Below are 60948 nucleotides of genomic sequence, written 5' to 3'. Positions count from 1 at the left end.
TTTTACTGCCAGTTCTGGTGGCATCCTGCTTTCACACCAGAAGAACATTATGATGAATAGATGAGAACCACATTTCTAAAGGGACCTCAACAAGATAGCACTTTGTGAAAGGGATTTTGTGTATGCATCGACAGCACAATAGCACACTGCAGAGTATATTAATCATGGTAATCAGGTATCTCATTTTAACTCCACAGTTCTGGGAGTACAGTAAACTGTAGGAACCAGGCGCAGAATTTAGACAGCTAACTGGCTGGACAAAGCAATGGACAAGCAATATTTACAAGTCAGAGAATGTAGCCATCTCTGTATTGTCACTTGTGCCTATATCTCACTTGCCCATAAAACTGCAGAGGAATCTATTTAACTTATTTGTCCTCTATTGGCATTGTGTCAGAGCACTTCACAATCATGAATATATTTTGCTTAACACCACCCGTGTGAGGTATGGAAGTGCCATTCCCCCCATTTTACAGATGGGAAACTGAGGCACAGAGAGGCTAGGTGACTTGCTCACGGTCACACTAGGAGTCTGGTAGAGCAGGGAATTGAAGCTGGATCTTCAAGTCCTAGGCTAGTGCCCTAATCACTGGCCCATCCTTCCTCTCTTGGATGGGGCACAGTTGTGCACATACAAAGTTAAGGGTGTCTTGAAAATCTCACTGCATATTTTGTCTTAAAATCCAAAAAACAGTTTCATTTCCATGGATTATTTAAAATAACTGCTTGATTTCATCATAATCAAACACTTTTTATGTTGTCTTCTGGAGTGTGTGGAAAGGGCCTGTTAAGGCAAGATCCTCTATGGCCCTTATGCAGTTGCGCAATAGAGGCGAGTATAAGGAGCCCCCGACATCAAAAAAGACGATAGAAGTGAATGGTGGGAAAAATAAATGAACACACCATATGACTGCAGCTGGGCTTGTCCAAGAGAAGGTCTTTAATTTCACTCGAGGACAGAACTTTCCGGAAACAGCTAACTCTTAACATCAGTAACATCAAGGATTTTCACACACAGTCATAAAATATTTGGAAATGTGCACAGATGGCAGGGCAGATAGTTCTCAGATGGTTTCAAAAGTCATGAGTTTTTTCTAGTACCAATTACATATGTGTCTCAGGGAGGGCTTACCTTGGCTGTACAGAAACAGACAGAGTGTCGGTCTCTCTGCCCAGATTAGAATGCAGACCACACTTAGGCACCTAAAATGTATACAAGGTGGATTTAAAAAAGCACATCTGTTCTCTGTAGCTATGTGGCTCTGACATTAAGACTACGGAGGTGTGGCTCATGTTCCAGATGCACAGACTGCCGTATCTACAACCTGCTAAACTGTAAAACAATCCGGCAAGCTACCGTTCACCTGCAGTAAAAGGGGAGTAGGAGCTGCTAAACTATGTAGGAAAAGGACTAGTCCTCCGTGTGAGGCAAGCCCTGTGTTTGCTTCTTTTTGTTGCCTTAACACTTTTCTTGGCTTACCCGGTAACGTTTAGAGCCTTGCAATCACAGACTGGGCTCTTTGGAGAAAAGTTACTGCCTCATCTTTGCCCCCTGTTTCCACTAGTTACAATAGGTTAATGCCATAAAGCAAGGATCAGATTTCAAATCTCACAACTGCCTCTCCTCTTGTGCTAAGATTCCTCAAACCAGACTGCCTATGGCATAAGGGGGTGGGGTGCTGGAGCCAGCAAGGCTGGGCCCATGGTTGGAGGGATGCTTTATAGCTTCAACAACTGATAGATGGACTTAAAGATTTCAAAGAGCTGACTTAGCAGCTCTTGTAGCTAACCTCACCTAGCTACAAACACACCTGACATCCTGTTCCTGCTACAGAATACTGTGCACTGCACAAACTTCATACTGAACACACAACCACTGCAACACACTGTTAGGTTTGAGAAATTTAATGTCCTCCAGCCCCTTTGAAGTCTAATTGTTTGTCAAAGGGCTCTCCAAAAAGAGGGCAGGAAATTCCCCTTCCATTGTGTCCCAGTTCATACTCTCAGGCCTGTTGCTCGACACCCCCATGGAGGCCATAAATCAATCTCAGATTGCAAATTAAGCATATAGTATATCATTGCTGATGTTAGCGATAATGGCATCACTGAACCCTAACAGCCAACCTCCTGAGCTGAAATCCATGGCAACTCTTAATACAGCCTGTCAGGTTTTCCACGGAGCTGTGTATCCGTGATATATTATCGTCGCAATCTCAGAAAGAATGCATGCTTGCACTCCTTGCTATCTAAGGGGTAATATTTGTCGTAAAAATCCAAAATGTATTCTTCAGTCTTAAATCCAAATTTTTGATACAGCAGCATAGCGGAGTTGCTTGCAGAGACGTGAAGAGTAACATCTTTGCCCATACAGGTCTGCCAAAGAAAAAACACAGCCAGACAATGAGAGCGCCTCCAGGGAAAAGGAGGAGGTGAAGAAACTCAAATTCTAGAATTTAACTACTTAGAGAAATGTGGGGAAAGCAGAGGCCTTGAAACAGAGAAATTACAACACATAGCAACAGCTGAAATCAGATGAACGACTGTTTATCAAAAACCTTTGTGATTGAGTAATCAGCAGTTTGAGGGCAGGAACAGAAACTAGACTTTAATTTGTCAATTTTCCTATCTCCTTCTCAGTGTAATTGTTAATTAAAAATAATCTCAAACACTTACTAACAGTGACCGGAAGAAAAAAACATCCAAAAGAGTAAGCATTCTGCTTCTGGGGCTGGACACATTTCTGTCATCAAATACACCTAGACTTGCTAGAATCACACTGGCACCACTAGGTTACCTCCAGGTGTGTCACACTGGAATTCCAGTAGATGCCAGCCTGATCCACTCCCATCCTTGAGCCCCTGGGCTCACAGCCTGAGAAGCCCAGCTAAATATCTGTGTTCAGATAGTAAGTGGCAATTCTGACATTAACTTGGAGATTCTTTGTTATTTAGCAATCAGATTATTCATAAAAACTCTCCAATATGTTTAATATAATAATTCTTCTGACTTTTAGCACTCCTTTCATGCCATGCTCTGAAAGCATTTTGCATCCATTACATCCAAACGGTAAGTACAAGGAAGGAGTAGGATACAGCCATTAAGGAATTTTAATGACAGAGCATTTGATCTTGGTGTGCAAGAAAAATTAATTCTTGTTTTCAGAGGCTAGTAATAAGACTCCCACCTGTATGAGGCCAGAATAAAGCAATCAAAATTAGGGACATTTTTGAAAAAGAAAAGTTAGAACCAGAACATTAGAAATATTCAGCCTTGACCCCAGTGAAATGTGTAACTTTTGGAATTGCATTCACACAATTCAGTGCGCTGTTTGCATCAGAGGATGGAATCTAGTCTATTTGTAGATTATGCTACTGCCAGCAGTTCATCTCAAACTGAATATAACCTGCCTCCCACCATAGACCCAAATACACAGCAGATCAGTGGTAGTCAAACAGAAGCTTAATGTGAAGTGGCAATCTCTCGTTATCACTGGAGTCGGTTTGTGTGACCCCCACTGTTTGTGGGACACCAGTGCAAATCCTGGTTAGCTCTGTTGAACTTGATGGCATTACTTTGGTTTTATCTCAGTGTAACTGGGAGCAGAATTTGGTCAACTGTTTATTTTAGATCCTGCAAACAGTAGTGGTAATTTTCCACAATGGCCCATCAATGGGCCGAAACTCTGCCACAGAGGAGACCTAATTCAGTTTTCATGCCCCTTTGAATTTTGGCATCTCTTCTAAGGATGTGTCCTCACTAGACTTTTGTACCTTGAGTTCACTGATGCCAGTGAACTCGAGGCAGTTAACACGTTTGTAAAATGTGGGCATTCCTCACGTTTGATCCAAGTGACAAACATTTGTTCTTTACCTAAACCGAGATACATTTGAACAAGCACCCTACATGTCAGAGTCTATGGCATTAACTCTGCTTGTGATCTAGTCATCGGTGGCCAGTGACTGGTGTAGCTGAGTTACAGGTAAGGAAAGCTATACTGGTACTGATTGAGCCTTCCCCTGCTTGAAACTGGGATTAGCTCATCCAGTGCAGATCGCAACTTTTCTTTTCTACGCTTGCGGTTTGCAATGTTGCTGCTGCACAGTTACTGGCTGCTGATGGATGAATCAGAGCCAAACCCAAATACAGACAAGGCCTGTATCACTTGGCTAATCTCCTAGGCCATCCAATCACGCATAGCCTACCCTATTTGAAAATGTCCTTTTAAATCCATAAAAAAATTCTGTTTGAGTATAATGATTTTCACAATAAAAATTCACACATGGTAGCACGTCACCCATGTAAGTACACAAACAAGGTAACAAAGGATGGGAAGGGGAGAGAGAGAGGATAATAACAAGCGGTATTGACTCAGCACTGTTTGCATCCACACATAAAGATGGGGACAATGCTGGCTCCTTATCAAGGAGAAGAATCTTGCAGCTACCTGAATAAGATGGTAGATCATAAAGGTTGCAATCCCTGCTCTTCTCCACTCAGGATGAACAAACAGAAAAGAGATGTAAGCTTCATTGTATTTCACGTCTGGCACCATGAAGCCAAAGGCAATGATGACTTTTTTGTAAAGGACAACAACACTGAAGTCTGGATACTGCAGGCATTCTGACAAATCAATTCCTACAGGGTGTGAGAAGAGCACAGCTATAAAGCACTGCAAACCAAAGGGAAATGTTAATTCAATACAAAACAGTTCATACAATATTATACAGTCAGGGCATGATGGAATTTAAGGGAAATTAACAGCTTAAAGAGTGTTAAAAAGCAGGTTTTTCAGGAGAATCTGCTCAACTACTACTTTTTGTTGTCATTTTCAAACTCTTATGCATAGAAAGATGCTATCAGCCTGTAAGGCCAGAAAAGAAGTCAATTGAAGTCAATTCAACTACTGTTGAAGTCAATGGGAGCAGCATTTAGCCCATGTACAGAAGAAAAAAAATCCTTAAAAATGGACTTTACAGCAGCCGGTGCTAAGAAATTAACAACACTGATTCACACCCAAATGGTATGAAAATAAAGACAAAAAACTAACTTAAAATGTGGTTCTGCTCTAAAAAGTGATGGTAAAAATGGCATCTTGTTACCCAACTGATGATCTTCCTGTGTGTATTCAGAGCCACAGCTACTGAATTCATAAAGGGCCCAATTCCAAACACACACATGAATAAAGTTACATGTGTAAATGATAGCTGGACTGGGTCCTAAACGTGTTTGTACTGCTCTTTACTTCTGATAGTACTTCTGCCCTGCATAGCCAATAAAGCTATGGGACAGTGTAATGGATTCTATTACAGCTTGCTCATCAACAGGAGTGTATTGCTGGCAATATGTGACTCCAAAAGAATTTCAGATCTCAGGTTGAGATTCCAGGGCTGCAGACTGAAAAACTGTATTTGTATTTGTACACTGGTCAGATCCGGTCTAGAGCCAGGGAGGTACAATCAACGTGGAACCCCAAGAAGCCATGTGTAAGAAAGCCACCTCCTCTCTTCTGCAGATGAGACCTCTTTTCATGAAGAAGGAAGATAGAGTAACACTGGACTTTTTACAGATGCAAGAAAGGGTTCATAGATTTTGAAATGAAGCACAGAAATTAAAATGATCCTGCCCAGATTTAAATCTGATTTATGGAGCTTAGATTCACTAGAGATTTTTTGCATCAGTTAAATAGAGGAAGTGAGTATCTTTGGTTATGTCTTCATTGGGGGGAAAAAAAAGTTATGGTTTTATGGCAAGATAACTAACTTAAGTTAGTTTTTTTGATGCACAATCTTAGTGGATACAAGGCATTGTAGTTTTTATCTTAGCATAGCCAGTTAATCAGACCTACAATCCCCACCTGGGGTTTACTTCAGCTAGCTACCTCAAGGGGAAAACTATATTGCCTTATCTCTAGTAGGATTTTATTATCTCGGTGTAAAAAACCCAATCCCCCCCACCCCCCCTTTTTTTTTTTTTTTTGCAGTGAAGACATAGCCTTTGTAAAAGCTAGTTTGGACACTCCTCACATGTTTTTGGTTTACCCTCTGCTGATCCCTCCTAGCCTGTAAACAAAAGATTTTAATTCTCTAAGCCTTTACAAAGGTCTGAACTACCTTTAATTAAGTGGCAATAGACTTATCCTTTAAGTCATTTTTCAGAGTAGAACAGTACACTTGATCGGTGTCTGTACAGTCCTTAGTGCAATGGGGTACTGGGCCACGCCTGGGGCTCCTAAGCACTATGGTAACAGAAATCATTAATAATAAATATAAGGGCCAGATTCTCCATTACACCTGGGCAAAGGTAGTGCCCAGTACATGTAAGCCATTACCATTCTAATTTGGTAATATTTTACACCCATTTTCCACAGATGGAATTGCCTAAGCAAGATGCAAGGCAGGGAAGAATCAGACCCTTCATGTTTCCTCATATGCTCATTAAAACCATCACAAAAATGCCAACAACGGATGTATTTGCAAAGGTGGAGTAACAGCATATTGTTTTTCTGTAACACGAATTATTCTTGAGATTTAAAACTTCATGGAATACTGGGAGCAAACAGTGGAATTAACCAATCTCTTGCCTGAGAAAGAGTTGGGTGGAGAGGAATCAGTGATAAGGAGAAGTGTTAATTATCTCAGGGCTGCAGTCTACTGTGAAATGACTCAGAGCTTGTCTGTACACAAAGTTGTATGGCTTTGACTACTGGTTATAAAGCAGTACAGCCCCAACATGGCGTGTATACTGGCTTTATATAAGTACAGTTTAGGGCTCATCTACATGGGAGGTGTTTCCCTTATGCTAGTATAATTATACCAGTATGGTTAAAGCACTGTACCTTATACTGGTTGGTATAACTCTCCTGTTTAGACACACACATTCCAGAATGAGTAACTTTTTTAGGCTGTTTAAACTGCTTCCAAAGCTACATAAGCTAAACCAGAAAAAAGCCACTCTTATGCCATAACTACAACTCCACACAGAATCATAGAATATCAGGGTTGGAAGGGACCTCAGGAGGGCATCTAGTCCAAGCCCCTGCTCAAAACAGGACCACTCCCCAACTAAATCATCCCAGCCAGGGCTTTGACAAGCCTGACCTTAAAAACATCTAAAGAAGGTGATTCCACCACCTCCCTAGGTAACCCATTCCAGTGCTTCACCACCCTCCTAGTGAAAAAGTTTTTCCTAATATCCAACCTAAATCTCCCCCACTGCAACTTGAGACCATTACTCCTTGTTCTGTCATCCACTACCACTGAGAACAGTTTAGATCCATCCTCTTTGGACCCCCTTTCAGATAGTTGAAAGCAGCTATCAAATCCCTCCTCATTCTTCTCTTCTGCAGACTAAATAATCCCAGTTCCCGCAGCCTCGCCTCATAAATCATGTGCTCCAGCCCCCTAATCATTTTTGTTGCCCTCCGCTGGACTCTTTCCAATTTTTCCACATCCCTCTTGTAGTGCGGGGCCCAAAACTGGACACAGTACTCCAGATGAGGCCTCACCAATGTCGAATAGAGGGGAACGATCACGTCCCTCGATCTACTGGCAATGCCCCTACTTATACATCCCAAAATGCCATTGGCCTTCTTGGCAACAAGGGCACACTGTTGACTCATATCCAGCTTCTCGTCCACTGTAACCCCTAGGTCCTTTTCTGCAGAACTGCTGCCGAGCTATTCAGTCCCTAGTCTGTAGCGGGGCATGGGATTCTTCCTTCCTAAATGCAGGACTCTGTACTTGTCCTTGTTGAACCTCAGATTTCTTTTGGCCCAATCCTCTAATTTGTCTAGGTCCCTCTGTTTCCTATCACTACCCTCCAGCAAACGTATCCCTACCACTCCTCCCAATTTCGTGTCATCTGCAAACTTGCTGAAAGTGCAATCCACGCCATCCTCCAGATCATTAATGAAGATATACAACAAAACTGGCCCCGGGACCGACCCTTGGGGCACTCTGCTTGATGCCGGCTGCCAACTAGACATGGAGCCATTGATCACTACCCATTGAACCTGATGATCTAGCCAGCTTTCTATCCACCTTATAGTCCACATAGGGAGTCACACTGGTATAATTAGAGCACTTTAAATTCACACCCTTCCTTATACCGGTATAATTTCCACATGTAGACAAGACTTATTTGTGGAGGTTCTTGTATCAGTATCAGACACCTTTATACCAGTATAATTGTATTCACACTAAGGGTGGTACTGGTATAACTATTTCAGTAGAAAATCTCACCTTTAACTGACACCCGGTGTGACTGCAGTTTGGCTACACATACCCAAGCTATCTTTAATCTCATTAGCTCAGGTACCAGAGCAGGGAAGCCAGGGCAGCTGACCAAAACCCTGGGTAATTACTCACAGGGCTAGCCCACTCTGTCGCATCTTCAGTGCTCTGATACATGAGCTAGCTAGATTAAAACTAGATAGATGTATTTCCACTAGGAGCCTAAATAACTGTGTATTTGGGCCTTGGTGCTTATCACAAATTCCTGTCTGTGCCATAAGGATAGGCACTGAGTGGATGGGGGACTGAGGGATTTGGAGGGATGTGGGGGAGAGTTGTGATAAAGGTGTTCAGTTTCTGTTAGAACCAGAGGGTGTCTCATGCTTTCCAAAGTTGCTTGTGTAAAGACAGACATGCCAATTTATCGACTACTGATTTAGGGCTTAATGGTGCTATTGCAATACAAATAATATCTAATAATAATAATCGACCAAGTGTAGTGCAAATATTGATTTTAAAATATAGGTGTGGACTGCTTGCTTGTGTGTTATGAAAAACTTAATTTGCAGTGTTAGAGATGCTGAACCACATAGCAGATCATCATTACTAAGTCTCTACTGCCTAGGAACCACACCCAAGATCAGGGCTGCATAGTGACATGCATATAGTAAGAGACAGATCCTGCTCCAAGGAGCTTACAATAAAAAAAAATAAATAAAAAGCAACACAGACAAATAAATACTATAATCCCTATTTTACCAAAGGGAAACTGTGGCCCAGAGAGATTAAGGACCTTGCCCATGGTCACATAGGGAGCATGTGGCAGAGGCAGGAATCCTACCCAGATTGCCTGAGTTCCAGTCCAGTGCGTTGCGGCCTTGTGCTTACTGGGAAGAAACTTTCTTCTCACGCCAGTTAGGAACAGTGTCTGGTAAAACCTCTGTTTACTATGATAAGGCCCTGATTCAGCAAAACACTTAAGCGGGTGCTTAACTTTAGGCATGCAAGTAGTCCTCTTAGCTCACACACTCCAAGCACAGTACATGCTTAAGTGCTTTGCTGACTCAAGGCCCAATTGCCCAGTACGGTTTGATCTCAGAAATGTAGAGGCTGACGTCTTTCCACCACAGACCATCTGACAGAATTCCTCTTAAATAAATATTTCTAGAATAACTGAGGCAAACAAATAACCACTGAGGAAACAGACCTGCTCCAAAAATAATTTTTGAAACAAAACCTTTTCTTTCCTAGAAAACCGTACTGAGGGAATCCTACCAGGCCAGAAGAATTCATGGCACATGGAGTTGATCGTGGGGATGTGGTTCGGGCGAACGTAGCAGTAATCAATGGGTGCTTCAGGCTCAGCCTTCCAGTCAGGATCGTTCTTGTGTGGATGGGCACAGATTTCTGCCAGCAGCTGCAGTTTAGGAGGCTTGGTCTCATGGTCACGCCTGCCAGTACCACAAAAACAATCAACAATGTGAAAGACAAGCTGGTAACAATAACTGCCACTGCTACTAAATGTTTGCTGCACAGGAAATATTCCTCTGATATACTACAAGTGCTACAAGAGGACGTTGTGTTCCATTCATTCCTGTGGAAACTTGTGCCCAACCAGGCAAAAATACAAGCTATTCACCAGAAGCCAGGATGCTTTTGCAATCCTGAGCACCCTGCACCAGTCTGCCCCTAAGAATGGGAGGAGAGAATGACAGAAGTGAGATTCAGACTCTAGGAGTCTGTACCTGATGTAAGGTTTCAGAACGCGAGACGTGTAGGGACTGACGATGCTGTGGTCTGTCACCAAGTCTTCTGAGCCTACCAGTCGGTACAGAAATTTTGTTGTCTGGTGCCTATATCCCTTCATAGCAGGCAGCGTAGTCTACATGGCAGGACAAAAATAAATGGTCATGTCAGGGGAGCTGCCAACAGCCTTATGTTTGGAACCCAAAGCTACAGAGGGGAAAAGACTTCTCTCAGGTGGGGTTTCCACCTGTCCGACCAGGGAGTCTGGCACCTACAGTCCAGTGCTCCTGCCCATAGTGACTCCACAGCTCCCCCAAATTTCAGAGCCTGATCCTGCAAGGTTCTGAGTGCACCCATCACCCACTGTCATCTTGGGAGTGCCCATGGTCCTGGATGGTAAGAAAGTAATGCAATTTGTCAAGGTACTTACACAGGCTCCATCACCAAAGTGTTTGAGTGTAGAAGGAGCATGAGCAACTGGAACTGAGCAACGGTGGCATCTACACGTGTTTGTATTTTATAGAGCAGGGGTGACCAGCCTATGGTTCCGGAGCCCCATGCGGCTCTTCAGACGTTAACATGCGGCTCCTTGTCCAGGCGCCGACTCCGGGGCTGGAGCTACAGGCGCCAACTTTCCAATGTGCCAGGGGGTGCTCACAGCTCAACCCCCGGCTCTGCCACAGGCCCTGCCCCCACTCCACCCCTTCCCCCCCTTCCCTCAGCCTGCCATGCCCTTGCTCCTCTCCCCTCCCCCGCAGAGCCTCCTGCATGCCACAAAATAGCTGACTGGGAGGTGCAGGGAGGGAGGGGGTGGTGCTGATCAGCCGGGCTGCTGGTGGGTGGGAGGCGCTGGGAGCAGGGTGCGGGAGCTGATGGGGGACTGCTGACCTATTACTGTGGCTCTTTGGCAATGCACATTGGTAAATTGTGGCTCCTCCTCAGGCTCAGGTTGGCCACCCCTGGTATAGAGTATTATCCAACTGTAGAATGGAGCTGGGAAGTGCACTGGTGTGGATACAAGTCCTTTAAAAAATGAAGCTCATTCTTGTAATCCTTTTTACTTTGGGAGCCAGATTTCCTCAGTTTGATGTCTACTACATGTAACAGAAACCCGGATACAGCTGGCCCCAGGAACTAACTTGGAATTGAAAGCACTCACCTGGTACCTGTCCAGGATCCTGAAATCCTGGCTAGTCGTTCTGTATGTTGCATGCCCTGCTGGCAGCCTGGAAATGCCTCTTTCTTTGGCTCCATAGATCCCATCAACCAAGAGCAGAGCAGCATTCACAACCTGGTCCAAGTCAAAGAGTGGCAGTCCCCTTTCCCTCTTGGCCTGCCGGACTATCAGCTTGCGCCTCAACCTCCGGGCCTCTGGGGTCATGCTCACAGCATTGGGACAGGCCTCCAGCCTCTTCAGAAGTAGCTTTTCCTCATAGATGCTTACAGATGTGTACTTGGGAGCTTTGGGCTTATTGTCCTTCTCCACCTGTGGCTTCCTCTTGTCTCGCCCCCTGGCCTGTAGGGATGCATTTGAATCTTCAGGGTCTTCGCTGTCAACTTCCATCCTCTCTGCTTTCTCTTCTTCACTCTCCACCTCTTGCTTGATCTGCTCAGGCGTTTTCACTTTCTTTCGGCTCACTATCATAGGCCCAGCACCCATTGGCCCACTAGGAGGGGGAATGTACTCTATTCCTGGATCTATGACTCCATCTCCTTCCATTTCTTCATCATCTGTACAGAAGACCAAAATAACTCAATAGACACACACAAATGCAAACCCAGCATAGCAAGAACATCATCACCCCAGGGGGTTTGTGGCTGTAAGTGTGAAGGAAATATAACGTGGCGTTTACCTGTAATAGCCTGCCTGTCAGACACTCCTGGGCCTACATTTTCAAAAGTAACTAGTGATTTTGGATGCCCAACTTGAGAAATCTTAAAGGAGCCTGATTTCAGGAAGTGCTGAGCACCTGCCATTTAAGGTCTCTTTAAAGTGTCTCACAGTTTGGCCCCTTCAAACAGGGGCAACCGAAACCAATAGTCCCTTCAAAATGTAGACTCATTTTTTTTTTCTATTTTAAAGGAACACTTTTTAAAATTGTTCTTTACTTAATGCCTTCCTTAAAAATTCCTTAAGAGCATGAAAACTGATGCAATAAAATGGCAGAGCTGAGCTGAAGCCTTACAGATTACTGGCCAGATGTTCAGCTGGTGTAAGCTGGACAAGTTCCACTTAAGTTAATGGAGCAAAGCTGAAGTGATATCCTTACTTACAGTGAGTAGTGCTTATTCCATGTGTTCCCCCTATTCATTTCAATGAACTACTCATGGTATAAAGTACTATTCAGCTTCAGTAAGCATCTCACAATCTGACCCAGAATTCATCTCTTTGATTAGGGAATGTTACATGTCTGTACTCAGACAAATGAAAGCACTAGAAAACAAACAAACAAAAACCTCAATACTTTACTGATGTGAAAGACTCTTTCCTTTAAGAGAGCTCTCTAATTTTGCCTTGACCTGACATTGCAACACTATTACCTGTCATATTGTTTTATGCAGGAATTACTGGGTGAAATTGTCTGCCCTGTGTTATAAAAGATGTCACACTAGATGACCAAGTGGTCCCTTCCTGCCTTAGAATCTCTGACTACATCTGTCTGTGAAAATCTAATTTAGATTGTCATGTAATTAGGAAGAAAACTGCACTTTGCCAGTTATTTTCCATCATGCCTTGAAGTAAAGCAAACAGGGTATTCTTTTGTCAAGGTAACTATGTCAACACTATTGTTAGAAACTGCTTGTCACTTCCTATTAAACACAACACATGGCATCTCTTACCATGAAACAAGGCCTGTGGCGGCATTACATCCGGGATGAGATCTGCTTCTGAGAGCAGGCTGGGAGTAGCTGAATGGGAAGCTGGCGTCCCAGGAGCAGAGAAGTCCAGAGATGGGGAAGGAGACGGGCTTGTCAGAGGAGTTCGATCTGAGGAGCTCAAAGATGAGAAGTCAATCACCTCTCCCTTCTCAAGGACCATGTCAGGGCGACGGCCTCGGCTGGTGAATTTGACGGGAGTGGAGGAGGTGCTTCGGTCCAGGAAGCCGGCTGCCTCCTTCTGGGCTCTCCTAATGTCCTTGGCTTCTTGAGTGCGAGACCTCTTCTCCTTCAGCTCCATGGCTGACTCTACAGGATTGCGGCTCACCCGCTTCCTCAGCCCCTCCACTGTAATGATGGGATCCAGAGGTGGTTTTGAAGCTGCTAGAGAATAAATAGTTTATTTATTCTAAAAGGCACTGAGCTTTTGATGCCCCTTTACTCATCATTTGTATCCACATGAGCAAGTTTTGATGGTAGTCTTTTAAGAAGGGCCTTCAAGCCATGGTTGAAATTCTCCCCTGTGTAGAGCATCGAGCATAAAGGTTAGGCACCACTGAAGTCCGATATTGGCCCTTTGCACAGGAGTGAATTTCACTCCTTGTGACTAAACTGACAAAAGATGCTTTAAAAAGAGAAGAACATCAAGGTAACAGGGAGTAGAGAAATTGTGGTAATTACAGAGACAGGAAAGCAATACAAAATACAAAAGCACTTGGATCATTTAAATGACAATACGTGTATGTACGCTACAAAGAGGGTGTAAAAAACTATGGGTCTCTTCTCACACTGGTATAAATCTGGAGAAACTCCTCTGAAGTCAGTGGATTTACACCAGTGTAAAACTAGTGCAAATGAGAGCAGAATCAGGCCCTGTAACCCCACCCACCCCATCCACAGCTGTGCCATTCCATTCTGTGTGTTGTCATCATGACAGTTACCTTTTGCTTTCAGTGCAGATGCAGAGAGCTTCTCTGCTTCGGGTTTCATCGTAGGAGGCTTATTGTGAACAAGTTTCCACCATCCTGGTTCTCCAAATTCCTGTGCCCCTGAGCGGAAAAACAAGGGGCTCCCTACAGAAAGACAACCAGCAACAGTGCTCCACCAAGTTGAAGTCTTCTTCCTAAATCAAGAGAGGGAAAAATGAGAGACACCAAGAACATTTTAATTAGACTTTATTCTCCTTTGCCAAAAAGACTAGGGTGAATGCTTGTGCCATTTACTCTGATGTAGTAGTTCACTTGGCCTCCAGACTTGAAGCATTTCAGCAGTGCCACTCTTTCTGATTTCCACTGGGTGATTTCCAGCTGGAATCTGGGACACCAAGTTCCAAGACCCAGCTATGACTTATCAACTAGACTCTGCTCTGAAAAGCGATTCCATTTTGATGCTCTCTCAGGGACTCGCAATATCAAATATGCGGAGTTTACAAGTAAAGAGATGGTTTTCCTAACTGCTGGTGCTTTGTTTATTCCGGCTTTCACATCACCAACCATAAAGATTCTGTAGTTGGGTCTTAATCAACAGTTCTATTGACAATAAAAGAGCCAGAACAGAATCCAGCTTACTCTCCAGTAGCTGTGCTAACTTAACAGTGCTAAGAAGAATAAAAACTTACTCTGTTGTTAAAGTCAGTAGATAGGACTCAAGACACATAAGGGAGAGGGGTATTGGAAGGGGGAGAGAGAGAGAAGGGAAAGATCTGAGTAAGAAGGTGTCATTTTACATGAGGGGTCGGCAACCTTTTAGAAGCGGTGTGCCAAGTCTTCATTGATTCACTTTAATTTAAGGTTTCGTGTGCCAATATTACATTTTAACGTTTTTTAGAAGGTCTCTCTCTATAAGTCTGTATATTATATAACTAAATTATTGTTGTATGTAAAAAGGTTTTCAAAATGTTGAAGAAGCTTCATTTAAAATTAAATTAAAATGCTGATCTTACACCGCCGGCCCGCTCAGCCCACTGCCCATCTGGGGTTCCGTTCACCTAGGCCGGCAGCGGGCTGAGCAGGGCCTGCGGCCGGGACCCAGGCTGGCAAGGGGCCGGCAGCCACAACCCCAGACCGGCAGCGGGCTGATCGGGACCAGCGGCTGGGACCCCAGATCAGCAGTGGGCTGAGCGGCTCAGCCCGCTGCTGGTCTGGGGTTCTGTCCGCCGGCTCCTGCCAGCCAGGGTCCCAGCTGCCGGCCCCGCTCAGCCCGCTGCCGGTCTTGGGTCCCAGTCCTGTTCACATAGAGTAGGTACCTACCTTCTCCCTGGTTCTGGCCCATTCTCTTCCTCTCTCTGCACTGAGATGAGGGTGGGAGTGCACTGAGAACAGAGCTGGGGGTGAAGAAGCAGGCTAGGGGTTGGGGTGCAGGGTCTGGCCAGGAGCTAGAATGAGGGAGGAGGCTCAGGGTTGGGGCAGGAGGTTTGGGTGTGGAGCACTTACCTGGGCAGCTCCCATTTGGTGCGAGGGGTGCAGGTGGGAACGTGGGGGTATGTGTGCAGGAGCTCCCGTTTGGTGCTGAGGGTGGGGGTGGGGATGTGGATGTGGGGGGTGCAAGAGTCAGGGCATGGGGTGGGGGGGGGCTGGGTATGTGTGGGGGGTGCAAGAGTCTGGGCAGGGAGTGTGTGAGGAGGGTGCAGAAGTCAGGGCAGGGGGCTGGGTATGTGTAGGGGTGCCGGAGTCAGGGCAGGGGGCTGAGTGTGTGTGAGGAGGATTCAGGGTCAGGGCAGAGGGCTGGGGGTGTGTGAAGGAGGTGCAGGGGTCAGGGCAGAGGACTGGGGGGTGTGGGGGGTTCAGAGTCAGGGCAGAGGGCTGGGGGTGTGTGAGGGGGCTGCACAATGGTGCTGTTTGAGGAAAGGTAGTGGGGATGCTCTCTCCCGAACCTGCCCTCGCCCCCCTCTGCTCTTGGGGAACAGCAGCCACCTCTGTAGTATTTTGAAACAGGAGTCAGGCAAGGGGGAAGCAATGAGACATGGTGGGGACAAAGAACAAGGAGGAGGAAAGGAGCAGAACTTCTCCTTCCTTTGCTTTGCTTCCACTGGGTATTACCGCTGGTGGGATTTTTTTTAAACTGCCTTTTTGCTTTTGTTTCTGCACTTGTGAAGAGTATGTACTCTTTGCCTGTGTAGCAGGCCTTACCCATTCGGGCTTGAGGCACTGTCACTTCCTCGGTTTCCCCTTCTTCCCCAGTTAATCCAACTTCACCCTGTGGGCATTTTCTCACTAACTCCCCTTTTTGGGGGAACTGGCATGATGAACACAAAGTTCACAACAACACAAATCTTCCATCCAGCCCTTCCTAGCTGGCTCCCATCTTTCATACGTGGTACTTAGTCCTGAACATGCTACAGCTCTTCTCCTCAGGCTCACAATCCTTTCCAGCCCTCCAAGCTGTGGCTTCTCTCCCAGCAGCAACCCGCTCCTGCAAGTCCCTCAGCTAAGACTTGTTCCTCAATAGGCTCTTGCTCCCTGCAGGTCTCTCTCTCTCAGGCCTTCTGCCTGGGAGCACTGGAGAGTTGTTACCAACCTGCCCTCTTCCAGCAGACTCCCTGAACTCTCTCTGAGTGCTCTCTCAGGCTGCCTTTGCATTTCCCAGCAGGCCTGGTTTTGAGTCACATGCTCTCATCACATGATCTAGTGGACTGAGAAGTAACCTAGTCACATGTGAGACTGAACCCAGGACTCCCTTTAAATGGCCACCTCAACCTGTGACAGCAGGTCAGACGGTGTTGAGTTTTTTTGTAGGCTGCCACAAGGCAAGCCAGCCATTTAACAGAGTTCTGGGTTCAGCCTCACCTGTGATTAGATTCAAATGAAGCAGCTGCACCACCAAGTTCTGGGACAACATGCAGGGCAGAAGTCATTTTGCAGGAGGCTGTTCTGGTTTCTCTCCTCCAAGCAAGTGGAACCATCCTCCATTCTCCCACAGGGGTGCATGCATGGAGGACAGGAAGCATTCCTGCTGGAGGCTAGGTGTAACAAGGAAAGGAGAAGAGTGCATGCAACCTGTCTCAGAATCGAGTAGCACACACAGGAAGTGATGGATCTCACAGAGAGGGAGAATGAGCCATCAGCTGTCTCCCTATCATGATGCTGCTGCCTGCAAAGAAGTCAGTCCTAAAACCTCTAGAAGCAGAGCCTGGTGGGACAGCTGCCTCATTTGAATCCTGTTTTATTGGTACCTTCAATGGTGGTGGTCAGGGTAACACAGAAATCAGGTACCTGTGTTTTAAACAGAAACAATAACGCAAAGAAATACCTTCCAATTAGACTGAAAGGCCAGATACTTATGTCCATTCTGTCAATCCAAACTATAACTCCAGAGGCTTGTTTTGTCTCCCTTGTGTCCCCACTGGCATATGCGTGTCTCTTTTCATCAGAATCAGAACAGATTCAGTGAGTTGCAGGGCATACTTAGAAAAACACATTCCATGCTCTGCGTGCCTAACAATGTCAAACTACTGTGCTGAGAGAGAAAAGGGTTATCAGCTTTGAACAGGACCTTTTATTCTGTTAGCTACTTTCCTGACACCATTAAATCAATTAGAAAATAGAATGATCCCTGCTGCTGAAGGAAAATCTTATATTGACTCTCTCCTTATCACACGCATCCAAAGGTCACACATGGTATAAGCAAACTTTGGTGTACATCCCTGAAATTTTTAGGCTATCCCAGAATGGTTAAAAATGTAAAGTAAGCCACTTTTTTTAACCCCCCGAATTTATAGCTAAAACATATACTTAGGGCCCTACCAAATTCATAGTCCATTTTGGTCAATTTCACAGTCAAAAGATTTTAAAAATCATAAATTTCATGATTTCAGCAATTTAAATATGAAATTTCACGGTGTTGTAATTGTAGGGGTCCTAATCCAAAAACTGAGTTGGGGGAAGGGGGTTGCAAGGTTATTTGGCGGGGGGGGCGGAGAGGATCGCAGTACTGCTACCCTTACGTCTGCGCTGCTGCTGGCGACACTGCCTTCAGAGCTGGGCAGCTGGAGAGAGGAAGCTGCTGACCAGGAATTTGGTAGGGCCTTACATATACTGTGAAAAACACCACAGTGTCACAATATTTTGTAGTGACTAGCAAACAAGAGATTTCATTAAGAAAAGATCCAAAATAAGATGAAATAGGAAAAATTAGTTTCTTTCTCTGTGGGTTCTGATCCCACATCTATTTTATGTCAGTGTCATTCTATTCATTTTGATGGCATCCTCCCTTATTTACACCTGCGTAAATGAAATTAGAATCAGGCCCTATGTGTTCAGCAATTAAGTGAGATTTTAGGGTTATGATTTTGGAGGGTTACGCTGAACGGAAGCTGGGAAATTCCCACAAAAGTACAAAGCTCTGTGTCCAGTTCTGTACAACACTAACTCTCTTTCACTATGTAACAGGTTTATTCCTGAGAAATCGCTTTGTACCCCTGTTTGAGCTCTGCAGATCAAACCCTCCACTTTCTTCCTTCTTGTCCGCCCTGAATTGAATAGAGAGAGAAATCTCTGAATAGTCTGGAATTCCTGTTTCCTGAGTAACACAATTTCTTCCCTCTGTGATCTCCATTCCAAGTTTCAGGGAAATATTGGCTTTACCTGTTCCCTAATAGGAAAGTCCAGTGTTTCTCAATAAAAGCACAAATATCTTCTTTCCATCTGAAGTATCCTTGACGGCCAGTTCCTTCCAGAGACAGGTTGTACATCGCCAGCATGACAACCTGGAACACAAAAGGGAATGGATTCAAATAGTCCATTAACATTTTGTCTGGCGGGGAAACACCCCCTCCACTCTTTGCTGATTTGACCTATTTATGTAAAGCTTCCAATTGATTCACAACCACACAGCCAATCTATGTAATCCATGATCTTGTTAATTGTACTTATCCTTTCTTCCTTCCTATTGTTTGTCACACTCACCTGCTTTATTCACCCAGGGACTCTCTCATGCCAGGGGAATCCTCAGCTATCTGGTGATGCTGCTTTATAGCCCCTTTGCACAGCTTGAGTGGCATAAAAGAGCTATATCAGGGGGTGAGGATCCAGACTGGGGACAAGACGTCTTTTCTCTCCAGAAAGGATGGGTACCAAATGCCCCAGTTTGCTAATCTTATAGAAATGTGTGCACAAGGACAGACTCTTCAGGTGTTTTTATTTGCTTAATGTCTTCTTTCCACTTAGAATCCAGTAAAAGCAGAGCAATCTATAAAAATACATTGCATCCCATGGATCACTCTGCTTTTGCTTTGTCTTTATTGAACACAGTCCTTTTAGAGCACATTTACATACATCACAAACAAACACAATTGACTCACTAAGAGCCTAAATTAAAGCACAGTTTTGGAAATCTGTCTGTTTGTGAATAAATCTAAGAGGACAAACTATCAATTACACTGAACCACTTCAGCCTGGAATACAAATATTAATGGTGCAGATGAGTTTGGAGCTCCTGCTGTCAACCACTCAACTCCCGTGGAGGCTGTCTCCTATAGAGACTTATTCTCTTCTTTCTTAGGGCTCTGGAACCTACTTTGGCAGGAGATGGTCTCCTAACCAAGTACTACTAATGCTAACGGGAGAATACATACAGTCTTTAGGTTTTTTCCCAAAATCCTTTCCATGTTTGTTAACTGCTGCTCTAGAACTTTACACACTGAACCAGGGTCACTGCAGAAACAGCTAGGTGGGAGTGTGTCCCACCAATGACAAAACACAGGTCAGAATTTTAAAAACGCTGCTCCTTTCAACAGGTGAAATTAGATGGTCACAATAGTCCCTTCTCACCTTAAGCTCAAGGAATCCAAGGAATCTCACCTTAAGATCAAGGAATCTGGGTTTTTTCATATGCGAGCTAAGGTGATTCTGCCACTTCCCAATACCAGACTTGGCTATCCTGGAGGCATTGCTTCTTGTCTAAACTGCCTCTGAGAAGGTGCATTTTCTTTGTTTTCTCTTGTCTTTCTTCCTTGTTACCTCTGACTTTTTCTCTCTCCCCTTTGTCACTCTCCTTCTGCTATTCTAGAAACCGATGTAGTCTAATGCTAGTAGCATTTATTGGACCAGAATCTCCAGACTGGCCAAGCTGAGCTCAGTGCACGATTAGAGCAGGAGAGGTGAGGGGGGGCACCTGTGCATCCCAAGATCCTATGATTTCCTGGCACCAGCCCAAATCCCTGACATAAATTCAGCTGTCAGGCTGGTCTATCTTCCACCTGCTGCCAATGATCCCTAGAGGCTTTTCTGGATCCAGGGATTGCTGATGATCACGGGGGTCTCAAGATGCCCTGACTGTAGCCCCTTTCACCAGGCCATACACCCATGCTGGTTGCTAGAAGAGGGTGACATAGAAGTTACTACAGAAGCTCTAAGCCACCCGAAGGAGGACAAATCTTCAAGTGGCTGGATCTGCCAGCTATGAGTCTGCTTAGTGCCAGCTGGAGTAGCACAAAGCAGCTCTCGTACTCTGGGGCATCGAGTATTATTCCTAACTTCATTTAGAAGATGTGCACACACAAAACGCTGGGCCCATGAGCAGCAGCAACGGACAGTGAAGTGGACATTTCTAATGATCCATGCTGAGACAAAGCATCGCTACTGCTCAGAGGGCACAAACATATGCCTCAGCACCACAGCACTGTACATATTGGCTGGGATCCTGTATCTGAAATAAAGAACGCTGAACTGCAGCAGTCGCCACGGCTGGATCAGATTCACCATTCTGTGATGCAAACATGGATTTGGGCCAGCATGTCTAAGTTGGCTAAATCCTTCTCTTCCGTTTCCCTAATGGAAAGGTAAGACAAACATTCTAACTGTTATACTCAGATGATGTACCTCAGTCAGACTCAGTCCTATTCCAGCTGAGTGTTTTGCTGTATTACTTTTCCAACAATGCCCATATGCCAAAAAATTGTTAAATGCACAGCAGCTAAATCACATTCTCTTTTCTTTTCTAAAATTGTGTTCAGTTGTATTGAGCAATGCACAATATTGATGAAAAATGGGGAACTTGGCTTTTTTACAACACATTAAGACAATCTTTTCAATTTACTCACAGAAGTCCCACTTTCTGATAAGCAGGTACATAGCAATCCACAAAAAACTCACAGGTAAATTTCTTCACCACCTGTGACTAACTCCGAACTTCTAGGTGTTATGCACATTGTACACACAGCAACTTTTGAAGGTCTTGTTGGTTTTATGCCTGAGTGAATGCTTTTACTTACTTGCTGCCAGGTTAGTCTCAGCCGTTCAAACATCTCCTTTCCATCTTCTGAGCAATCAGAGCAAGTAAACCTGAAAAAGTTATCTCCCTTGAGGTAGCTGAGTTGTTCTCTCAGCTGACCTAAAACAAACAAGCAAAAGGGATATGCCTCAGTCCTTTTATAGGAAAAATGGAGCAAAGTAAATTTGGATTCAGAACAGTGTTTATCCGCTGAGCAAGAGATCAGCAACCCTGATAATTCCATAACAGAAGTATAGAAACTCAGTGTGATGCTTAATTTACAGATACAGAAGTCAACAAGGGATCAACAGCAAAAAAACCACACATTAAAGAGGGGCTTTCCTACCTAATACTTGAATACACGTAAAAAGGCAAAGATTTTAATACATGCAATGTTATTGGAGACGAGTCAGTCCCAGGATATTAGAGACACAAAGTGTGGGAGATATTATCTTTTATTGGACCAACTTCTGTTGATGAGAAAGACAAGCTTTTGAGCCACACAGAGCTCTTCTCAGGTCTGGGAAAGGTACTGACACACTCAGTACCTTTCTCCGACTGTAATTGAAACACTAACTGAAAGAGATTAGAAAAAATATATTTCCATTTTTTTCAGCTTGTTTACATTGCGCATTTGACAGCACTTTGTGTCTAGTCACTTTCACTAATCATTCTAGTGATCAATTTCCCTTGTTTGGGTCTTTCAAACAGCAACAGAAGACAGAAAAAAAAAGTATACATAAAAAACTGATTGTCAAACCACAATAACTGGCAAAAGGACGCAGGATCAGATGTAGTACCTAAACAGACTAGATTTCACGTTGACTGTGTCCCTTTAACTTCTTCCTACTGAACACCTTTCAGAGTAACAGCCGTGTTAGTCTGTATTCGCAAAAAGAAAATGAGTACTTGTGGCACCTTAGAGACTAACCAATTTATTTGAGCATAAGCTTTCGTAGATCTTCTACACTTTCCACAGTATGCATCCGATGAAGTGAGCTGTAGCTCACGAAAGCTTATGCTCAAATAAATTGGTTAGTCTGTAAGGTGCCACAAGTACTCCTTTTCTTTCTACTGAACACCAAATGTGAAATTCTGGCTCTAGTAAAGTCAATGGCAAAATTCCCAATGACTTCACTGGAGAAAGGATTTCACGCTACAGCTTTTGGCAAACTGGGCAGTTGAACTAACTGACAGGTGTGCAGCAAGCCAGAAGAATTCAGTACTTCCTGCCACAAAATGAACAGTGTTCAGGTAGATCTTGATTTTGGAAAGGAAAAACTGCTGTACTAGAATATGAAGAAAGCTAAAAGAGTTTATATAATGTTAAATGGAGATATTGGAAAGATCATTTTAGCTATTTAGCACAAAATACCTTCTTCCCAGGACTGCTGCTACTGGTTTTATATTGTTCTGTGAATACTAATTTAAGTTCAGGAGACCACGGAACCATTCCTATATACAGAAGGCTGAAATTTATTCATACATCCCGCTGAAATGACAAACCAATCAGGAAAATAATAGTTACCTCTTATGTAGCACTTTTCATTGGTAGACCTTTACAAAGGAATTGTCAATATCCCTGTTTTACAGATGGGGAAACTGAGGCACAGAGAGGGGAACTGACTTGCCCAAGGTCACACAGTAGGCCAGTGGCAGAGCTGGAAATATAACCCAGATCTCCTGAGCCACAGACCAGTTCTCTATCCACTAGGCATCCCTGCCTCCCATACATTCAGGAAAAGAACATGCATTATTTTCTGGGAGGAAAAGAACCAGTAAACCCAGAAAAGGAAAGTGACAAAGATAACAGAGGAAAATCTTGACCCTTACTTGCTGGTATCCACTTCTGACACTTCTCACAGTAATAGGACATCTCCTCCATCCAGGATGCATCCCCCTCATCACTGTTCAAGGAGTCTCCACTCTGATCATGGGATAAATCCACTGAAGCCTGATCCTCAGATTCAACAATCAGGAGAGTCTCCCCTTCCACCTCACCCTCCTCCAGCCCTTCTGAAGTTGATGTCCTTGTAGCTTCGTCATCATGACGACTCATCAGCCCACTCATGTGAACGTTATTATCCATCCCTTCCTGGCAAGTAGAGGAAGATTTTTTTTACATTACATGGGGCTCTCCCTCCCAGCATTTAAAATACTATCCATATAAGGTGAGCCAGCCAGGTATGAAGCCTCCTACACAATAGTTCTGCACAAGTGAAAATACAGAAGCTAGAGAAAAAACTTTGTGTTTGCACTTCTTAATGTATATAATTTCCTGGACTTGATTAAAATGTATCTAAAAGAGATGGACTTTCAGAAATGACTTCTGTTTACTCAAACACCTGGGAATAGTCAAATACAAATCCTTGCTGTGTTCCTCAGTCCAAACTCTAATACTTCAGTTCTAGGTCTAGGATTGTGGGGACCCCTTTTCCATTAATATCTTGTCTCTTTCTGCTTCAAGTTGCTTGGTCAGAGTAATCTGTTCTTGTAAAAGACGAATGTTTTCCAGTTTACGGCTTTGTCTCTCAAGGTCTCTGATTACTCCTTCGTGCAGCCTCTGAAAATACAAGAGACGGTTCATTATAGTGTGTCCTGGGTTGCATAGGACTAATGCCCATTTGCATTCCAACCTCTGTCACCCTCTGCCAAGCGTATAACTGTTACAAACCTTTAATTCTCTGTTAGCAACCTGAGCTACTTTTGGAGTCTACAATTACAAGAGCTGAGATCTGATGTGTGGATGTTGATAAACTACTGGTTGTATGCCAGGAATACTGTATTTGTTGGCTTAGCTGTATGATCTTAATATAATGATAAAGCGTTGGACAACTGTAAATATTGTATATTGATAAGCTCCACAAAATTATGGAGAGACAGCAATCTCTCCATAGAAGATTGACTTCTCCCCCATCCTTACCAGAACTCAACTAATCTGCCCCAAATTTCTCAACCTGTGTTCCTCTGCTTGAGAAGAATTTCTAAGGTGACCTGAAAAGAATGTTAAGAAGAACTTTTCTGCTTCTTTATTATGTATAAAAGCTGGCTGAAAAAGTTTATTTCAGCTTGTTTTTTTTTAACTTAAAAATATCTGGTATGTAAAGTCTTCCCTGGTTTTGCTGGAGATCCACTGGAGGTCCCACAGCACGTTTATTGTGGGCTCTTGAAAAGGTAGGACGTATTTGAAGAATCACATATTTTCTTCAAAATGTTCATTAAAGTTAAATAGACATTGGTATACACAACATGGAGGCTACATTTTTTTTAATGAAAATTTAATAGGATTACTATAACTGAAAGAAAAACAGTTTTTCCACTTTTTTATTTTGTGCACTTGACAGCATTTTGGTCCTAATCCCAGGGACAGACCTCTGCACCCATGCAGAGCCTGCAAATTTCAGTGGGGATTCCAATGCACACATAGGGGTCCACCCACACAGAGCTCACAGTATTTTGTATATAGTTAATTTAACTGTTTCCCCTGTATAGTAAGTCAGACCTTGATCCTGAAACTGGATCTCTGCAAGTGGATCCAACTGCTGAATCTGGGCCTTTGCCAATTTCCTTTTTTGTTTATGTGGGTATTTTGCGTAACAATAGGGGAAAGAAAGGCATACTGAAAACAAGAAAATACATCTGCAAAATCATAAAAGTTGGCAAAGGAACTATGTGGCAGGAGTAGTACCTGAAACTGTTTATAACTCCTAGTAGATTTCAAGCTGATGGTGGCACATTTAACAGAAGATATTAAAATATGATATTTGATTAGGAAAACACATGAAATGGTTGCATTGAAGCCAATACTGTAACAAACACAGGGTTCTGACCACATGGATCCAACTTCAGGATCAGGGCCATATTTTTTTACTACCTATGTATGATCTTGATCCTTGAAAGGCTTATATGCCCACCTAATTTACTAATTGATATATGTAAAGTTAAGCTTTGCATCATGGATGAGGGTTTTTTTTAACAATGAACAAAATCATCCAAAGCACAGGACTTAGTAGTGATGGGGGACTTCAACTACTCAGACATCTGTTGGGAAAATAACACAGCAGGGCACAGATTATCCAACAGGTTCTTAGAATGTTTTGGAGACAATTTTTTATTTAAAAAGGTGGAGAAAGCTACAAGAGGAGAAGCTGTTCTAGATTTGATTTTGACAAATAGGGAAGAACTGGTTGAGAATTTGAAAGTGGAAGGCAACTTGGGTGAAAGTGATCATGAAATGATAGAGTTCATGACTCTAAGGAATGGTAGGAGGAAGAACAGCACAATAAAGACAATGGATTTCAAGAAGGCAGACTTTAGTAAACTCAGGGAATTGGTAGGTAAAATCCTATGGGATGCAAGTCTAAGGGGAAAAACAATTGAAGACAGTTGGCAGTTTTTCAAAGAGACATTATTAAGGGTACAGGAGCAAATGATCCCACTGTACAGGAAAGATAGGAAGTATGGCAAGAGACCACCCTAGCTTAACCAGGAGATCTTCAATGATCTAAAAGTCAAAAAAGAGTCCTATAAAAAGTGGAAACTCGGTCAAACTACAAAGGATGAATATAAACAAATAACACAAGTATGTAGGGACGAAATTAGAAAAGCCAAGGCACAAACTGAGATCAAATTAGCTAGGGACATAAAAACAAGAAAACATTCTACAAATACATTAGAAGCAAGAGGAAGACCAAGGACAGAGTAGGCCTCTTACTCAATGAAGGGGGAAAGACAATAACAGAAAATGGCAGAACGTGCTTAATGACTTCTTTGTTTCGGTTTTCGCCAAGAAGGTTGGTGGAGATGGGACGTCTAAAATAGTGAATGCCAGTGAAAATGAGGTAGGGTCAGAGTCTAAAATAGGTAAAGAACAAGTCAAAAATTACTTAGGCAAGTTAGATGTCTTCAAATCACCAGGGTCTGATGAAATGCATCCTAGAATACTCAAAGAGCTGACTGAAGAGATATCTGAGCCATTAGTGATTATCTTTGAGAAGTCATGGAAGACTGGAGAGATTCCATAAGATTGGAAAAGAGCTAATAGAGTGCCCATCTATAAAAAGGGAAATAAGGTCAACCCAGGGAATTATAGACCAGTCATCTTAACTTCTGTACCCAGAAAGATAATGGAGCAAATAATTAAGCAATCAATTTGCAAACACCTAGAAGATAATAAGGTGATAAATAACAATCAGCATGGATTTGTCAAGAACAAATCATGTCAAACCAACCTGATAGCTTTCTTTGACAGGGTAACAAGCCTTGTGGATGGGAGGAAGCAGTAGAAACAGTACATCTTTAATAATGCTTTTGATACCAACTCGCATGACCTTCTCATAAACAAACTAGGCAAATACAACCTAGATGGAGCTACTATAAGGTGGGTACATAACTGGTTGGAAAAACGTTCCCAGAGAGTAGTTATCAGTGGTTCACAGTCATGCTGGAAGGGCATAAGGAGTGGGGTCCCGCAGGGATCAGTTCTGGGTCTGGTTGTGTTCAATATCTTCATCAATTATTTAGATAATGGCAAAGAGAGTACATTTATAAAGTTTGCGGACGATACGAAGCTGGGAGGGGTTGTAAGTGCTTTGGAAGATAGGATTAAAATTCAAAATGATCTGGACCAACTGGAGAAATGGTCTGAAGTAAATAGGATGAAATTCAATAAGGACAAATGCAAAGTACTCCATTTAGGAAGGAACAATCAGTTGCACACATACAAAATGGGAAATGGCTACCTAGGAAGGAGTACTGCGGAAAGGGATCTGGGGGTCATAGTGGATCACAAGCTAAATATGAATCAACAGTGTAACACTGTTGCAAAAAAAGCAAACATCATTCTGGGATGTATGAGCAGGAGTATTGTAAGCAAGACACAAGAAATAATTATTCTGCTCTACTCCATGCTGATTAGGCCTCAACTGGAGTATTGTGTCCAGTTCTGGATGCCACATTTCAGGAAAGATGTGGACAAACTGGAGAAAGTCCAGAGAAGAGCAACAAAAATGACTGAAGGTCTAGAAAACATCACCTATGAGGAAAGATTGAAAAAACTGGGTTTGTTTAGTCTGGAGAAGAGAAGACTGAAGGGACATAACAGTTTTCAAGTACATAAAAGGTTGTTACAAGGAGGAGGAAGAAAAATTGTTTTTCTTAACCTCTGAGGATAGGACAAGAAGCAATGGGCTTAAATTGCAGCAAGGGCGGTGTATGTTGGATATTAGGAAAATCTTCCTGTCAGAGTGGTTAAGCACTGGAATAAATTGCCTAGGGAGGTGGTGGAATCTCCATCATTTGTGATTTTTAAGAGCAGGTTGCACAAACACCTGTCAGGGATGGTCTAGATCATATTTAGTCCTGCCTTGAGTGCAGGGGACTGGACTAGATGACCTCTCGAGGTCCCTTCCAGTGCTATGATTCTATGATCATCAGGACACAAATGTATTCACAGGCACCACAGCTGACTGGCTGAATGCTGCAAAAATAATTTATGAATAAATTAATAGCCAAATGACAAAAAAGATGAATACTTTATTTGATTAATATCGTCTGATACGAGGTTGGGCTGGCTGAATAGAGCTAAAAATGCATTGGCAAATCATTTATTTGAAAAAATTGACCCAAAAATGATCAAATAAACTACCTGTGAATATTGTGACCAATTCTAACAGAAAGAGGCTTTATTTCTCACTCAGAATCCAAGTACACATTTCAAGGGAAATAATTTGTTCCATCAAAATCATCAAGAAAAAATATTTTGTGCAAGAAATATTTTAATCTTATTTTCAAAAATATGGAGTCAAAGACAAAAAGTATTTCACCCAAAAATATCAATCTCTCTGGAAATGAATTTGATGGCAGAGGTTCTTTCCCATCAGTTTCAGTCAATTTAATTCAGGTTATAAAATTACTACTATCCTGACAGACTAGTTAGGTAGTATTAGTTAATGAAAATACAGAAAAGAGGTAGAGATTTTGATCAATGCAGGCATCAAGCATGTCTCTTTATCCAATAAAATACAGCAATCTTGTAACCTACCAGGATGTGTTTTCATTCACTTTAGTGCTACACAGCTACAGGTATATACAGGTTTTGCAAAAAACCTTTATATTTTGTCCCAAATGACAGAGAGCTACCATCCATCAGTAGCACAATCAGAATACATACAAACTGACTTGGGTCTGGTCTATACACAGAAGTTGCACCAGTTTATTTTTTACATCAATTTAGTTAAACCTGTGCAAGTTTAAATTCAGTTGGCTTATCTCGAATTAGTTCATTAAGGCCAAAAATTTCTTAAATTAAATCAACATAAAGCAGACAGGAACTGATTTAAGTGTCCACATTCGGGGGTCTGCCTTGGGTTTAACTAAATTAATTTTTAAAACAATTTAGATAAACTGGTGCACTTTTGAGCATAAACAAAGCATTAGTAAATGCTGATTATCAGGCCCTGGATTAGACAGGCCATTTTTGCTTATACAGGGCAGGAGAGCCGGGGGAAGAGTACACAGATGTACAAGGTTTCAGCCATGTCTACACTATGGACACTACAACAGCACAGTTACAGTGTTGTAACAGTGCTGCTGTAGCATCATAGCGTAGATGCTTTCTACAGCGACAGGAGGTGTTTTTCCATTGCTGCAGGACACCACCTCCCCAAACAACAGGAGCTAGGTCGACGGAAGCATTCTTCAGACCATGGAGTACCAGAGCTATGCTGATCTAACTTTTAAGTACAGACCAGGCCTTAGTTATAGCTAAGAAACTAGGGAATCTGTTTCAGAGTAACAGCCGTGTTAGTCTGTATTCGCAAAAAGAAAAGGAGTACTTGTGGCACCTTAGAGACTAACCAATTTATTAGAGCATAAGCTTTCGTGAGCTACAGCTCGCATCTGAGGAAGTGAGCTGTAGCTCACGAAAGCTTATGCTCTAATAAATTGGTTAGTCTCTAAGGTGCCACAAGTACTCCTTTTCTTTTTAGGGAATCTGTGTGAACCTTTGAAGGCTGTATCCATCCACACCTCCATCCCACTCCACACCATCTTTTTCATTTCATGTCTCTGCTTTCCCCCATAGCCCTAACCAGGGACTCTGCTCTCCTTGTAATCTTTAGGTCCCCATAAAGCCTGTGGTCATCAGTCCCTGCATCTGGGGTAACTAGAAATGTAATGGAGAATCTCACCTTTCATTTAAGAATGATAAGTTTTTGGCCCTACTGCTTGTCAACAGAGCCTTGAAAATGTGAACCAATTTAAGTTGATCACTAGGGTTGAAAGGATCAAGCAGCTGGAACCCACTTCTGCATCAGGGCTCTGGGGAATGCTAAATATTGCCCAGTGCACACAATCATTTCATGTAAAATTCAGTTAAGTTTGGGGTATATCCCAAAGAATCATCTCACTAACCCTCCCTAAAATTTCTAGGCCAGCTGTGTGTGCCTAAAGTAGTGTGATCATGATGGAGGAGGAACAGATTACAATTTGGGTGGAAAGGGATGGGGACATAACATTGTTTCACAGGCCACCCAACAAAATGCTAATGCTGACTGTGCCCCACGAGACAGATTTTCCCAGCTAACCAACAAGCTCCTCTGTACCCTCCACCTTTAGAGGGTTTCACTCAGTCCATCGGATCTGGCAATACAGTACATCTGCTAGGCAGCTGGACAACTGTTTCAATTATTCATCCTCTGGGATTTCCAGTCAGAAGTACAGTGGCAATCTTGAACGTGCCTGACCAAAGACACTCAATACTATTCTGTGAATGGAGCCGAAGTTGAAGGTAGTAGCAGAAACACTTCTGAACCTACAGGAATCTTCATAGTTCTAAGGGATGGGACTAGGGAGAGAAGCCTTATGGTCAACAGAGAAAGTCTAAAGGAGGAATTGTGGCCTGGGGCTATGGAAACTATAGAAAGGGAGGGGGCATTGGAAATGATACAGAGAAAGATGGGGACAGGACTGTTTGGAGTCAGGCTAAGTCCCCATACTTTTTGTAATCTTAAAAAATATATGAGCCATCTTGAGGGACTGACCACATGAATTTATCCACTACACAGTTCCCCTTTTACATACACATACATGTGCAAATTACATTAGAAGAACACTAAGTTTGCATAGTTAAGCACTCAAGAGAGAGGAAATGCCAGATGTACCACCTTAATTCAGCCCCTTGCGTGGATGCAATATGATACAGCCTTTAATTACATGATCACATGCTATTTTTCCTCACAGCATCCCTGTGCACAGAATGGATAGTGCTGACTTAATGAACACCTTTTCTCCCCATGTGTGACTCCTGTCCCAGTCCTGTCTCCCCCATCCAGTCCCAGTCTAATGCCCTACCCAGTCCATCTTCCCTTCTGGGTTTCCCATTCAAGTCCTAGTTTCATCCCAATCCCAGTTTCTTTGCACAGCCACCAGGTTCCTTGTCTCAATCCAATTCCCTCAACAACCCCATTCCTGGTCAGGCTCTTGTACCTTCTGCATACAAGTCAGGCAACTTCCTCCTCCACACTGTTTGGTGATGAAGCAGTGTGAGGAATGAGAGCACAAGACAGTCGCCCTGTTCTCAGTTCTGGTGCCCGACCCCACCCCAGCACAAAGCAGTAGGGAGCAGCAATTGCAGCGAAAGTTCTGCTCAGCTTCTAATCTACAGCCCCAGGATGGAGCATACTCAACGCAGACTGAATCTTCAATTAAATTAGCTACTAAACGCCACCAACTCTCTACTGAGCATGTGCGAAATGAAATATTTCAAAGGCTTATAATTTGGCCAGTTTTTCACAGAACAGAAGAAAGGCACATCCATGATACAAAGGCCAAAGGCCAACTCTTTGCTCCAAAGCAAGGAGGTGCTTGTACTTCTCAACAAACTGTTTGAAAGAATTATTTTAACATGGACAAAACAGTGCATTTTCCCAATTGTTGTCCTTGAAAATGGCTGAATGATTTTAGCTCAAAAAAAAACCAAAAACCAAAACAAAACAAAAACCACCAGACCAAGACATACAACCAGCACTGAAAATTTCAGTCTGAACAATTACAGTTTGGCAAAGTGATAAGGAACTGAAAACGGGATCCTATAATGGGAACTGTTGGACAACCCTAACTATAGGTGGTGCTCCCAGTCCCACCTACAAGAAAGTATTTAATTCAGAATTAGAACACTTTTAGTCAGGTTCTTCCATACAAGGACTCGGCATCTTCTCAAGTGACATTTCATAGCTTGTAGGAAACTACCTTCAGGGTTGGGGTTCACCAGCAGCTTTCAGATATGCATGTACAAGGCAAAAATCTTCTCAAGTTTAAAGCCCATGCAAAATCTTTGTCAGCTATGAGATTGGATTGCTAGACTGCATATCCATCAGTGCAAACCGTGAAATGCAAAGGAACAAGCAGTTAAGGCAGTCAATGCCCCATCAACTCCTTTCCTCAACCACCTCCCATAACTTCACCCAGATCAGCAACCAACGTGCACCCTTAAACAAGACAGAAGTCTACCCCCATATCGATTTAATACCCAAGTGCCTATCTACAGCCCTTCTAGGAGATGAGATTGAGAATGTGATAGGTGCTTGGAAAATTTACTGGACATATACTAACCAAACAGTCAAACTTACTAGCCTAATTTTGATATGAACTAAAAGAGGAGGGCCATGACAGAAGAAGGGCTGGGCACAGAAGGGGGTGGATGCAGTTAAGGGGAAGCCACAGGAATGGGCAGGACTCCAGAAGGGAAGAGGCAGGGGGAACAGGCAAGACTGGGAGAAAGGGTATTATTTGGATATGTGACAGATAGGTCTAGGCCTGCCCAAAACCAAAGGCCCTCACGGCGAGGAACTGCTAAGCCCAGGCCACAAGTGAGTAAATAGGGCAACAAATGAAAAAACAGGAACGGAAGTGAGGTCAAAGTTTGAAACTCAAGAAACCAGAATGGGACCCCAAGCAGAGAACCCTGGACAGCACCCATTGCATTTCAAAGGCATCTAAGGACTCAGTGGACACTGCCCAGAAGAACTCTGCAAATGGACGTGATCAAACAAGGGAACAGAAATAGGTCCCTCAAAAACAGAGCACCCCACTTTTCAGCTTCCAATGGCCATCTTGGCCCTTCCAGGAGGAGGCGGACGAGGAGGTCCCACATACAGACTCTCTCAGCATAGCTCAGAGGAGGGGAAATGCGTGAGTCACGAGTGGGTTCAGACGCTCTCGGCACAGCTGGGAGGAAGGAGATGCCATGGAACACGAGCGCGTACAGACGCTCTTCTCAGCACGCCTCGAAGGAAGGGGATGGCGTGGAGCATGATCAGGTACAGACACTCTCGGCGCGCCGTGGAGGGAGGGGATGCCACAGAGCATGAGCGCACTAGCGAGGAGAGTCGGAGACCGCTACCCGGGGCCCCGCGAGAGTCGAACTTGTGAGCCCAGCATTCTGGGCACCCTATGGAAACAGCCCAGCTGGACACGTGCGGGGGGGGGGGGGAGAGGCTTGCGGGGCAGGCACTCAATGACACCTTTGGAGGGCACTGGGCAGAAGAGCGGCGCGCTGGGTGGAGCTTGGACTATGAGGGGGCAGGACTCAGTGATGGACGGGACAGGAGGGGGGTCACTCTACTGGAGGCTCAGGGCCAGAACCTTGCGTGGGCGGGGCCAAATGTAAGGGGCGTGGCTATGAGCGAGGCGCAGTGCTCTGAGTGATGGGGCAGGACAGGAGGAGGGGGGAGTCGCTCTCACTGAGGGGCGTGGCCAGAACCTCGTGGGGGGTGGGGCTGAGTGAGGGCGGGCCGCGCGGGCGGGGCGGGGCCGGACGCGAAGGGGCGGGGCTCTGAGTGAGGGACGGGGTCGAAGGCCGGGGGCGGGGCTGCGGAGGAGCAGGTGACGGGCGGCCGCTAGCGCCTACATAGGGCGGGGCGGCCCCTCTCCCCCCAGTCCCCGGCCCCTCAGCCAGGGCGGCGGCAGGTGACGCTCACTCACCTCCTTGACGCGCCTCTGCTGGATGTGCACGGCGGCCACCGTCCCGGCCGAGAGCAGCACGGAGATGCCCAGCGCCACCTTGGAGGCCGTCGACATCCCCTCCCCCTCCGCGGCCGTTGCGGAGCGCGAGCCGCACAGCTCGAGCGGCCGGGGCATGCGCGTGCGGGCCAGCCCGCGGCTGCCGGGGGGCGGGACTCTCTGCGCGGGCCGCGCGCGCGCTCGCTCGCGCAATAAATAGAACGCGGAGAGCAGCGATCGCTCCGCTCCACCCAGCCCCAGCCCGAAATAATCGAAACCCGAGATAGGGATTGGGGCAGGGCTGGAGCTCAGCAGGGGAGGGAGTCTTGCTGTTTGCCCTGGGCAGGGGCTGCAGTGTCTCGCTGCGCAGGGGATGCTGGAGGGGGCTGAACTCCCGGTGCTGGGCCATTGCCCTGGTACGAGGGGAGGGGGCTGTCGCTGTGCTGGGGATGCTGGGCCGTTGCCCCTATGCATGGAGGGGGAGGGGGCTGCAGGGCGGGTGCAAGGCCATTGCACTGGTACATTCAGAGGAGCTGTCAGCCCTCACCCCCACCCCATAGCTGTCCTCCCCAGCACTCCTCAGCTCTGCTGTTGGCCTCTTCCCCTCTGTGAGCCTCAGCCCCCCCGAACCCGGGGATGAGGGGAGAGTGATCCCCACCTTCCGCCAGTGATGTTACAGCCCCGTGATATGGAATGGGCCTGCTGTGGTGCAGAGACACCCCACAGCTCGCTCCAGCTCCTTTGCCTTGGGCAGAGTGCCTGCTGCTACCTTCTCCCCACCTTAGGCCTTCCTGTCATCCCCCGGCTGCCTGTCTACACGTGGCACTGGCCACCTCTTCTGCTCCCACACCAGCTCCCTAGCTTGTGGGAGCTCAGTGCTTGGACCACCATGGGCCTCTTCAGGGAGTGCTGCATCTATCTGTAGGAAGGGGACTTGTGGGGGAGGGTTCTTAAGTCCTCAGGCTGCCACCAACATCACCTCAAAGCCAAGTGCATCTCATCAACACCTTCCTGTGCTCCGATGTGCATTGTCTCAAGGGGGTACCATGCTTGGCCACCTACCCCTGTAGTAGCTTCACTTACAAAGGAGGAACAGTACCAGATAAGTGCAGTTTGTTATTTGTGCTGATATTCATGCAAAACACACAAACCACATCTGAAGAGTCAACTCTGCTACTCCTTGTTTTAATTTCCCCTCCACTCCCTGTGCCTTCTGCTTCCATCTAAGCCCCCCTTGTTACACCCCTCCTCTGCTCCCTTCATAAGTGATTGGGCCTTTTCTCATATTGCCCCCCTGACTGGAATCTCCTCCCTGATCCCATGAATTGCATAACTTCACTCTCCTCCTTCCAATCCTTCCTTTTGGAGTCTGTTCTTTTAAGCCCTGTCTGCACTGGAGACATTTGCACGGCTGGACCTACAACACTCTAAACCTAGCACAAAGATGTGCTGCACTGGTTCAAAACAGGGCTTGCACGGGTATAACTTAGCCCTGCATGATCCCCATTTGCATCTTCGTGAGGAGGTTGCACTGCTTCAATTGCTCCCTCAGCATGAGACTACATGGAAGCCTGGGTCGTGGCTGCTGTAATGGGCAGGTGACTCCAGGTGCCTGAGCTTGCCACAAGCTGGCATCACTAAGGGGTACACCTGCCTGCATGCCGGTAGTTAAACAGGCAGGTAACATCTGATCAAGATGCAGCAGTGTTAGTGGTGGGGGAGAACCAATCCCTGTGGCCCCCCTTCCCTGAAGGGCTCTCTTGCAGCAGGGCAATAACTGCAATCCTTGGTATGGAATCTCAGGTTTCCCCAGAGACCAAGCATCCCTCTGGGCAGGTGTGCAGTGCAAGGTGAGAAGTAAAGGAGGTGCAAGGATCGGGGTTTTTCCAGCAGCACCAACAACCCCAGCAAAGCATCTCTCCATGCAAGGCACATAGGAACAGCAACAAATTCCTCCCCGCAGGGCGATGGAGCAGCCTGCTGTTGATGTTAAATTGGGAGGGAGCCAGGCTCCAGGGTGGCGGTGGTGGTCTCTGGGGGCAGTGCAGGTCCTTGCCAGGTGGGACTGGTGTCATCATGGCCGCAGTGGGGCCAAGCAGATGGGGCTGGGCATGCGGCAGGGGAGACTTGCTAAGGAGCTGGTGTGGACAGCGCTATGTCAGCCGACCCAGCTACCACCAGTCGTTGGGGGTGGTTTAATTATGCCAACTGAGAGCTCTCTCCTGTCAGCATAGAACGGCTACACGGAAGACCTTATTGTGGTACAGCTGTGCTGCTGTAAGGTCTGTAGTGTTGACATAGCCTAAGAAGTTAAGCTATGAGGCTGAGGGACCTGAAAAAATCCACAGCCTTGAATGATGTAGTTAAGCTTACTTAACCATCTCTCTCCCCCTGCTGTAGACAGCCTTAAGTTGATGGAAGAATTCTACTGCCTTTCAGAGACGTGGGTGAACTACACTGATTGGAGAATCCCTCTCGTCAACAAAGGTAGAGTCTTCACTGAAGCACTACAGCAGGGGTAGGCAACCTGTGGCATATGTGCCAAAGGCGGCAGGCGAGCTGATTTTCAGTGGCACTCACACTGCCCGGGTCCTGGCCACCGGTCCGGGGGGCTCTGCGTTTTAATTTAATTTTAAATGAAGCTTCTTCAACATTTTAAAAACTGTATTTACTTTATATACAACAATAGTTTAGTTATATATTTTAGACTTATAGAAAGAGACTTTCTAAAAAAGTTAAAATTTATTACTGGCCCACGAAACCTTAAGTTAGAGTGAATAAATGAAGACTCGGCACACCACTTTCTGAAGGGTTGCCGACCCCTGCACTACAGTGATGCAACTGTAGCGTTTCAAGTGTAGATAAGCCCTCAGGATGGGGAAGCCACAAGACTACTGTAGATCCCTTTGAAACTGACTAGATTGCCAGAGGGCATCCCTTTAAAAATGCTAAGAAATACCTCAAGTTGGGTATTTTAAGTGGATAATTCCCCCCCAAAAAAATCATATTAATGGCCGAACTGTTTCCCTCTGGTGTTCTGCAGATTGTATCAGAGCAGAAACTCAGACACAATTTGTTGAGTAAAGCTCCATTTGCCACTTTTAAAATCACCAACAAAAGAAGTTTGATTTACTTGTTGCCCGTAGTTCAAGGAAGGAAGGTCAGTAGAAGCTGGCCAACAACTCCAGTGCTGTGTGGTTAGGACACTTTTCAAGATCTATGGGTCTTGCACATGCCTATCACAACATGTGGTGTACCTCATCCAGTGCACTAAATGCCCCAACAACTATATGGGAGAAATGCAGACAATCACTCTCAAATGAACTCACACAGAGAAATTATAAAAGATAAAACACCATATCACTTGTGAACAAGCACTTTTTACAAAGCGATCACTCCAAGGCTGATCTCTCAGTCCTCATCCTGAAAGGAACCCTGCACAACACATTCAAAAGACAAGCCTGGGTGCTAAAATTCATAACTTTACTAGATACTAAGAATCATGGACTGAATAGAGACACTGGATTTATGGCTTATTATACTAGTGGTTCTCAACCAGGAGTACACGCATCCCTGGGGATACTCAAAGGTCTTCCAGGGGATACATCATCTAGATATTTGCATAGTTTTACAACAGGCTACATAAAAAATACTAGTGAAGTCAGTACAAACTAAAATTTCATACAATGACTTGTTTATACTACTCTATATACTATACACTGAAATGTAAGTACAATATTAAATATTCCAGTTGATCTATTTTATAATTATATGGTAAAAATGAGAAAGTCAGCAATTTTTCAGTAATAGTAGGTGTGACACCTTTGTATTTTTATTTCTGATTTTGTAAGCAAGAAGTTTTTAAGTGAGGTGAAACATGGGGGTATGCAAGAGAAATCAGACTCCTGAAAGGTTGGAGCCACTGTATTACAGCAATCTGTAACCCACTAACAACCCTCCCACACACACTTCCCTTCTTCCCCTGTGATTGGAGGAGTGTTAACAGTCCACTTCACTTTGAATGGTCCCTTGAAATGTGTTAACTACTTATGCTAAATAATCTGTTATACCTGGTATTTAGTTGTGACAAAGTTGGTCCAATAAAAGATATTACCTCACCCACCTTGTCAAAACAAACAAAAAAAGACCTTCCTGAATTCAAGGCAGACTGCTTCATTATGGGAAAACTCCCAGGTCTGTATTTGTATTCTTGCCTAGAACAACCAGAGTCCACACCGTGCAAACTGCTGGAGAATGCAGGGGAGCTAGATTGGCTAAGCTGCCAAGTCCTTGCAAGTTTTGGGGGTGTTATTTTGTACTCCATCAGCAATGTGGCATCCTCCTATGTGGCAGCACATCAGGTGGTAACCATTAATGGTTCAATCTTGTGAAACCTACTTCTGCATGCAGCACTTACTGTGGTAGATCAAGCCATAAACCAGAACAGCTCCTCCCCACACCCACTATTGCATACACAAGCAGGGGCAGATCCTCAGCTGTAGTCAGTTATATAGACCCTTTCACTTCCATAGTGCTATGCCCTTTGCCACAGCTGAGGGCCTGCCCCACTGAGTACATAAGAACGGCCATATTGGGTCAGACCAAAGGTCTATCTAATCCAGTGTCCTGTCTTCTGACCAAAAAGCAAAGGAGTACTTGTGGCACCTTAGAGACTATCCTATTTATTTGAGCATGAGCTTTCGTGAGCTACAGCTCCGATGAAGTTAGCTGTAGCTCACGAAAGCTCATGCTCAAATAAATTGGTTAGTCTCTAAGGTGCCACAAGTACTCATTTTCTTTTTGTGAAGACAGACTACCACGGCTGTTACTCTGAAACCTCTCTTCTGACTGTGGCCAATACCAGGTGCCCCAGAGGGAATGAACAGAACAGGTAATCATCCCCTGTCACCTATTCCCAGCTTCTGGTAAACAGGCTAGGGGCTCCATCCCTGTCCATCCTGGCTAATAGCCATTGATGGACTTTACATCATAAAGTGCTTTGGGATCCTTCATAATGAAAAGCACTAATCAGGCTGTAGAGGAAATAACTTTTGCACAGAGAGCATTAAATGCAGCTCTCAAAAGATAACCACACCCTAGTAGGGCAAAAGAGTACATTTTAGTCTCTCCCTTTACTCCAACCTTTCTGCTGCTCCTTAGCAATAAAATACAGTGAAGAAAACAATTGCTGGAGAGAAAGAATAGAAGGGAGAGAAGAAAAGAAAGTGGGAGAGGTGGAGGAGGGGAAGAGAAAAACAGAAAAAAAGGGAAAAGGGAAAAAAAAAAAAAACCTATGAGCCATTCCCATGGAAGGTTATGAAGTTGTATTTCCCTCTGATTTCTTCCTGTTCACTCTAGCTCGTGTTTTAGGTGGGACACAAGACTCTGGTGTAAAATGATAGATCGGGGAGGCAAGGCCACATGGGCTAGTTAGTAGACAGGAGACCTGCACTCTGCCTGTGGTGTGATGTGACCTTGGGCAAGTCACTTCCCCATCTGCCTTGTCCATTAGCTCTTGAAAGCAGGGACTGTCACAGCACCACGACTAAGGAAGTTCTGATCTCCATGGGGGGGTCTCCAGGTGCTACTGCACTACAAATAATACATTACACACACAGCTGCATTGTTCAGGTTGAGAAGTCTGGCATTTAAAAAATATAGGAAACTCACTGACATCTTTATCTCTGGGGTGTCCTGACTTTTGAGTGCTGGGCTTGGCAAGCTTCCTGTTCTTTTAATGCATTTTTGTGTATGTGCATGCAATTTCCTAGGATTTTGGGGTTTTTTTTAAAACAAACTGAAAAATCAGACATTCCATCATGCGGCAATACATAGACTCCCACAAGAGTCAGCAGCAGGTTTGAAACCTTGAGATCCACCGCACAGATCTCTGCCTCTTGGACTAATGGAGTAACCGATAACAGTAGTAGGTTGTCATCCTCTGTGTGGACCAGTGCTGCAGGGGGAAGACACTTTCATAGATATTTGCTGACAGCAGAGAAATCTTCAGCCACAGGAACCTTGGGTTCCATTCTAGGCTCTAGAGACGAGTGTTGCCTCGTGGGCAGACTCTTCTGCCCATTTCCTAAAAGCCTGACCCCTTCTGTCCCAACCCCAGCCTGTCCTGGTTTCCCCCTGTCCAATTTCCCAGTCCACTTGCCCAGCCACTCCTAGTTCCCCCACTTCCCAGCTTCTTGTTCAACCTGTCTGTCTGCCCCCCAGCATCCAGTCTACCTTCCACCAAAGTTCTCCATCCTTACTGGCTCCCAGGGTCCTTGTCCAATCTTAGGATAGGTGTACACCTAAAACACTACAGCAGCACAGCTCAAGCATTGATACTCACTACAGTGACAGGAAGGGTTCTCCTGTTGCTGTAGGCAATCCACCTCCCTGGAAGGCGGTAGCTAGATCAACAGACAAGTTCTTCCATGGACCTAACAGCATCTGTACTGAAGGTTAGGTCAGCTTAACTACACATCTCAGAGCATGAATTTTTCACCCCCCTGAAAGAGGTAGCTATGCCGATATCGCTTTTTGGTGTAGACCAGCCCTTAGCATCCATAGTACCCCCTAGCTCCTGGGCTCAGGGCTGCTCCACACTGGGAAATCAGATTGGTATAACTATGTTGCTTAGTGGTGTGCAAAGTCCACATCCCTGTGGTGCAGTTAAACTGACCTAACCCCGAGTGAAGACCATGCTAGGGACAATTCTCCTGTTGAAGTAGCTACCTCCTCTTGGGGAGGTGGAGTACCTACAAGCCCTCCCAGTCCTTCTGTACCTACCCAGTCCATCTCTTCTTTCCTCTGCATTCAGGTCAGTCAGCTTCCTCCTTACTGCCTGGGCATCAGCAGGGGAGGCACTGAGTGCTAAGAAAAGAGACTTCCTGTTCTCCGTACCAGCTCCTGGCCCGCACCAACCCAGAGTGGCAATTGCAGGGAACATCCTGCTCCTGGATGGAGTTATAGGGGATGTAGCTGCAAAACTCTATCCAGACTGAGCATGTGTGGACTGCAGTTTTTCAAGAGCTTATGATTCAGCCAGAGTTTCACAGGGACAGCAAAAGGTGCATACCTGACTATCATGGGATCATGACTGCCCAATAGCACCTCCTGCTGGCCAATTGTGGCACTCTGTCTCAGTTTCATTTCCCCCTACCCCCAGGATAGGTCTCAGCTTTCCACCCACCAGTCTCTACTAGAGCCATGGCCAGCCCAGTAAACAAATGTAATCCCATCCAGGCTACCAAAAGTCCAGCTAAGAAATTCCAGTGGAAAAAAGAGCTCTTCTGGCTGTCAAGGGCTTCATTTTAGCCCCCACTCCCTTCACAACTCCTTTGTAGGCTATCTTTGAGAGTCCCTCTTGGCTCTGGAGTTCAGCACTCAGACCCCAGGCTGGTTCATCTGGAGCACCATTCTCAGCCCCTCCTGGACTCTGTCCCTTACACCCTCCCTTGCCCCAGTACAGAGCACTGGGCTCCTAGACTGTTTGCCCTGAAGTACACAGCACTCTGCCTATCCTAGCCCAGAGTTATCCACAACAGCATACCTACTCCCCATAGCTTCACACCTCACAGACTGATCTCTTTCTTGCCCTCACAAGCCCTTTTTGTAATGCCCAGGCATCCCTTAAGCTATCACCTGACTCCCTTAGCTCCACCTCCTCTGGCTGGGAAGCAGCTAATTAATTATGGCACAAGTGTGAGTGAGCTCATCTCCCCTTAAAAGGGCCAGTCACCCTTTGAAACTGACACAAAGGTCACTCTTCTGCCAAATTTCCAGTCCCTGCTCCAAAGAAAACACTGAGGTGCTGTGGATTCTCAAAGAAAAGATCACCGGCATTTAACATGGGCAAAACAACTTTTTTCCCCTGGGCCTTGTTTTTGGAAACAACTGAACCATTTTGGCTGAAATTTTCCAAAAACAATCAGCCTGAAGCAGACACCTAACACAGAAAAAATCAGCCCAAATTATTAAAGTTTGGGAAAGTTATAAGCAACAGAAAACAGGGTCTTACAGTGGGAAGGGTTAGGCAACCTTAATTGGTGGCACTACTGGCCCTGCCTATAATATAATCAATTTTGTACCAATATTCTGAAGGAGGAATGGGCATCTTACTTTTTAATGTATCTTTGTTGCTTTATGTCGCTTTCTTTCCTGTAAAACAAAGTGGTGTTGGCATAAACAAAATACTGTATGATTTTATTTACATCTCTTTGGATTGAATGGTGTAGTTGATCCCAAACACAAGCTAGGAAACTATCAGTTCAAAAGGAGATTTTTTTAAAAAGATTATGTTTTGGAAGTTGTGAGCCTGTGAAAGAGGAGGGTTATACTGCAAACAGTTTTGCAGTTTCAGCTGTACTGTTTTGCCACCAATTGAATGCTGCAGTGTGTCTGAAACCCAGCCATGATCTGAATGGGAAACCAAACATCATGAAATGTATAAAGCCAATCATTGTTCTCAGTTATAATCTTCTCATATCTGTATATTGAGCAAACATGATTAAACCAGAGTGCAAAATTGGCTTGGCCGATAACATCTGAATTTGGCATAACTGTTTTGTCCACTTTGGTATGTTTACTAATTTATAGAAGTATTAATAATCATCTGTCTGGTAGCAGGAAATGATATTACATGGGAGGGAGCCAGGCCAGATCCTCAGCTGGTGTCAATCAGCATTGCTCCATTGACATCTGGGGAGCTCCATTGGTTTACACCAGCGGAGGCTCTAATATTAGCAGTGCAAAGGGCTAAAATCCAAATCAGGATGGTTTAGTGAGCATGCAGAAACATATGAGCAAATAGGTCTTGCAGGGTATTGCACAGCCAACATGGATCTTATTGGTCCAGGACTGCCTCAAAGGTGTTGCACGGGATCTAAGTTCTGCAGTGAAGAAAATCAGACATCCAAGTGGTAGGATGAAGGCTGTCTACTTCAGGAGATCACAGTACATTAGTGGGGCCCAGTCTACATTGAAAATTAGATTGACCTAGCTATATTGCTCAGGGCTGTCAAAAATTTCACATTGTGTAAAATGTAGTTAGATTGACCTCACCCCCAATGTAGACAGAGCTAGGTCCTAGCTACCACCTCTCGGAGAAGTGAATTAACTACTCTGATGGAAACCCCCCTTCTGTTGATGTAGGAAGCAGCTACACTATGGCCCTACAGCTTCACAGCTGCAGTGGCTGTAGTGTAGACAGCCCAGGTCTCTCTTATAACAGAGTGGGGTACGGGAGAAAGGACGGCGTTGTTAAGGCAGTGGATTGTGAGTGATTCAGGAGAAATGGGTTTAATTCTCTCCTCTGCTACAGAATCCCCCTGTGACCTTTGCCATGTCACTTAGTGTTTATGTGCCTCAATTCCCCCTGTGTACAAAAGGGATAATAGCACTACCCTACCTCACAGAGGTGTTGGGAGGTGCTTATTGACATGGGATAGGACAGCAGACCCTTTTCCCCCAGTGCAGACAGGCCTGACCCATGTACAGTTGCCCTCTGTAGCATGTCTGAGGTCAGATGCTGAATGGACAGCTTTTTTTTAACCAGGTCTTCAGAGAAAAGGGTCTTTGGCCAAATGAAAAAAAAAAAATCATTAGGATGCTTAGTCAAGCACTTCTTACGGGATTTTCAAAGGTTCTTGCTGAGGTCAGAGAGCCCCAGAACAACATGAGCCCTTGATCTTACCTGATGTTTGTGCCATGTGCAGGCTGATAATGAATTGCTAACTCTATTTGCTTGTTTGGAGGTGCATATATACATATATTAAGTATTGTGCAATTCACTGAAGGTGGGTCTACTAGAAGAGGCCTTCAAAACCAAAGGCCTGTCTGCAATGTGTGGCTACAGAGCCAATGAGGGCACTTCTTCTAGGAGTGGGAATTTGCCCTGGAGTCCTTAGCCAACATTTTCCCTCCCCAAACTCTTGTGCTGTACGCTATGGGCTGGCGTCTGCCACTCTTCATTCCACCCGGCCGTGTTCCAGCAGTGCACTGTGTTCAATCTGTGAGGTGCTTTGGAATGCAATGCCTTACATAAAGCTTTATTATTCTTTATTTTTATAATTACAGACAGAGTAACTGATGCTTCAACTTGCATTTTCTCCCCCAGATGTCTTTTATGAATCTTAAAAACTGAGGTCATATCTTTTTTCTTTTTCCTGGAAGACACTGTGCACACCTGGAGAACAGATTATGACAGCAGAGACATCATACAAGTAAAACATGATTAACTGGAGCAGGGGCAGGTTTATTCAGACTTTAATTGTTTGTGTTTGTTTTGGGTTATTTTTGTTAGCACCTTGTTAACCAAAGAAACACTTTAAGAGAAGATTCTTTACTACTGATTCATTACTCACTCTTTCACTTAAGAGCTCCAGGCTGCACTCTGCTATCCCTGTGCCTCCCAATGAGTTCTCCAGCAAAGCTAGGGAAAAGCAAACTTGACATTTCTGATATTTCTAAGGCTAAAACAAAGCAGAGAAATACACTTTTCTGACAGAAGCTAATAATCATAGTACCTGGCTGTTATACAGCACTTTTCATCAGTAGATCACAAGACATTTTGCAAAGGCGGTCAGTATCATTATTCCCATTTTACACATGGGGAAACTGAGGCCTACACAGGCAAAATGACTCACCCAAGGTCATCCAGCAGGCCGGTAGCGGGGCTGAGAACAGAACCCAGGTTTTTCGGTTGAGAGCACAATGCCACACTTTTATTTTCTATTTTATTCACCTTGTAAAAAAGTTACTTTTAATTTGCCTTTGCCCTTCCTGGTTCAGGCCAGAAGCAGGAAACACTAGAAAGCCAGCAAGGAACTCTGTTCTTGTAAAGTTTCCCAACCCCGTTTTGAAGAGACAAGGGGTTCATATACATGATGGACAGAAATCTACATTTTGGGGCAGTTTGCTGACTTGAACCAAACCTCTGACCCCTGTGAGGATCACCCAACACATTTCCAAAGCCTCTGCGGCTATAATGAATTCTAGGAGGTTATAACTCAGTTAGGGGCCAAAGTCTTGTAGTCCAATAGGAGGAGGTGGGTATACAGACAGAGAGCTTTATAATTACTGTACATAGACGTTTTATTTCCCACAACCTTTTCCATAGGTAGAAAGAGAGAGGCAAATACAGCAGCTGTAATGCTGGGAATTTAGTCTGGGCAATACATTTAGAGGCGTGTTGTATCTGCAAACATTGTAAAACACAACGGTGATAAAGGCCCCTGTGCCAAAATTGTAGTGAAGTAATCCAGAAAGAACTAGGCAGCAGCTTGCATGACAAAGGGAATTCTCTGTGTGGTTTGCATGCTGAGCTGAGAGTTCCCCAGGATGGAATTCTGGGCACCAACTTATGGCCCCTCAGTGTAGGTGCACTGGGAGGGCAGGGGGGAGAGCAGTGAAATCCCCTCCCACAAAATGCCAGGCAAGGACGGAGGGATACTAGTGCTGCTGGCAGCAGAGGGAACATATCAGGGAGGATGATTAGAGCCATGGCCTCACTCTTCTGGGCAGTAGCAGAAGGGCTGTGCGGGAAGCAGTACAGGTGAGGGGCTGCTGGTGAATGCACTCCCCTCAGGGCAGATCCTCAGAAGCATTTAGGCACCAAACTCCTAGTGATTTCTTTGGGACTTAGGCACCTAACTACCTTGGAGGGTCTGGGCTGTTATGCTTGGCTCTCTGTTATGCAAGCTGTGTACCCCTAGGTACCACTTGCTCTTGCAGGGCACTGCTGCCCCACCCGACTCAGTTCCACATCTTGGAGCCTTAATACAATCCTTAATATATAGGGGACATTGGTGCATATATGACCCTTAATATACAGGGGACATTTCTCCCCAACACCATCTGCACTAAGCAATATGGGCACAGAAGGGAAACCGATCATATCAGGGGAGAGTATTCACCTGGCTGAAAACAGGAGCTGGACCAGCACAAAGAAGCCAATAAGAACAACGAGGAGACCAGTGGCACCTTAAAGACTAACAGATTTATTTGGGCATAAGCTTTCGTGGGTAAAAAACTCATGGACTGCATCTGAAGAAGTGGGTTTTTTACCCACGAAAGCTTATGCCCAAATAAATCTGTTGGTGCCACCGGACTTCTCGTTGTTTTTGTGGATACAGACTACCTGTATGTTAGCTAGAATAGGGCATGTCTAATGACCGGCACCAATGGTCCAGCTGGCAAAGCCACTGCTGTGCTAAGAGATCTGAGTTCAATTCCTGGGTCTGCCCCTGAGCAGCTGTGTGATTGTTTCCCCTCTCCTCCCTTGTAAGCTGTTGGGTGCAGGGCGTGTCTGATGTGGGAGTACAACTCCTAGTGCCACAAAATCCAGATCTCAGTTCAGGCCTCCAATCACTATTGAAACGATTTAATAGTATCAGTGTACAAGTGGCACTCAGCATATCACCCCCAGGCTGAGAGAGACTTTCCCAGAATTACTGAATGCAAGGGCGGTAGGATGTTAGATGACAAGCATGCTTTCTCTAATACAAACTATGTGCTTTCTTGTTCCACCTGTTTTTTGTGGTAAAATAAATTTGTCCAATCAATGCAAACAAAATCCAGGTTCCATTTCTGTTTCATTTCTCCTATTTTCCTGTTATATTCCCCTTGGGGCAGGGCTGCACATACCAGATACAGGTGATGATAGACCGTTGTGGTATAAGGACCTAGATTAGGCTGAAATCTGATAGCTTTACTCATGTCCAGTAGTACCTTACTTGGCAAGTAGTCTCATTAAAATCAATAGAGCATGGGGCTTACCAACATGCATAATCTAGCCCACGATAAAATCCTAGTCTAAAGCCATGGCCTGCGAAAGATCCGTGGTTGTTCAGTTCTGTTCTGCTGCTGGATCAAGTCTGATGCCTTTACTCTGGACTGTTCACAACATTACAAAGTTTAAAAGTTTATAGCCCTGTTCCAATTATGCTCTGCTCTAATATCAATTAATAGCTATGGCGAATTAATGCCCAAATACTCGCCTCCCTGCTAACAGAAGCAGTTAAAACACTTAATATGCTTTACCCTCTCTGGGAATTCCTGATGTATTATGTTGTGCCAGGGCTCAAAGACCACAGGACTGGTTGGGCATGGAGGCATTGTACTAGGCACAGTGGTACAAACCCATAGGGCCAGAGCCTCCGCTTGTCTATGCCAGCATTGCTCCATCCATTGACTTTAAGGGAGTGATGTCAATTCACATCACCTGTGGATCTGGCCCTATACACTTGCCCCTTGCATAGCTGTTTATCCCTGTGCAGACTGAATGCAAAGTGTAAAATGCTCTCATTCTGATTTAGCAGCATTTTACAAGGCACTCACTTTACATGGGAATAAATGACAGGCAAGGAGCAAGACAGAAAAGAATCAGGCCCACTGGAAGGAATGGGCAATTAGCAAATAAAAGCCTTATGCTTCACAGATGCTTCTGCCAAAGAGCTTCAAATAGAGGTCCCAAGTACCGCACTTGACACTTGCATTGCTTTAGGCATTTGCATAGCAGACCTATACCCAGGTCTTTTCCAAATAGTGAGCAAACCAAGGATCACGATCTGTCACAGGGCGGGTGAATCATCAGTCAGAGCCATTTCCAAGCAGCCTGGGGCATCCACCTTAGCTTTCCCCCCTAATGTTTCCCCTTGCTGCTACCACCACCAGTGCAGGTCCACCAATGGGAGTGCTGGCGTAAACCAGGTGCCAGGGTTGTAGCCACTTTGTCATCTAATGCTCAGGGCAGATCTGGGAGACAGGGGGCTTAAAACACCAGAAGCTGCCAGCACGGTCCTGTCTACACTAACACCCTACCACTGGTACCGCCTGGGGAAACGGGCCAGTGACAGCAATGACGGGAAACTTCAGGACACAAAGTCCAGTGTAGACCATGCCCATGAGCCTCTCAATACGAATGCTATTGGAGAAAATGACCAGCAGGTCCTGGGTGGGGACTATACACCAAGCACAACCTGGCAGACAGTCCGATGTAAAGAGAACAATGTTCATTTTAAACTACAAGGAGATTCAATGTTCGTGTTTGCGTACAACTGATTTTATTACAACTGATTGTATGACATGTATGAGGAAGTCCCAGCACAGTGTAATAGTTGCCATTTGTACTCCTAGTACAGGAAGTTTCTATAACTCAAGGTTTATGCTTAAAGGGGATTGCTAACACAGATATATTGTTCGCAGGGGAGCTGAAAATGCAGCTATCCTAAAATACAGCCCTCCCTCCCCTTTGTACAGCTTAATAGAGATGTTTGAACTGTAGAAAGTGTTTTAATTATTTTTAGGAACGGCTACACTGGATCAGATCTGCAGAAAGGGATGTAAAAGGCAGTTATGGAGTAATCTGCCACTAAGGAAAATTTCCTCCTGACCCTTATTAGTTAAAGGCTGAATTATGCCTTGAAGCATGCGTATTTATATCCCCGCCATGTTCTTGCTGTGTTTTTTAAAATGCTTCCTGTTATAACGCTGGATGTTCTCATTGTCCATATAAACATCTGCTCTCATTCTGAATCCCGCTAAGTTATTGGTTTCAATCATCTATTGCAGCCGTGGGTTCCACAGGCTGTGTGCCTTGTGAAAATGCCTTTTCTTTTGTCCATTGTAAACTGGTGGCCTTTAAATTGCATCGAATGTCCCACGGTAACAGGCATCGCTAGGAGACCAAAATGCAAACAGTACAGAAATACTTGGTGTGTGGGGTTAAAAGTAAAGGGTTATAATCCGCTTTAAGGAAGACGTGTCCATGCAGAGTAAAGTCAGCCAGGGCACTGGGTTTATGTTGCTATGATGCAGACAAGTGTGTTGCATACTCATCCCTTCAAAGAGTGTCCGGTATCTCTGTTGATACGCTGCCTTTTGTGAGCAATTTGTCCAATGCGATTATGGCCAGGAGCAGCCATATTGATAATGGGTGGACTGGCAGGTCCCGCCCCCTTGGGCTCATCAGAGGGGTCTGTCTGGGCACTTGGCCTCCCTCCAGCAGCCCCTGTGGCTCCATGAAACATGGAAGGAAGGATTCCATCAACGGCCTCCTTGAGGAGCAACCAAAACCCCCAGGAGGCAGCAAGTCTTCCCTGTGCAGTGCTGGGAGCAGTGGGAGGGAGCACAGCAAGCAGGGACCCCTCCCCAACCCACACCCCAGTTCTCAGCAGGGAGGGACCCTGGTGCCATGAGGGCCCCAGCACCCACCACTCTGGACCAGATGGAGCCCTAGCCACCATCTCCCAGGGTTGGAGCCAGAACTTCAGAACGGGGCAGTGGTGTGTGTGTGTTTGTGTGTGAGAGAGCACTTGATTATGTGAGTCTGCGTGCATGACTGTGAGCACATGGGTGTGAGTGAGTCTGGGGGTGGGTAAGAGTGAGCAGAGATGTGTGTGAGAGAGTGGGCATGAATGAGTGTGAACACGTGTATGAGACAGTCTGGGCGTGAGTGAGTGTGAACACACATGTATGGGTGAGTCTGGGGGTGAGTTCCAAGCTCAGAATTTCCTGTATTTATTCATGCAATCCCTACATTTTGGGGGTTGCGGGGGAGGGGGATTAAGGCACCCCAAGAGAGAGAGAGAGAGAAGGTGACCATACACCCCCTTTTTAAGCCATGTCCTGGCTGTCCCAACTTTTTTCGCAAAAGTGGGTATTTGTCCCATTTGCTCTGGCCAACTTGATCGGTTGGCCAGAGCAAACGAGACAAATGCCCACCTTTGTTGAAAACGTGGGGTGCAGGGAATGTGCAGGGGGGCAAGCAGCAATGCCAGCCTTGCGCGGGGGGGGGGGGTGGCAGGGCTCCGGCGAGCAGCGGTGCCAGTCCCAGCCTCTCACGGGGGAAGGGGGGACGGGCAGGGCTCGGGTGACCCCGTGCAGGCAGGGGGCTTAGGCGAGCGGCTCGGGCCAGCCCCACACAGGGGTGGGGAGGTGCTCAGGCTAGCTCTACGTAGTGTCCCATTTTCCCTTTGGGAAATATGGTCACCCTAGAGAGAGAGAATCTATCCCCTCCTAATACTGGAGTAAACTTAGCCAATACGAATCATGGCTCTCCTTGTCTACATTTGGCATTTGCCCTGGTGCAGCTACACTGGTTACTGGCCACTGATGGCTAAATCGCAGCTAATCTCAAAGAAAAGGCCAAACTTTTCATTGGTTGGTGCAAACAACCTTCCCCCCGCCCCGTCCCCCCTCTTTCCCTGCTGCTAAATAAAAAGAGAAAGGATCCAGTAATGTATTCCAATAGCCTGGGGAGCTGAATTGTGGAAGAACAATGTGCAATTGTAATCTCTGCTGGAATACACAATAATTCATCAGGCGGAGAAAGCTATCCAAATGTGATAATATACAGCAAGGCAAACTTGCTTCACACCCACTCAACGGGAGCAATTTCACACTGTTTGACAAGCTAAACTGCAATTGAGAGCTTTGATGCCGCATTTAAAATGAAACAGACACAAAAAGAACAGGTGCAGCATGATTTCTTTTCTTTTCACTTGGCTGGTTTGTTCCGTTAATACTGGATGGCTCATGTGAAAATGTAACTTAAACTACAGTGATAAAAAGGCGAAGTTAGGCTCCTTTTAAAAATGGAGTGAATAGAACCTGGATTTTCAAAGCGGCCTAAGAGACAGAATACAACACACAACAGGGTCTTCAACAGCAGGAGGGTCTTTGCAGCCTGAAGGTTTCCAATGATCATCTTTCTACTCTGTGCTGATGAATTAACCAGAACAGGCCAGTTTTTATGCCCTGTCGTCATTTTATTTTTAGGTGCCCAACTCCCATGGGCTCCGGCCTTGTCGTTTATGCAAGGTCTAACCAACATAGCCGTTCACTCCCTGTACCTGATCTTTGGCCTAGACATTAAAATAGAGGACATCGCAACCCAGCCACTTTCTTGGACAGGCCATCACATCCTTAGAGCAGTGGTCAGAGACCTTCTGTTATCCAGGCACCAAGAAAGACCAATGATCCTTCTTCAGCCATGAAGATTCATGGACTCCAACCAATTCCATCGCCTGCTAAATCACAGCAGTATCCCACCCTTAGGACAAGGAGTTGAGGACCTGGTGAATCATTACTATTTACACTGGCCTCAACCCTTGATACGCTTGCTCCCAAACAGCTCCGTCCTCCCCATCTCCCATGGAGGTCTTCTTAGTTTTCTGCCATCCTGTGCTAAATGACAAGAGAGGGGCAGAAACTTTTCGATGATGAAAAACAAAGGCTGATTCAGACAGGATGAAATTTAATTAATGCCTCAACGCCTATGCTGAGGCTGTATTACAGGACAAGAGAACCTTCCTCTCAGCTTGCTTTGAGACTGCTACATCCCACCACAAGTTGCGATACACGGTGGTAAACTGCTTCTTCAATCCCGAATGCCTAGAACCTGCATCAAAGCCAAGCATGAAGTGCTGCGAAGAACTATCACTCTACTTTGCTGAAAAGATCACATGGATTTGGGAAGCCTTCTCAAAGAGCCTGGATCTGCTTCACCCAACCCTCAATCTGCACCCAACCCTCAATACCCCACCTGCATTCCCAGAGTTCAGTACATCCACTCCTCAAGAAGTTCTGGACACCCTAAAGGAGTCTTGACCCAAGACTTGTGAATCCATCTCATGCCCTTCCTGGCTTGTGAAAGAGAGCCATGAACAACCCATGCCAACATAGCCAAGACCTCATTCAGAGAGCAAATCTTCCCTTCATCCTTCAAACACGCAATAGTGCGGCCAACTCAAAGAAACCCACCCTGGACACTTCAGTCCTAGCCAACTACTGCCCAGTGTCAAACCTCCCATTCCTGAGCAAGGTCATAGAGAAGCTAGCCAGAGGCCAACCAGAAGCTCAGCTAACTGAAGCCAACATGCTAGGCCCAGCACAGTCTGGATTCAGGCCAGGCCCAGGACGCAGAATAGAAACCACTTTGGGGGACTGATGGACGATATCTTCCTGTCAATGATTAAAGATAAACCTCATTCTCATTCTGCTGGACCTCTCTGCAGCATTTGACACTGTTGACTATGAGATTCTTCTGTCTCACCTGAGAGAGGTGGCAGGGGTCAAGGGCAATGCGCTAAAACGGTTTGAGTCCTTCCTGGAAGGACACGCTCAACAAGTAGTGATGGGAAATAGCACCTCTACCACTAGAGCCCCCACTTGTGGAATTCCACAATGTTCAATTCTCTGGTCCTTCTCAGCATCTACTTGCTCACTCACCATGAGGTGAGCTGGTCAGACGCCATGGATTCAAGGGCCAGCAATGTGCAGAAAATACACAGTTTTACCCAGGATGGCCCAGCGCTGACATGAGATCAGCTTATGGATGAACCCAATGAAGACAGAGGTGATGCTGGTGGACAAAGGGAAGGATTTTGAAGAGGTTAAACCAAGGAGAGGTCTCCGTTGGTTGAAGACGCACACCCACAACTGGTCAATTCAGTCTATAGTCTATGAGTACTCTTGGGTTCCTCACTGATGTTGAGATAATACATAGCAGCATCTGTGAGTAGCGCTTTCTGCCATCTCTGCTTGGCTAGGAGACTCCATCCCATCCTCGTGGACAAAGACCAGTCCTCTATTATTCATGGCTCCGTCACCTCTTGGCTAGACTACAGCAATGTAGTATATCTGGGCTTGAAGCCTTCAGTGTGCTTAAATTCCAGCTCGTACAGAACTCTGCAGTGCATCTCCTCACCAGCACAGGCTACCAGGAATATATCAGACTTGCCTTCCACTCTGCACACTGGCTTCCCACAGACTATCGAATCACGGTCAAGGCCTCAGTACTTATCTTCAAAGGGCTGCACAACCTGAGCACAGGGCCAGTAAAAGATTGTCTAAACTTCCGGGATGAAGACCTTGATCAATAATTCTGTTCTTCTGGGACCATGGAATTCCCAACAAGAAGAGTGGCACTCGTCTGTATGGGAGACAGAACTTTTTCTGGGGACGGGGGTCTGACACTGGGGAAGAACTCTCCCAGGAACTTAAGGACTATCACAAACTTCACCACCTTCTGCTTCAAGCACAAGGTGCATTTCTTTGATCAGACCTTCTCTAACACAAACACTGAGCAACGGGAATATTAAAAAGAGAGACACACACTACCAAAACAAGACATTCTGCTGCACAGGCTTCCCCCTCAGGGAAGAGGATGAGAGAACAAACAACACATGACAGATGTGTAGTCATGTGGCTTAATGCACTACTGGAAGGTGCACAGATACTATGGTGATGCGTGTGGTTTAAAAACCTATGTAGAACAAACTAGAATAGAAGGTGTCCCGACTGGAGACAGATGTTTTTATTTCGCCACAGAAGAAGCACAGCAATAGCAGAACCCTCCCTGCCAACATTTTTCAAACCTGGCGTAAGGGGATCAGTCACTTTCCTTGCTGATTCTGTGCCTGCCCTTTCTTCTGAGCCAACCAAGGAAGATGTCAGTTGCAACATGGAATCATAGGACTGGAAGAACATAAGAATATTAGAATGGCCCTACTGGGTCAGACCAAAGGTCCATCCAGCCCAGTATCCTGTCTTCCGACAGTGGCCAATGCCAGGTGCCCCAGAGGGAATGAGCAGAACAGGTAACCATCAAGTGATCCATCCCCTGTCGCCCATTCCCAGCTTCTGACAAACAGAAGCTAGGGACATCATTCCTGCCCATCCTGGCTAATAGCCATTGATGGACTGATCTTCCATGAATTTATCTAGTTCTTCTTTGAACCCTGTTATGGTCTTGGCCTTCACAACATCCTCCGGCAAGGAGTTCCATAGGTTGACTGGGTGTTGTGTGAAGAAATACTTCCTTTTGTTTGTTTTAAACCTGCTGCCTTTTAAAGGGACCTTGAGAGGTTGTCTAGTCCAGTCCCCCGCGCTCAGAGCAGGACATAGGCGTTTATATAACGCCAACAAGCAACTCCCCTCATACAGACCACCCCAACGTCATTTTTATACTAACTTCAGCCACAGACAGATTTGAACCGGTGGCTTGGAACAGATCTACCCCCTTGAGCAATCTAGGTCCCCTAACAAAGTCTATGAAGCAGCCAGTACTTTGTACAGACAATCTGCTACTGACTGTACAGTGTCCGAGTGAGGAGTCGGGAAACTTTGGGATATTTCTCAGTTTTTTTAGCCTTCCAGGTTCTTCAGAAGCACCGCCCATACGAAACTGCAGGGGCCACAAGCTAGCAACATCATTCGTGTTCACTGACAACTTGTCTGCCCCTTTTCTTGACTTGATAGTCTGCGCAAGGTTCGTACGCTGCGTATTTTCTGTCTGTCTCCGAGGGTGCATGGGAGGACTTTGCTATCAGTGGAGTGCAGGGGCTGGTAATTTGGGGGAGGGGTCTGAAAACCAGGGAGTTTGGGATGTGGGGCCACAAGAAGGCCATGGTGGGACACAACCAGACTGTCCATTAGAAACCCAGGGGTTTTGGTGAAAGCGGGTGGGTGGTTTGGCAGAAATTGAAGGAGGAGAATGGGAAGGTGCATTGATCAGGAGGCTGTTCTATGTGTGATGGGGTGCGGGGAAGGGTTGAGAAACAAGGCACAAAGTCTGGAGCAGCCACGTGTAGGAGACAAAGGGAACGGTGACGTTAGAGGCTTGGATGAATGCAGGGTGATGGAGGAGGCAATGCAAGCAGAAATACTGTACTTCAGGGTTCTGGGGTGCCTTGGAAGTGCAAAAGGAGACGTGCTTAGTTTAGTGTTTCTACCATAATCACGGGCGCCATTTCCCGGTATATGGAGCTGTTTTTATCTCCCATCCAATGGTATTGGAACAATTTTCATAGTGCGGGTGCTAAAGGCGGATACCATGTATTTGGGTTGTTATTACAACTTCAAGCCAAGGGATGCAACAGCTCCCCCGGCATCCCTAGTTCCAGCACCTGTGTTCCCATCTTGTTCCACATACAAAGAAAGCAGATCACTGGGTCCTGTGGATCCGAGATTCTGATCTCAGTTACAGTGGTAAAAATCGAAAGTCACTCCATTGGCTTCCCTGAGGTTACTTCAGATTTCTCCCAGGCGAATGAGATCAGAATCTGGCCTAAGGTCTGTATTTTCCATTGCATGGGGCTCATGCACGTTATACTCTCATGTGTTATGAGTCTGATCCAAAGCCCATTAATGTCAGTGGAAAGACACCCACGGACTTTAGTGGGTTTTGGATCAGACCCTCACTGCATTTCAGGCTCGTACGAACATTGTCAGGTCTTTAAAGTATCATTATACTGGAGAATATCAGCTTTCCCCTTTCCTCTACTTCGAATCTCACCCCAGGAAAGAGAGACAGCCAAACAGAGAGCTAAATGTGATAATCATGGAACGTTCTTTCAAACAACTTGCCCAGTAAAAGAGTATCCCTGGAGCTAGGTGGCTGGGCATATGGCACAAATTCAGGCTAGGTTCAGAATTGCATTATAGCTCTCCCTAAAGAAGGCTGCAATATAGCTGTGTCCATTGGGCATACACCAAATATAGACACTGCTGGGAATCCTCTAACTTTGCAGGTACGTGATGGAGGGTGAGGGGGAGTTAAAATCTAAACAGTAAGGGTGCAAAGGGAAAGAACCACTCCAAATGCATATTGCATTCCAGTGGGCAAATGATGTGGATACAAAGCTTGGGGCATGGATCAAATAAGACTGCTCCCAGGAATGCACGGTAGGTGGCATGTTGGTTTGGGCAGCGTGGGTAGGTACAGATGAGCTACCTTCCACACACAGCACCATGCATAGAACGGTATTTCCTGAAGCCTCAGTCACCCAGGTCTGTTTTTCCACATTTCCTTCACCAGCGTTAAGGGACTGGTCCAGGTCCTGCCCTCACTTCTCGCTGCTTTGCACTGCTCTGGCAAACCAGGCTTCAGCAGCCAGCTGGGGATGGTGTAGAAGAATGTGCATGGTGTGTTTCAGATGCATCCACAGGTTCAGAGCTGGGTTGCTCCGGTTTGGCTACACGTTGGTGTTCTCAGACGTGCCCCCCACTGGGCTTCCCCCAAGCGCCACCCACTTGTGGTGCCAAAGTGAGACATCACTCATGGCAGATGGTGCATAACACAATCACTCCTCTCCCTTCCGAAGGGCTGTGGTTGACATTTCAACGAGGGGTTAGCTCAGATGCGTGATGTCCTAGGTCTTGAACGCAGGCCTGGGCTTTGCCAGACAGCTGCTGCATCCTGGCCTCCACCCATTGTCTGCTGAAGGCTGGTAGGCTGAAGTGATGGTCCAGGAGCCAGTAGGACTACAGCCTCAGCCAAAGCACCACCCACAGGAGCCCTGATTGGAGGATTGCCTGGCTCCACCCACTGGTCCAACCACTCTATTTAAGCCAAAAGGAGGCACTGGAAGTTTGTCAGAGCAACAAGGTGCTTTCCTGTTTGCCTGCCTGTTCCTGTTTCCTGCTGTGCCCTGGCTCCTGCCTCACCCCTCCCTTCGCTATTGTTTCCACCATGCTCCTTCTCCAGGCTTGAAGCTTGATCTTTGCCTCCCTGCCAGTTCCTGCCCTTACACCTCACCTCCAATCAGCAGTTACCAGTCCTGGCTCTGACCCTGGCCTCCAACTTCTGACCCTGACTTGACCCATGGCTCTGGCATTTGGTATCTGACCTCGGCTCTGACCCTCAGCCTCAATTCCTGGTTCTGACTCTGGCTTGACCCCTAGCTTTGGTAACTGGCAGTTGACTCTGGTGCTGACCCTTGGCTTCATTTCCCATCTGGGTGCCTGCTCTGCCCACTAGACATGACACCTGCTCTGACTACTAGGCCAGGCCACCCACATCCCAGTCCATAACAAGATGCTGGTATTGGAGTCAACTCTTCACTTAGATGATATGGGGTAGCTCAAACCCCTCAGATTTGTGGTTTCAGGCTCTTTGCAGACTCAGGCAGACACCTCTATTACTCTTGGTTTGCATTCTGAAGGTTTTCTTCACAACCAGAAGATGTGCATTTTAAAAAATGAAATCTTAGATTCTGCACCACAGGTGGGTGCATGCCCTAATTTGCACAACTCCTCCCAATTCAAATACAGCTGGCAATGTAAGGTATGCTCAACTGTTACTCAGTTCCCTGCACCATCCAGTCCCTGCCTATTGTCTATTTCAGTTCGTCTAAACTCAACCTGACTATAAGAGCTGGAGAATCAAGGACTGATTGAATGGAATTTGCAAAAGCCACAAAATAATTGCTGGGGGCATGCTGACATTTTGCTGCAGAGAATCCATCCCTGGTATTGCATGGTTACTCATATTCCTGTGGATTGTCATATCATTGCAAAGCAATGTCAGCAAGTTGTAGTGTGATGTGTCTTTCTCCCCTCAGCACTAGATCCAGTCTCTCTCTCTCTCTCTCTCTCTCTCTCTCTCTCCTACACTGCCTGAACATAATGAAATACATTATAGTAGTAAAGTACTTATGGGTGTGTCCCATTGTGCTCAGATACTGGAGGGCATATGGTACATTTATTTGACTTGTTACACCCAGAACATTACTTTAACACAGTGGATACTTTACCCCACCCAGCTAAGGCTGAAATTCAAAATAGATCCTATAAAAAGCTTTGCATGCTATTATCCCAATAGCATTGTTAATTATTAAGTCTTTACGGGTCTAACAGTGTGTATACCCCATGAACCACTTACATTCAACAGATGGGTCGAAAAAGATACTGTCAACTTGCTTTTTTTAAAAAAATTGACTCTTTTTAAATAATCCACTTTGCCAGAGGCCTCAAAAGACTTTTTGTGTGTGTGGTAAGGAGTACATTTTTTTCTCCTTACCTGGTGACATTCATTAGGGTGCTTTCAGCAAGGGAGAACCCAGGTAACGACTGGTCTGCCTTCAGAAAATTTGCAGAGGTGATGACTACCACATCAAGTTGCATTGTCATCAGCTCCACTTTGCAACAGCATAGCATGTTTAAAATTTTTATTAAAGCTAATGTTAAAAAATATATATAGTACACAGGTTAAGAAAAGAGTGTCTGTACATCTGAGCATCGTGCTTAATTATCCACAAACACAAAGTTTGTTTTAAAAATCATAAGATACGTATAGTACATTATCATCATTATTAATAACCCGAATATAGGTGAATACATTTAACAATAGAGTTTAGATATTAGCATCCAAATATTTGGCTACATCACTCATGAAAGGTTATACAGAGAGTTGGTTGTGGAAAGCTCATATATCAATGAGTGCAGATTGTCCCTCAGTCATTGAGAATTTTAGGTAGGTTGTCCGTTCAATACAATCCATCAAGGAAGTATTTCAGTTACGTTCCCAACTGTGCTTCTCATTGATCTACATTAGGGTTTTCTCCCAGTGTAATCATATCTATGCATTTACACCCATACACTTGTCTTTACTGGGTTTACTCTTGCATCACGTTAAGCACGGGCCCACGGGCTGGGTCTTCACTCTGGGTGTATCTACATTGCAATCGGGACAGCACATGGAGGCATACCTGACCTAGCGTCCAAGGCAGAATTGTATTTTGGCACTAGTCCAGGAGTGGGGAAACTTTTTGGCCCAAGGGCCAAATCTGGGTATGGAAATTGTATGGCGGGCCATGAATGCCCACAAAATTGGGGGTTGAGGTGCAGAAGGGGATGAAGGCTCCGGCTGGGGGTGCTGGCTCTGGTGGGGCTGGGGAGGAGGAGTTGGGAGTGCAGGAGGGTGCTCTAGGCTGGGACTGAGGGGTTTGGAGGGCGGGAGAGGGATCAGAGCTGGGGCAGGGGGTCAGGGATGCAGGCTCCGGGCAGCACTTACCTCAAGCAGCTCCCAGAAGCAGCGGCATGTCCCTCCTCTAGCACCTATGCGGAGGTATGGCCAGGCGGCTCTGCGTGCTCCCCTGTCCACAGGTGCTGCCCCGCAGCTCCCATTGGCCACAGTTCTTGGCCAATGGGAGCTATGGGGGCAGCGCTTGGGGCAGTGTGCAGAACCCCCTGGCTGCACCTATGCATAGGAGCCAGAGGGGGGACATGTCACTGCTTCCAAAAGCCGTGCAGAGTAGGCCAAGCCCCTGACCCCACTCCCCAGCTGGAGCACCACACTGGGGCAAGCGCTGGACCCTGCTCCCCACTGGTAGCTCAAGGGCCATATTAAAATGTCTGGAGGGCCGGATGCGGCCCCCGGGCAGTAGTTTACCCACCCCTGCACTAGCCCATGCCTCTGTCTGTGCTGCCATGGCTACGCTGCTATTTTTAGTGAGCTAGCTGGATCACAGCTCGTTCAGGTATGTCTACACTACACATGCTGCCTTTGTGCCTCTTCACTGTTGTGTAGACATACCCTATGAAAAAAGATGTGATCTTTACTCAAGGTAAAATCCTAGGGCAGACAATACTCCCTACTCCCAGCATAGTCTTTCATTCAACCAGCTAACTTGTGTGAAAACAATAAAACTGCCTTGTCTTCACTAGGATTGTACCCCATGTCAGCTAGCTCATGTTAAGAACACGTTTTTCCTAGTGAAGATAAGATAGTGTTTGCAGGATCAACGCCTTACAGCAGGGGTGGGCAAAATAAGGCCAGATCCAACCTGTGGGCCGAACGTTTCTCTCTGTCCTGCCATGACTACCATTTCTGTCCAGCCTCCTCTGCCCCCTTGTGATCTCCGAGTCCGGGCCACTAAAAGTCCTGCGGCGCAGCAGGGCTCTCAGGCAGGCTGCCTGCCTGCCGTGGACCCATGCTGCTCCTGGAAGCGGCCAGCTGCTGCTGGCATGTCTCTGTGTGCCCCTGGTGGGGGGAGAGGGGAGGAGGCTCCGCGTGCTGCCCATGCCCTCAGCACTGTCCTCACAGCTCCCATTGGCCAAAAAATGGCCAATGGGAGCTGCAGGGGTGGTGCTTGCAGGCGTGGGCAGGGCACGAAGACCCGCTGCCCCCCTCGCCCCAAGGAGCATACAGAGACATGCCAGCAGCAGCCAGCTGCAGCCACTTCCAGGAGCGGTGTGGGGCCACAGCATGTAGGCAGCCTGCCTGAGCCCTGCTGCACTGCCAGCCGGGAGCGGCCCGTGGTAAGCGCCTCCTGGCCAGAGCCTGCACCTTGCATCCTGTCCTGCAGCTGAACCCCTGCGCCAGGTCAGAACCCCCTCCTGCACCCAAACTCCCTCACAGACCCTGCCCCTCCTGCACTCCAACCCCTTGCACCAGTCTCGAGCCCCCTCCTGCACCAAAGTCCCTCCCAGAACCCACACCCCTTCCATTAATATAGTAGAGATGTGCGACCCGTGACGACTTACCAACATTCGTGGAGGGGCCCCCAGCGAAAATTATTGCCCACCCCTGCCTTACAGTATGAGGAAGTGACATTACCAAACACCTTTTGCAGAATGTACAAACACATAGAAGAAGAGAAGGTTTTAGATCATATAGTCCCTGATTTAGGTAAGTATTTAAGCACGTCTAATTTTTAAAGTTAAGCTTTAAAGGGCTTAAGTACGCTGCTAAATGGGAGCCTCCAATCAGACATTTTAAAAAAACAAGAACATCTAAAAGACCCATGTGTGATAATCAGTAGTACGTTATTGGTTCGTGAGGCTTATGATTAACGTAATTTGCTAACCCTTTGGGCTTAAACGACAAGGAGTGGTTAAAAGAAAAGAAACCTCGACTTGAAAGCATTGCAAAAATCAGTTAAATGCCTCTCGACCTGAAGCGAAATCTCAGCCATAACAGAGAAATTACAGCTCATTTTTTTAAAGTTATGAGTTTATTATTGTTAAGAATCCCTGAAGGCAATCTGTGGTCTCCTCTCCCCCAGTGCAGGCACATACCGTAATCCCCAGCGCTGTTAGTGGGAGCTAAGCGCTAAGGGTAAAATGGACTTCTATATGATTCACCGTCACTCACAAGAAGCTTGTACAATACAAGAAAGAGCCTTTTATGTTTTGATTCTATTTGGGTGGGATTTTCAAAAGAGCTCAGCATCAGCTTAATTCTATTGCCACTGAAGTCAATTTACCCTCGATATCAATGGCAGCGGAGTTGGGCCCATGCTGGAAAGCCCAGCCTTTGGATTCTGGAATCATTGCAAGTTAAATATCTTCAGTGACTATTGCTGGGTCATGTGTTGTGTGCTGATAAACAGCTGATGTGGTTCACCTCAGAGAAGGCTGCATCTCCAGGTGGACAAAGCGGTTCTTGTATCCTGTCGTTTGTATTTCAGTTTGTTAAGGGCCAGACTGTGAGATCCTTATTCACCCTGGTGAGCAAGTTACTCCCCGTGATGGGATTGCTTGTGGGAGTCAGGTTATGGCAAAGACACAGCTATGGCTCAGTAGTGCCGTAGCGTAGATGCTTTCTGCGTACCTGGAAGGGAGTTTCCCGTCGCTGTTATTCATTCACTTTTCCAAGAAGTATTAGCTAGTTCAATGGAAGAAGTCTTCTGTTGACCTAGATTGGTCCACACAGGAGGTTAGGTTGACCCTAACTACGTCACACAGGGCACAAAATTTTTCAGACCCTGAGCGACATAGCCAGGTCAATCTAATATTTACGTGTAGACCAGGCTTCATTGTTCACCAACGAAAGGGCGTTACAATCTGTCTCCAAAGGCCCCAGTCATGAAGAACAGTTGTGTGTAATTTTACTCATTGGAGGAATCTCTAGGATTACTCATATAAGTAACAATACGCACATAGAATCATAGATTTGTAGGGCTTGAGGCTTCTGAGAGCAAATGTGTTTTAACAAGCATCTGGCTGAATGTTTTCTTGTATCACAACAATCATGTCTAATTACCTGTATCTGAATTCTCACATCCCTGCTGCTGCAATCAACAGAGGCCCCTCTGTTTGATTCCTCCTTGGTGTAAAAGGGAGAAGGGATGCTAGAGGAGAGAGTCTCACCCTACCCCGAAACAAA

General features: G+C 45.7%; 2 protein-coding genes across 3 annotated transcripts; both read right to left on the bottom strand.

Annotated features, from left to right (window-relative positions):
* Positions 1-917: 917 nt before the first annotated feature.
* On the bottom strand, positions 918-23495 carry KAT14 (lysine acetyltransferase 14). 2 transcript variants are annotated; one of them, XM_073339733.1, is made up of 11 exons: positions 23408-23495; positions 22896-23157; positions 21064-21182; positions 18437-18558; positions 13796-13977; positions 12819-13238; positions 11137-11708; positions 9977-10113; positions 9507-9682; positions 4445-4635; positions 918-2373 (listed from the first exon to the last, which is right to left on the bottom strand). In XM_073339733.1, the coding sequence occupies exons 2-11, from the start codon at positions 23149-23151 to the stop codon at positions 2200-2202; spliced, it is 2349 nt and encodes a 782-aa protein (XP_073195834.1). In that variant the 5' UTR covers positions 23152-23157; positions 23408-23495; the 3' UTR covers positions 918-2199. The 2 variants fall into 2 exon arrangements, with proteins under 2 accessions (XP_073195834.1, XP_073195835.1); XM_073339734.2 differs by lacking the exon at positions 23408-23495 and having other exon boundaries at positions 12819-13235; positions 22896-23153.
* Positions 23476-33268, bottom strand: PET117 (PET117 cytochrome c oxidase chaperone). Its single transcript, XM_073339735.2, has 2 exons — positions 33045-33268; positions 23476-23625 (listed from the first exon to the last, which is right to left on the bottom strand). The coding sequence occupies exons 1-2, from the start codon at positions 33198-33200 to the stop codon at positions 23476-23478; spliced, it is 306 nt and encodes a 101-aa protein (XP_073195836.1). The 5' UTR covers positions 33201-33268.
* Between the last annotated feature and the right edge of the window lie 27680 nt (positions 33269-60948).

Source organism: Lepidochelys kempii, chromosome 3, assembly GCF_965140285.1.
Source record: "Lepidochelys kempii isolate rLepKem1 chromosome 3, rLepKem1.hap1, whole genome shotgun sequence".
In the NCBI taxonomy this organism is placed as follows: Eukaryota; Metazoa; Chordata; order Testudines; family Cheloniidae; genus Lepidochelys; species Lepidochelys kempii.
Note: the sequence above shows the minus strand (reverse complement) of the source record. Positions and strands in the feature narration are given on the sequence as shown.

Excerpts from the sequence above, each read along its gene's own strand:
- PET117 (XM_073339735.2), bottom strand. The coding sequence starts at position 33,200 with ATGCCCCGGCCGCTCGAGCTGTGCGGCTCGCGCTCCGCAACGGCCGCG. Across the intron at positions 23,626-33,044 it reads AGCAGAGGCGCGTCAAGGAG|AGGCTGCACGAAGGAGTAAT; the intron begins GTGAGTGAGCGT and ends TTGTATTTTCAG.
- KAT14 (XM_073339733.1), bottom strand. The coding sequence starts at position 23,151 with ATGGATAATAACGTTCACATGAGTGGGCTGATGAGTCGTCATGATGAC. Across the intron at positions 13,978-18,436 it reads ACTTTCCTATTAGGGAACAG|GAAGAAGACTTCAACTTGGT; the intron begins GTAAAGCCAATA and ends CTCTTGATTTAG. Across the intron at positions 9,683-9,976 it reads GTTCTGAAACCTTACATCAG|GCGTGACCATGAGACCAAGC; the intron begins GTACAGACTCCT and ends TGGTACTGGCAG.